Source organism: Castanea sativa, chromosome 2 (assembly GCF_040712315.1).
Source record: "Castanea sativa cultivar Marrone di Chiusa Pesio chromosome 2, ASM4071231v1".
Classification (NCBI taxonomy): domain Eukaryota; kingdom Viridiplantae; phylum Streptophyta; class Magnoliopsida; order Fagales; family Fagaceae; genus Castanea; species Castanea sativa.
In genome coordinates, this window is record NC_134014.1 from 38,838,350 (window position 1) to 38,910,438 (window position 72,089).

The 72,089-nt window shown below is 35.7% G+C and overlaps 3 protein-coding genes across 3 annotated transcripts; 1 reads left to right on the forward strand and 2 right to left on the reverse strand.

Moving 5' to 3' along the window:
- Positions 1 to 3,219: 3,219 nt before the first annotated feature.
- Positions 3,220 to 16,456, reverse strand: LOC142624399 (uncharacterized). The gene is made up of 10 exons (XM_075797964.1): positions 16,301 to 16,456; positions 16,062 to 16,167; positions 14,452 to 14,590; positions 14,008 to 14,116; positions 13,754 to 13,890; positions 10,319 to 10,455; positions 8,597 to 8,703; positions 7,431 to 7,558; positions 6,528 to 6,658; positions 3,220 to 3,574 (listed from the first exon to the last, which is right to left on the reverse strand). The coding sequence occupies exons 1-9, from the start codon at positions 16,343 to 16,345 to the stop codon at positions 6,586 to 6,588; spliced, it is 981 nt and encodes a 326-aa protein (XP_075654079.1). The 5' UTR covers positions 16,346 to 16,456; the 3' UTR covers positions 3,220 to 3,574; positions 6,528 to 6,585.
- Positions 16,457 to 38,808: 22,352 nt separating this feature from the next.
- LOC142624396 (phosphoenolpyruvate carboxykinase (ATP) 1) lies at positions 38,809 to 46,372 on the forward strand. Its single transcript, XM_075797962.1, has 13 exons — positions 38,809 to 38,942; positions 39,342 to 39,620; positions 40,267 to 40,448; positions 42,162 to 42,315; positions 42,429 to 42,513; positions 43,518 to 43,618; positions 43,848 to 44,146; positions 44,346 to 44,519; positions 44,636 to 44,701; positions 44,951 to 45,129; positions 45,341 to 45,510; positions 45,614 to 45,782; positions 45,898 to 46,372. The coding sequence occupies exons 2-13, from the start codon at positions 39,346 to 39,348 to the stop codon at positions 46,039 to 46,041; spliced, it is 1,998 nt and encodes a 665-aa protein (XP_075654077.1). The 5' UTR covers positions 38,809 to 38,942; positions 39,342 to 39,345; the 3' UTR covers positions 46,042 to 46,372.
- A 14,871-nt stretch (positions 46,373 to 61,243) lies between these two features.
- On the reverse strand, positions 61,244 to 65,616 carry LOC142624400 (uncharacterized). Its single transcript, XM_075797965.1, has 8 exons — positions 65,489 to 65,616; positions 65,046 to 65,123; positions 64,898 to 64,965; positions 64,661 to 64,801; positions 63,915 to 63,956; positions 62,688 to 62,827; positions 61,600 to 61,698; positions 61,244 to 61,485 (listed from the first exon to the last, which is right to left on the reverse strand). The coding sequence occupies exons 2-8, from the start codon at positions 65,120 to 65,122 to the stop codon at positions 61,357 to 61,359; spliced, it is 696 nt and encodes a 231-aa protein (XP_075654080.1). The 5' UTR covers position 65,123; positions 65,489 to 65,616; the 3' UTR covers positions 61,244 to 61,356.
- Positions 65,617 to 72,089: the final 6,473 nt, after the last annotated feature.

The following is a 72,089-nucleotide window of genomic DNA, read 5'->3' on the forward strand; positions in this document are numbered from 1 at the left end:
AAAAAAACACTAAATTTATATTGGGAATTCAAAGATAGTTTACCCAGATGTTAAAAAAAAAAAATCCATCCTAATAACAACTAGATCAATGAAAATTTCTATTAATAGCTACTTTCCTTTAACTAAAGCATGGACATATCAACCACTTCAACTACCCTCACAGGTTGCATCAATTAAAAATCTTAAATTTTGGTGTCTAATTAGTGCAGAATCAAATTTTTTTAAGCATTCAACAGCTAACAGATTCATGGTCAAAATACACAGATAAAATTAGCATAAAAAAATTCAAAGACTACACGGGGCACTCACTCAAAATTTGGATTTGGAATATTATTAAAAAAAAAAAAAAAAAGGAGAGTTGTGAGAATTGCTTTGCACTGAATCGTGTCTAAAAAAAATTATATTTTTATGACACCGAAATGATAACAGGAAGAATTAACCAAATATGCATCAAATATTTACTGTTAGCTAATTAAAAAAAAAAAAACTGATTGGAATAACAGATCAGTAATAGTAGCATTAAAGGTTCAAAGATCTAAAGCAAAAACCAAAAGGGAAATAAAGAAAAAGAAAAAATTGAAAGAAAGCGAAGAAGCATAGAAATGTGAGATTTGAGGAGAATGCAAAGTGAAATTTCCAAATTTGATTAAACTGTGTTTGCAATATGCAACAAATCCAATACAAAATTCAGAGAGAGAGAGAGAGAGTTACCAGAAATAGAGGGAGAGAGAGAGAGAATTGAAGAAGCGCGGTAGAGAAATATGAATAGGCAACAGGCACAAGTTAATTGAAGCGTGTAACTGCGGAATGAGAGATGGAGAGAAAAGAAAAGAAACCTCGGTGGGAAGTAAACGCACGCCTCTCCCTCTCTCTCTCAATATCAATATAATAATACTAATGTCTTGTGACAGACACATACACACACACACACACAGATTTTTATATTATTTACTAAATGCCCCTAAATCTACTCTTTCATAAGTCTAATAGTTTTTATTTTGACTATTTGTGTTTAAATTTTTTCATGATTAAAATTGTTTTCATGTTAGTCATGCAATTCATTTTTGTAATGTACTCATCCATAATATGTTTTTTTGGTACATAATATTGAAAGTTCTTGCATTCCAGATCATTTTAAAGCTAAATTTCACAAAATAGTTAAAAGCTAAAATGGTCAATTTACTAAATAAAAATGAATGATTAATATGAAAACAAAATCAAATATAAAATAATCCCAAATTTTAAATACCAAGACGTATTTTAGTAGTCTACAGTATATACACATAGGTAAAGGGAGTATAGCTAGCTCTAGCTGTAGATTCATTGGTCAGTGATGAATTTGGACAGTTGAACTGTAGATGAGCTGGCCCCATCACCTGTTGATCTGATAATCAATAGAGAATGAAGATGAAGTCAAGCAAATGCTTCTGTAGAGTGAGTGTGTAGACGCCACGCATGGCTCACAGATTTTGCCACATAAAGAAGTCCACTCTGTTTAGTTGCTACTTTTATAGTTTTATCTAGCTAGGTTGTATTATACTTTATATGCCAATTTTGGTGCCAATATTGCATAGAATGTGTCATTGTATCTTGTCTTTGCTTCTTCATTGGTCTAAATGTGTAGAGACTGTAGAGAAGATAACAGGGTGTGAGGTACTGTTTACGAAAACTATCGAAAAGGAAAATTTCTTGTTAAACAAGCGGTTTTTTTAGATTAGTTATATGTCATAATCTGTTTCTCAATCTAGTATTTCTTTTCTTTTAATATTATTCTTTATTATACCATATAGGTGCGTTATTGGAAAGCGAAACTCCCTTGATGCGATCCAAATTCCAATAACCTCATTAAAGGATAGAGACCCAGTTAAATTTTTCTCATTAGTGTTCTTATTTTTACAAATAAACACAAGTTTTGGTTATTAATGTGAGTATTGAGTAACTACTACAACCCACAATTTCTTGCCCCTATTTTCTCTCCTCACTATTCGTTCCTGTCTCCCACGTTTCTCTAGCTTTTCTCTTTCTTTTCCATTTTACTTGCCTTCCATAAACTGTCCAAGTGATAATCCAAATATACTTTTCTCCTGTCTTGTAAATATGAATCACGAAATTCTCAAATGCTTGTGAATTGACTGGGTTATTATAAGGAAGAATATCCACATGGGTCTGACTCCACTGTACAAGACCATGTTAGCGAAAAGGTGTAACATGAGAAAATAGAGATGACCTAAAGTGCATTTCAAAATTTTAAATGCAACTTTTTACTACTTATTTGCTTAGAGCTCTAAAAAGTAAAATCAGAAAGGTTATCCTCATTACCAAAAGGTTTGTTAAAGTATAATTATACCTAGGAAACAAAAAACAAAAACAAAGAGATATGTTAAAAAATGGTCAATAAACAACCGAGCTAAAAGATTATTAAAAGAAAAAACTCTTGACAACTGACCGGCCGGCACAAGGTGCATCAATAAATTAATACCACAGCAAAGCCTAGTTGGGATTCCTCAACAGTGTTTATAAATAAATAAAAAAAGATTCCTCAACAGTGAGCTGCAAAGATTCAATCAGCTAGGGAACACTGTAACAGACGTAAGCTACCTCTAGCAAGACCTGTAACAAACCTTTTATGGCCCGTTTGGATAAAAGAGAGAACGAGGGAGAGTGAAAGAAAATAAAGTAGAATTGACTTAAAATAAATTAATTTTAAGCTAAATCTACTCTACTTTATTCTGCTCCCTCTCCCTCTCCCTCGCCCTCAATCTAGACGGGCCATTAAGCACAAGTTGGAGGAAGTAAAAAACCTAGGGAAAATAACAAGTTGCAAGCTTTTAAAGATAAGTCATAGCTTCTTAAACGACAAGCCCCTTTAATCCTCGATAAAAGGAATTGGAAGCCTTGGAAAAGACAAATCATTTTCTCTGGATATATAAATTACTTCTTTTTTTGGCTAACAGAGAAGTTCCATTTAAAAGCAATCCAAACTCCTCGAGGTTTGGCACAAGCTTGAAGGAAAACACCAAGTAGAAACAGAATCAAAACAGTTACAAAACAAAGACCATTTTACCAATGTCATGAGCAGCCTCATTCCAGAAATAACTGCACTCAGCTTCCGAATGGCCTCAAGGACAAACTGAATCTCCCATGAAGGAGTGGCAATTTCTTGATTCAATGCTATAACTTGCTATTGTTATCATTCATATCTGATGGATGCTTCGGTAGTTAATAAAAAAATATGATTTTCCTTTCCTTGAACATAAAAGTATATCTCAATCTCCTACATCATAGGTCAACATGGAAAATTGATGCTACACCTACACAAGGCACTCAATTACTTCCAACATAATCATACAACCCTCCAAATGCTGAAAACCCTCTAAAAAGAATTAATATTTAAGCAGAATTTTATAGACAGCAATTTTGAAGAGCGCAGAATTAGTTCTACAACTCGTCAACAAATTGATTCAGCTTTATGGGCCCCTGGACTTCGGATAAGAACCCCATAGCTTTGGCTAACCCAACCTACAGGGCTTCTCTGCTTCTGAAGTCGCAAACACAAAGAATACTGCACAATTATCTGCATAAGACACATTTTGTGCTTCTTCAAAATAAAAACAGGTACCCAAGGAAGTATAGCAGGATATTATGAACTTCTAGCATACATTACATAAATGACATCAAGGTACTGTATGAAAATCCCAAACAATCAAAGTAGAAGGAATAAGTAAATGATAGTGATAAAATTTCAAATGTATGCAAAAAGCACGGGTGTGTTTTAGGACTCAGGTGTGGGTGCGAGACTCAGCAATTTTTGAGAAAATAGGGTGCGGGTGTGGCAATTAAAAAATTATTAAAAATATTTTTATTTTTATTTTTTAGGCATAAATGCACTTTTAGTCCCTACATTTTGATGTTTTTCCATTTTAGGCCCTACATTTTAATTTTACCACTTTTAGTCGCTAATTCAATTAACGCGTTCTATTTTGGTCCTTTCTATTAACCCACCAACGGAAATTGCTTAGGTGGCAAACTGATGCTGACATGGCCAATTAAAAAATAATAAAAAAATTTAATTAGCATTTAAAAAATGCCAGCACAGCTTCTAAATAAAAAAAAATTATTAATCAATTTTAACAAAATTAAAAAGGAAAAAACAAAATTAAAAACAGTAAAATTTATCAATTCAGATCTAATTCATTTTGAATAAGAACACACAACAACACAATCACAAATTTAAACATGAACCCAAGAACATGAAGCACAAACCCGGAACAAAACACAAAAAACACAAACAATAACACAAAGATCACAGACACAAAGAAGACATTAACAAACATAAACTCTTCTCCCTTCTCTTTCATCATCCACATTTCCAAACTCTCTCTTTCTCTCCCAATCTATTCTCTCTTTCTCTTCAATTTTCGGTTCTTTTTTTGGGTTTGATCTGATGAAGAAGATGGAAGGGGTTGTTGCTATGGAGTCTTCTCCATACGCTGCGTGTGGGGACCCAAGAACCAGGTTGAGGCATTAGAATCTCTTACAGAAGGTAATTTCTTTTGTGGGTTTTCATGGATTTGTAATTTCTTTTGTGGGTTTCACCAGATCTGATGATTGTTTGATACTCTGGAGGTATGTATTTTTTTTTTCAGCGGTTTTATGGATCTGTGATATGTGATTTTTTGGTGTCTGGTTGCTTAAAAAACTGATTTTGGATCAAACCCAAGATGCTTTCACAAAGTCCACACAAAACCCACATCTCCAGCCAACTAATTTTCCCAAAAACATATCATCTTCAGTTCTCTTAGTCAATTTATCAAACACCCATCTGAAACTCGAGCTTGGTACTACCAAATCAGATCTGATATGGCTTTGAATTAGAGATCCAAAACTGAGAGCAAGCTATAACTGACGATGATGATGAAATTCTGGTGGCTGTGGGTTTGAACTTTGTCGTGGTCAGATTGGTCATTTTGTCGTGGGTTTGAACATTTTGTTGGTTGTGATATGGGTTTGAACTTTGTCGGGGTTTGAACTTTGACGTGGTCAGATTGGTGGGTGGGTACGACGTTGGCGTTCTGGGTTGGTGTTATGGGTTCATGGGTACGGTGGTGCGTTTGGCCGTGCTCGATGGTGTGGCCGAGGGTCTCAGGTGAAGATTCATGGCTTGCAGATGGTCTCAAGAGAGGTTTCTGGGCAACCTTCATGTTCTTTCCCGAAGAACATGAAGAACATGTTACTTTGTTCTTCCGAAAATAATGAAAAGAAAAAAAGAAAAAAATTTAATTACTCTTTTTTTTTTTCAGTTTATGTTTGTTACTGTGTTCTTTGTGACTGTGATCTTGTGTTAATGTTTGTGTTTTTTGTGTTTTGCTTTGGGTTTGTGCTTCATGTTCTTGGGTTGATGTCTAAATTTGTGATTGTGTTCTTGTATGTTTTTGTTCAAAATGAATTAGATTTGGATTGATGTATTTTATTGTTTTTAATTTTGTTAAAATTGATTAATAAATTTTTTTTTTTTGTATTTAGAAGCTGAGCTGGCATTTTTTTAAATGCTAATTAAAATTTTTTATTATTTTTTAATTGACCATGTCAGCATCAATTTGCCACCTAAGCAATTTCCGTTGGTGGGTTAACGGAAATGACCAAAATGGAACGCGCTAATTGAATTAGGGATTAAAAGTGGTAAAATTAAAATGTAGGGACTAAAATGAAAAAACGCCAAAATAAAGGGACTAAAAGTGCATTTACGCCTATTTTTTATATATTTTTACTATTAAAATATTCTTAAAAAACACATTAATATGGTCTTGGTTCACAAAACAAAGAAAGAGGAAGGCAAGAAACACAAAACAAAAAAGAAAACACAAAAGATGCAACAAATATTCAGAATAAAATTGAGGAATCACAGATTTAGGATGTTTGGGCCTCATTCAAAGCTGATTTCGGCTGTTCCGGCATGATTCAAGGCCGATTTCTGCCGTTTCGGGCAGTTCCAGCCACCAGCCGAAACGATCTGATTTGGCCGATATGACCCGATTCTGGCTGAATCAGCGCGAATCGAGGCCAAATCGGCGCAAATCGGAGCCGAGTTAGTGCGAATCCAAAAAAGAAAACTTGGACGCAGCACCAACGCACGGGCAGCAGCGTCAATGGCCGCACCCCACGTCAAGCCACATCGGACTCCGGTGTGGCACCCTCCCAACCACGTCGGTGCTTCCTAGCAGATAACAGACTTGTTCATGACAACAGATTCAAACTAAAGAGGGAAAAAATTATCCAACCTGATCCTATGCAACTATTTTATGACGTAAAGCCCATTAATTTACTCTAGATTATATTTCCTTCCAAGGAGACAACCAAATTTCCATTTATGAGATTGTGACCAGAGAAGTGTTTACCATTCTGATAAAATAAACTAGAAGAAAAATGCATATGCAACTTCAGTGGCTACAATGTTACTAATGTAGAGAAGGATATGTGGAAATAACAATGGCAAAAAAAAAAAAAAATTAAAAGGAGGAAAAACTCACAAGCTAGTCTCTGTTTGGTTGACAAACAAACTCTTGAAACACTTGAACAAAACTATATTCATCTGCTCCCATTGACCAGTAACCTTTTTTCGTGGACAAACTTATAGTACTTTTCCTCCCCATAAAGTTGCCTGAAAGGTAAGAGAAAACAACATCAGCTCTTAAAAGAAAAAATAAATAAAAAACCACAATGTGCAAGATTAATGAGGTTTTTTTACTCAGTAAGCTTCAAAATCTATAAATAATTTTTACATATGGCTCTTAAAAGAATAAGATGATTTCTATGGATTTTTCCCCCCATATGGCTTGGGCTTTTTAAAGTATCTCAATTTGTTGTCTTCGTTATATCAAAAGAGCATGTGATTTAATCTCCAGAATCATAGATACTGAAGAATTAAAAGGGGGGGAAAAACACTTGCTCCCAACATAGTATACTGATAACATGAGATTTTTTTTTTTACTCCTTTTAATCCAAACTTTATTTGATCTTTATTGTTAATGGTTTGCTTTGCTCCTGTAAAATGCGAGTGTCTTACAGCTAAAAGGTTGGTATCTAAAAGACCATCAAAGTCAGGTACTAAAAATTAGGCTGAAATCAAAATAGTGAATAAAATGACCATACCCAACATTTGAGGTACATCTTATTTCTATGAATTGAAAATTTTAATGAATTTGGTGTATTCATAAGATTCCCTCAACTCAGCCAAAGAGCACAACTTCACCCTAAGAATTTTGAATCACTTACATGTACAAACAAGAAAGTAAGAGTGCTCAATGGATTCCCTGAATTCCAGTGATTAGCACACACCCTAAAGACACATCCACTAAAAAAATCTGGATCATAGAATATGCACCTGTAAATAAATGCACTTTTTGTTGGGTGCCTAACGAATTTGAACTTACGCTAAATCTGCCAAGGATTCTGATTTGATCACGGCCTTCCCCTCTGGGAGTTCAAGGGACGAATAATGCATAATCATCTCCTTTAAAGTGTGCTTTGTGCTTTTAATGTCATTGTCCCACAAGATGCTCTGAAATCACAAGTGCAAATAAGTTAGCTCATATAAACTTCAACCAAACCTACTAGAGTACAAATCTAGCCTGCATGGTAGATGTTACATCTATAAATATAGAATTAAATTAATAATGAGTGAGGCAGACTCCAGTTTGACTGATTGAAACCATTGGAACCAAAATTGTTGCCAATTTTATGTTGAGCTATTCTGCAATTTTTATTTGATTTGATTTTACTTTATTTTGAGAATTTTATGGGATTTGATTGTTTAATTATAATCTGATTTTCCTTCCTTATTTGATGCAATTGGTAGCCTATGTAAAGGCCCCAAAGAAAACATTATGGGCATACATGATTGTGATGCAGCCATAGAATATTAATATGCTACTACTTTACAAATTCGCATATTTATGATTTACTTTATGGGGCCAATGTGTGAAGTCCAATTAAAGTAAAATTCATGTGGTTTTAAGGGTCTAATTATATGGGAGTTACGGTAAAACAATTTTTAATATGGACGTTTATTTAACAAGTAATGGTTAATTGTGTATTTAGGGGCAAAACTGTAAATTCTGCAAGCTTACGAATTAAGAGTAGAGTATGTTGGTAGTTTAGTTAGGTCTAGAATTTTCTGAGCTTCTAACATATTTTTTTTTTAGTTTTCAGCAAAATGATAGAGTCAAGGCTAGTAGGGCCATATAACATGGAGGTAGGCCCAACACAGAAATCTATCTGGTAAAAAATGGCTTGACCTCAATGAGGAAAGGCCAAACTAACTTCCTTAATGATAGCATTGTATTTATATTTTCATCAGACAATTCTACTCATGTCAAAAAGGAAAATATCATAGACATTTCTAATTTCATCAGAAGTTTTAAAACTGATTTAATTTTTTTTTTTTTTGGACACTTCAATTGTTATAACAAGTGGGGGAGGGGGAATTTGGTCCCTGGTTCTCCTTATAAAAAAGACCAAGCAATGTCACTAAGCGACAAGGATCTTGGCTTAAACCCATTTAAGAATAACTGGAAATACAATGTTTTGTCAAAATTACCTTCCTAATATAATCTCTTTTCACATCTTCCCAAGATACTTTGCCTTTGGGAGAGAAAATTGAAGCATTCCAAAGAGCTCCTCTAGCAACCATCACCGATGAGGCACCTGAAGAAACCCAGCATAACTTAGAAATTGGATGTATATACTATCGTTAAATATAATTTTCCTTAACATGGGATCCTAGATATCATGAATACAAGTTTTAAAAAGAAAAAAAAAAAGTTAGAAACATCCCTCAGATACACAGCCATACTCCATATATACAATTTAACAAAATTGGCCTGAAGGGTTTGGATGAAACCAAATGCTCTCTTTATCCCTGCCTTTCCTTCAAAGTGATCCCTTTGAATGAGTACGATGCTATCACATTCCAAGAAATGATAGCCTTTTTTTCAGAAGTAATAGAATTTTATTGATGAAGAGGAACTACCTCATGTACACAATATGTATAAATAAGACAGCCTAAAGAATTACAAAAAATGTGAATTACAATCTAAACTAGAGTTCAATGAAATCTACAAAGGGTACATATAACTAAGACTCAAAACACGAGACTGTTCAAACAATGATCTCAAGAAATAGTCTTCAATCAAATCAACAAGGCTGGCACATCTTCACATGTACGATGATTCCCCTCCACATTGTCCAGAACAAGCATAAAGGGCCTAGATTCCAAACAAAAGAAGAGAGATTGCCCAACCAATACCTCCAACCAAAATACAACTACCAAATCATGAAATTTTAAAAAGTATTTACCACATACCAACAGCATATCTCTTAAGTACTTTCTTGAAGTACTTTGTTTACTTCCTTGTTCAAGTAACTAGCTGCACTAGGATTATACAGGCCTACTCTTGCTAGTACTTTCCATTATGCACATATCTTCCTTGTTCCTGTGACTTTGTACTCTATCAATACACAGTCACAAATATCTCATGATCATAGAATAAGTAGACTTCACATAAGCCTACACATCAAATAAACCATAATTTTGTAATTTACCCGTCAAAATGAAATAACTGTTGCTGGTATGGAGCAACCATTATTGTCACAAGAAATTAACTAGCTTATAACACTCCTTTCCTATTGCTTGAAGGTATTGGACTTCTTATATGGTATGCGTTTGGAGGGGCTTATTTCATCAGTTTATGAATGAGACTATAGGCAGACTACTGTAACTACCTAATTGTCATTATTTTGTTTATTGTGTAAAAGCACAGCTGTACTTTGAAAAAGTTGATGTTTTAAAAAGCTGCACAATCTCTTTTGGGATGAAAATTAGTTCATCCAAATGAATACAAGGACAGGATCTACTCTCTCTCTCTCTCTCTCTCTCTCTCTCAGAATCAATAGTAGAAGAATCATACCCAAAATAAAATTGCACAGCTGAAAAATAAATCTTGGATTGTTGGCTAAAGTAATACTGGTTCCAACTATAGAAGGAATCAACACCTTTAATAATCTTAGATTTTCCTGACAAATAAGAATCCATTATTGCCAGTTTTTAAAAACTCTAACCAATCAGACCCTTGGAAACGTGAGGTGTACGTGATAGGAGAAAAGAAAGAAAGAAAGGGCTGTGCAAGTCAGACAAAAATGTTAAACAAGGATAACAACAGCATCTCTACTCCATGCATAATGGATCAATTTAAAGGCCTCACTGTGCAGTATATAATTTTCAAGGAACATCATTACAATCAATTAAGAAACTCTTAATGACCTGTAGCATCTTTGACACATCGAAAATCATCATACTCAAAGACATCACCATTTGCTATAACTGGAATGGATAAGGCTGCTACAACATCAGCAATCTCACTCCACTTAGCTGGATCCCTGGGCCTATCTGCTACTCTTCTGCATATAAATTGAACAGAAACAGATGAATCCATTTATTAAATCAAAGAAAAACATTGATGTTTAACTTTGCTATAGGTCCCAAACTCAGGTAAGAATACTGGTAGTATAAGAATATAAACGTAGTGATGCCTTCAACACATTCAAATTCATTTCTATCAGTCCTTTAGCTTGTAAACTTGAAAATTTGCAATGCATAATTGAGTATTAATGTTAATCATACTCTTAAAATAAAATATTAGTTTGTAATCCCTATCAACACTTCTTTTTTTGATAGGTAACATAAAAAAATTTATTAATAAAAAGCCAACCCCAGTACACTGGAAATGTACTATAGGGTCATCAATATCAAGAGCCCAAATTACAAAGATCAATCAAACCAGGAAGGGGGGAAAAAAAGAATAAGTCTGCAAAACAAAACTCCATACAAGGAGAGTAAGTTATCCCTTTTAACACTGTAGTTATGATTCTACAGTGTAGTTTTGTTGTTTTTGTTTAGCATCTATGCCCCTCTCTTTAGCATCATTCATGTTAACACCCTCATATTTCACAAAAACACTTCTTTTACAATTGCTAACACCTCAACATTCTTATCTCCAACGTCTCTTCTATTGGCTAAGCCCTTTCCTCAACAACCACTCATGATTGAAACCTTTAACTATCAAAGCAGTTTAGAACCCTCAGGAAGTCTTCTGCCAAACAAGTCCAAGGTTGAAAGTTCTGCTCCCTCACCTACTATTGCATGCTACTAACTACTCTTTGAGTATCACCTGTCAAAACACTTACAATTGCTGCCATTAACACCAATTTCTTACTTTACACTACTTTTCTCACAGCATTTTTAGCTTCCATAACTTTTTTTTTTATAAGTTATATTGATATAAAAAAGGAACACCCTAGTACACAGGGAGTGAACAAGGGTTAAGAAATCAAGTACAAAAATTGCAAGAGTCTAGGAAATCAATAAAAGAAGGGAATGATTGTTTTTGCAAAGCAAATAATCAATCCATTAAAGTTCTAAAAAAGAGTAGCTTGAGGTCCGGAATAGATCTCTCAATATCTTCAAAACATCTACTATTTCTCTCCCTCCAAAGACACCACATTAAGCAATGATGAATGATGGACCAAATATAACCATTTCGATGACGATCAAAGCTGCCTTGCCAACACCCTAACAGCCCCAAAACAGTGTGCGGCATAACCCAAGTTACTCCAAATAGACCCAAAACCATAGACCATAGATCCATAGTAAAAGGACAATGAAGGAATAGATGGTCAACCAATTCACCATTTCTCTTACACATGTAGCACCAATCCAAAATCCACACCTTCCTTTTTCGTAAATTATCAATCGTCAAGCATTTCCCTAAGGCAGCAGTCCAAACAAAGAAAGCTACTCTAGAGAGAATCTTCTACTTCCAAATACTTGTCCAAGGAAAACCATAGAAAGTGTTGCCAACCAAAATTCTATAATAATCACTAACCATGAAACCCTTATCTATGCTAGGTATCCAACATATTTTATCCTCACCTAGCCCCCTTATAGGAGGAACCATATATGGTTTCCATGAAATCTGACATAGCCTCTAGATCCCGAGCATGCACACCCTAAAGAATCTCACATCCCAAAAGAGGACACCATTGGAGGACTTCATAAGCTCAGCCACACTGGCATCCTTATTCCCGCAAAATCTAAACAAGTCGGGATATCTAACAGCAAGGGGATGTCTCTCCACACCACCGGTCTTGCCAAAACTTCACTTTAGACCCATCACCAATATCATACAGAATATGGCGTGAGAAAGGTCATCCCTAACTGATATTTTTCCATAAACCAACACCATAATTCACAGATCTGGTACACCAGCCCCCCCCCCCCCCCCACACACACATCCATATTTCATCTCTATCACTTGTCTCCAAAGGGCATCTTTCTCAATCCCAAATCTCCATAGCCACTTCCCAAGTAAAGCCTCATTGAAAAGTCTTATCTTCCTTATCCCTAAGCCACCCGAAGAAATAGGAGCACAAACAGTAGCCCATTTAACCAAATGAATTTTAGGATCATCTCCAAAACTGCCCCATAAGAAATTTCGCTGGAGCCTCTCAATTCGGTTAGCCACACTAGCAGGTATAGGAAATAAAGATAGAAAATAAGTGGATAAATTAGATAGGGTGTTTTTGATTAGGGTGACTCTACCTCCCTTGGATAAATATAAGCATTTCCATAACTGCTCTTGGTTCATCTCAATTTCTTGATTTTCTAATTCTTGCACTTTTAAGCCCTCAATCAAAACCCATTTCCAATCTAGGGGGACCTAATTCATGACTGGAACATATTCTCTGCACTGTACTTCAATTTCAGCACCTATAGTTCATAAAAAATTAGTATAAAAGAATGCTTAGACGGTTCTTTTCTTTTCCTCTTCTTCTTTTTATAGGTAATAATAATTAATCAGTGTTTCCTTCTTATTTAGACCATATAAATTTTATTTTTCTTTTAACTTTTGCTATTAAGTAGGTAGTACTATTTTTTTTTGATAGGTAGTAGGTAGTACTATTTTATATCCTATAGGATTGGAGTGATGCAAAATTTAGTTATTTGAATTGAAAAGGGACTGCAACTGTAACAGTAAATCAAGCTAATTTCAAATCTCATAATAGTATAATACCAAGGAGCTAACAGAATGCTTAACCAAACCACCTATAAATATAAAAATTTAATAATAAAAAAAAACCCAGGATGACTAACCCAACCAATCTTGGACAACGTACTTATCCAAAAATTAAAAAAAAAATCTTGGACAATGTGTTCGTTTCCATAAAAGAAAAAGAAGGCAAGAAAGGGAAGGGGACTACCCTTCCATCCATGTGTTTGGCTGTAAGGGATAAGAGGAAAGAAAGAAAACTAACTAGTTGACCCCACTGGATAAAACCTAAAAATTAAAATGAATAACAAAAAAATTTCTACGTTTCATTTCTTTCCATTTTCCAGAAAGAAAGCAAAAATGGTGGAGCCAAGATAAAGTGCAATGACCCATTTTCCTCCCCTCCCCACCACTCCCCTTCAACCAAAAAGGAACTCTTCCCCCTTCTTTCCCTCTCACACTTCCAACCAAACATACTAGAAGGAATAAAGATTGAAAAAGTACAGGAAGTATTACAATGCATTTCAGAAACTGATATTAAGAACAAAAACTTTCATGAAGGACGGGAAAAAATGAAAAAGCAAACAAGCAACTGTTTTACTGAAAGCTATCGAGGCTGGGAAAAGGAAACTGGGATAATTAAAAATTACCTCCCATGGACAGCAAGGGCAGAAACACCAGTTTTCTCAATTCGCCTTGCTAGTTCTACCGTATCCTGAGATGATTTTAAAAGCCGAATCTTACATGTTACTGGGGTGTCCAAGTTCCTCTTTAATGTCGTCAAAATCTGGTTTTGAAAGGAAGCAAAGTGAAGAGTAAAGTACAAACAGCAAAAGTTCTTCACTGAAAAGAGTGGGGAAAGAAAAAGAAATAAAAGCATTTTGAGAGGATAAGCATTGCATACATCATGAATTAGCTCTGGTTTAGTCAATAGTGAAGCACCCATACCCCCACTAATGGAAAATGACCTAGGGCAACCCATATTGATGTCTACAGCTGCTACATCTTTACACCTAAAAGAATAAATACTGTGTCAGTAATTTCATCTTGCATCAAAAGAGGGAGAAACCACTTTTATTTCCAAGACAATCCAGACTTAAGTTATAGACAACTATATTGTCCAAGCCCGTAAAAGTAGATAACCAACAAAAAGTAGACAGGGCTGCATTGTAAAACATATAGCATCTAATGCAACAAAATGTTATATAGCAGACATGTGAATCGAACTAAAAAATTTATACTTTATATATAAAATTATAGAAACAAATTTTAAATTTAGAGTTATTACTCTTGTTAAGTCATCCTAATCTCATAAAAAAGAAGAAAATGCAAGCCACAATTAACTTACACCAGTTGCGCAGCAGTGAGAGCTCTCACTGCATCAGAAGTGCCAATCTGAAACACCACCCGGTTTCTTTCTTCATTACATGTTCTGAAAACAACATTATCTGTCCCCTTCTCAATAAAATCAGTGGACCCAATGTGTTCTGAGCAATATTGAATAAAGATATGAGTTTCTTGAATTTTCCAAAAAGAAAAAAATTATACAAGGAATTACTCAATAATTTCCTTCCACAACATCCATCAACGAATACTTAAATGTCAATCAATAATGACATCGTACCCCAAATCAGGTTTCTGCCCTCTCTCTCTCTCTCTCTCTCTCTCTCTCTCTCTCTCTCTCTCTCTCTCTCTCTCTCTCTTTAATTTTCTGGCACTATTAATATTTTTTGATAGGTAAAAATAATTTTATTGAAAACTCCGTGAAAGAAAACACAAAGCAGCCTAAACAATTACAAATGGGAAAATATCTACATATGAATAGAGTCTAAGTTCACAGGTAATGTTCACATGCATTAATTGTTCATGGGTACCGTGCACATGCAATATGTAAGATTGTGGAGAACTTTGATTTCCACTTCTTCTTACGTCTTTTCAATCATAAACCAAATCTTTCCTCTTCCCTACAAAACTATATTCATTCTTGAACTCTAAGCCTTCTTTTTAAAAGTTCTGAAACCTAGCTTCATTCTGATAAATTATTCTCTTACTTATACCAAAAAAAATATCTAAAACCTAGATCCACAAATCCTCCTAAACCTCTACCCACCACAAGCATGCATAGACAAGAAAAATTTGTCCTGCATCAAAGTGTATTTGGAATAGGGATGTACTGAATAGAGTAGTATTTTGTTGTGTGGACTAGTGTTGGGTAAAATTTTGTTTATAAACAATCTTAGTAAAAGGAATAAGGTATTGGTTAATTAGTGTTCATGTGTAAGGATAGCAGAGAATCTGTGGATCGTCTTCTACTTCATTGCTTGGTAACTCATGATTTATGGTGCATTGGGTTGTGTCGTATAAGGTGTTAGCTGTGCTCTCATGTAGGAAAGGGATGTATAGAATAGAAGGCATAGTAATAGTGTTATGTGGGTAATTTGGAGGGAGCATAATAGTCACGAATTTTGATGTAGTAGAGATTTCCGTAACTGAACTCAAATCTATCATTTTAATGTTCTTTATTTGAATGGTGCACCATGATTATACAGGTTTTTAGAACTATTTAGTTGATTTTATGACCCACTACAAAGCTCTTTAATCAGAACTTCCCTTTGATTAATAAAATTCCCTATTACTTTCTAAAAAAAAATTTATATTTTCCTTTCTATTAGTAAGCACTGAAGTAAGTTTTACTTCTGATCTTTCCAGTTTCCACATAAGATTAATTTAAGCCATTAGAAACAAGAAAATTATGATTCCATTATAATTAAAATTATGATTTTAGTTAAAAAATTAAGAGCCTTGTAACTTAACTTTTACTTCTCAAAAAAAAAAAAAAATGATTTTAATTATCACAATAATTTCCTAGAACAAAAGCAATTAAAAATTTGATCAATGAATAGCTAAGTTTGAAATCAAAACCATGAATTCTATGAATTATGAGAGGAATAGCGTTACCATTGACTCTCCGCTCGCATTTGACAAATTTATGGTCAATAATCTCTTCCCCGTAAGTGATATCTGCACCATAATCAGCAGCTAGTAACCTTAACGGTAGCGTTCCCTAACGAAAAAAACTCCTCTTAATCAAATAAATTTCACAAAAAAAAAATTGAACACAAAAAGAGCTCTCTCTCACTTTGAGTTTTCTCGGTAACCAAACAAAAAAAAAGAGTTTAAAGAGTTGGAGAACTTACAACGCGAACCATTGGAGCGAGGACGAGTTTGTTGTCGTAGTCCATCTTCGTCGGGCTCGGCTCGGCTCGGCCGCCGCCGGCGGCTCAGATCGGAAAACCGGGCTTGACCTTGACCTTGACCGCCTTCAACTTTCAACGTTCCTCAACAAAGTAAAGCGTGAACTAAATTTTGCAAATTCATATATCAAAGATTTTTAAGGGAAATCATGGGCTGGACTTGCTTTGGGTTATTGTGTCGAATATGAACTAAATACTTCCGGCCCAGGTCATACAATTTGTGACTTTTTAATAAAAGGGTATAGAATGGGCCCAATTTTGAAAAAAAAAGCCCAAATCACACATTATGCTTTTAGTGATTTTGTCGGTAAGAAATGTTATCTTCTCCCCCTCCATACTATTATTTAAGAAACTTCCCCTATTTGGACCGAATTTTTTTCTTCCAAAATACCCATACACTTAGGTTTAAGTAGAGATAAAATTAAAAGATAGTTTGGTAAAAATACATGTCTAAATTGCACTAAAACCTTGCCAACAAAATAGGAACACTCTTCCGCTAACCCATTTCTTCAAAGCAACAATACATTTATTGTTTTTTTTTTAAATTGAAAAATAAGTTAAACACCACACATTTATCCAAAAAAAAATCTAAATATATAAATAAAAAAAAACTAAATAGTTATTAAAAAAAGTAAACTAAATAGATATATACACCTTTTCTGTTATTATATATATACACTCTATTTAAATATATCTCACACGCATTTGATACATTTTTTTTTCCTAAAAAGTAGCAAACACTAAACCAACCGTTTACTCAATTTCAAATCCTAAATTTTAGGGTAGTTTCATAAAAAAGTTGTTATTTTATTAGACCGGTTTTTTTAGCAATAGTCCTATACAAACACAAACACCTCTTTATTTCTTGGTACGTGATAGACTAAAAGGTAACAAAATTGCTACTTGCAGAGTAATCGAAACTACATATTTACATTGACTTTGGCTTAGTTTTGTTTGCAGGCTGATTTGGTTGCTTAGTGGATTGCTAAAAATTGTTTTCAAGATTGCTGTGTTTGTTTTTTCTCGACATGGTATGTGTTTAAGTTTTTGTGATAATTTTGGTCCTTAGAGATAGTTGAAGGCATTTGTATATTCACATAATCACATGCTTGATATTCTATAGGTTTCCCCAGATCCTAATGCTGAGAAAGTAGTAGTGCCAGAGGAAGAGATCTTGGATTTTGAGTTGCCACCTGAGCCCTCGAACTCAACGCATGTTGAGGTGTGGCCTTTTCTTTTTTAAATTGTTGATGATTTTGTTGGGCATTGCGACTTTGAATTTTTCTGCATTTTTTCTTTTATCTAATAGTTGCAAATTTGTTTTGTTTTTTTTATAGAAAGCTTATTAGATGGTTGCAAAATTGTTTGGGGTTTGTGTTTGTTTTAACTTCGGTTCTTTTTTGATAGCTCTATTACCGTCCTTTTGTTGAGCAAGATTTTTCAGTCTTCTGAACTGAATTAGTAGCCAAATCCTTCCATTTTTTTAACTTCTCAAATATCTAGCAACTTTGTAAGTAATTTTCTCCTTAAAGTTCATTATTTTTTTGGTTCTTCCTTACCATTCCAGGACAATGTTGCAAGTTCAAACATAAGCAGTTTAAGATTATTCTTTAATAGAATGGGATTCTTATTTCACACACCCATAACACTCATCACACTCTTAAGAATTTTTGTGATTGAAAAATGTAGCAATTTCAAATTATGATAGATGTAAATTATTAAAGTTTATCCAAAAAATAGAAGAGCCTTTGAGCACGTGCATGAGCGCATGCTTAGAGGCTAGTCTATATCTATACTACTATTTAAGCAGCTGCACCTGTTTGGATCGAATTTTTTTTTTGTTCCAAAATACCCCTACACTCCTAGGTTTAAGTAGAAACAGAACTAAATGATAGTTTGGTAAAAATACATGTCTAACTTGAACTAAAATATTGCCTACAAAATATGATTTTTTTTGTTTCAAAATACCCCTACACCCCTAGGTTTAAGTAGAGACAAAATTAAAGGATAATCTGGTAAAAATACATATCTAACTTGCACTAAAACATTGCCTACAAAATAGAAACGCTCTTCCACTAACCCACTTCTTTAAAGTAATTATACGTTTTTTTTTTTTTTTTAAATAGAAAAATAAGTTAACTCCATAATACACATTCTCATCTACACACTCCACACCCTCCATTAAGTTTTTCAATTTTTCTTTTCCACCTCTTTTTCTATTCCTTCCCCTGCATGCTCATTTCTCTCTCAATTGTAAAACTGCACACTTCAAACTTCTCCCTCCAAAAGTTAACTGATGGTTGTAGTGTGGAACCTGTTATGAGATTCAAGTTTGCGAAGTCCAAACCTTAGAATCATGGATTACCCCATCTAAAAGGTATGATGTTTTTACTGGGATTTTTTTTTTTTTGAGTGGTAAACTACTGGTATTTTATGAATGCTGATTTAGTGTGCCATTTGTTTGTTTGTTTTTATTTTTTATTGAGTTTATAATATAGGGTTTAGCTTTGATGGAATTTTTTTTTTTTTTTTAGATTTTCACATTGACCTTCGTTAAAGTTAACTGATGGTTGTAGTGTGGAACCTGTTATGAGATTCAAGTTTGCGAAGTCCAAACTGTAGAATCATGGATTACCCCATCTAAAAGGTATGATGTTTTTTCTGGGATTTTTTTTTTTTTTTTTGTGTGGTAAACTACTGGTATTTTATGAATGCTGATTTAGTGTGCCATTTGTTTGTTTGTTTTTATTTTTTATTGAGTTTATAATATAGGGTTTTGCTTTGATGGAATTATTATTATTTTTTTAGATTTTCACATTGACCTTCGTTAAAGTTAACTAATGGTTGTAGTGTGGAACTTGTTATGAGATTCAAGTTTGCGAAGTCCAAACCGTAGAATCATGGATTACCCCATCTAAAAGGTATGATGTTTTTTCTGGAATTTTTTTTTTTTTTTTGTGGTAAACTATTGGTATTTTATGAATGCTGATTTAGTGTGTCATTTGTTTGTTTGTTTTTATTTTTTATTGAGTTTATAATATAGGGTTTTGCTTTGATGGAATTTTTTTTTTAGATTTTCACATTGACCTTCGTTCAGCAATCAGCATGTAATCTTGATTTTTTTTTTCTTTCAAGTTTTACTTATTTTCTTACAAATCTGAGATTTATAGAGAGAATGAGAGCTTTTTAGTTCTAATTCAAATTATTAACATTTAAAAAAAAAAAAATAGAAGAGCCTCTTAACACGCGCGTGAGCGCGTGTTCAGAGGCTAGTCTATTATTATGGTGTTTGAACCATTTTTAGTGCGTGTCAAAGTGGTTGAATATGTTTAACTCTTTGAATGATTGTGGGTTTACATCAACTCAACTGATAAAATTTTTTACGGACTCAAAATAAAATCTTTTACCTACTCAATAGTTTGCAAGTGATAACAAGAGTTTCTCTTCTAAAAATCTATTGGTGTCTTGGGCTTTTAATAAAAAAAAATTATCAGGAATGAATATGATAGCCTCATAAGTTAAAAATTATATCTAAAAAAAAAAAAACTCTTTGAATGATTGAATTTTTATGATTTTATTTAAAGTTTTGTGAACTATAAATTTATTTGAAAAATATCTATATACTGAGTTGATTTTGTAGCTGTTCTAATAGCTGTCATGTGAATGAAAGTTTTGGTTTATATAATTATTTGAAATTATTAGAAGTACTATTAATGATTATTTAATTATTTGTACTAGTCGAACATCATAACATATCATTTTAATTCGTCACAATCAAACAAATTTTCGAAGCGTGGTGCATTAGTAGGAGTCTCAGATTATGTCACACTTGCGAGTCTAAAAGTTGTCTAATTCAAGTCGTGCACATTGCAAAAATGTTATGTCACAACATGAATAGTCCTAATGCACCCAAAGATGCCCCAAGCTATGAGTTCTACATGTTCAAATGGACTGGGTTAATAGTCACACACATAATCCCTCTTTTGTTATTAAAAAAAAAATTCACAATCAAACAAAACCATGAATCAATAATTCACAACTGTTTTCTAAAAAGACCTTACACACTTTCCAAAAACCATTTTCCACCAAAATAAATGGAGGATTAAATAGTGGTTCTGTATTTGCATAGCAAAAGAGATTAGATGAAAACAAGAAAAAGAAGAGTGCATATTGCATAACAGCTTTCACAACTGTTCATAAAAAATAAAAAAAATAAAAAACAGCTTTCACAACTATGCAATATAGTACTATCGGCCAGCTTCACCATTGTGTAATGTTCCTTAATGATTATCAAAAAAGTGTAATGTTCCTTAATTATCACCAATTTAACAATGTATTGGATAGTCACTTTCGATATATACCCAACTATTAAAGAAATTGGATGTTTGTGAATGATGTCATAGTCAGGATAATGTTACCCTAGTGTTTTTTAACCAAGGAAGGACATTGAAACAAGTATATATGTGAATAAATATTATTTGATCACTCTATGCTACTTTATGTAAAGAAAAGTTACTATAGATACAACTGCCTTATGGCAACCAAACCTTCAATATTATATAATCACTAAACTCCAACTTTTAGCATGGCATAAACTTATGTCGACCTGATCTTGTGCAGTGCAGATGTGCTCATAGTCTCGTAGTTATTTTTTTTTTTTTTTTTTGAGAAACACACATACACATTTGTACAGGGAAGAATAATGAGATAATGGAATACACTCACACACCAACACCAAAATTGTATGTAGTAGTTAATGTCGCGAAACAAATAATAAACCCCTTCTTAGATTTAGTTTTCTACATGCAATTAAAATAAATAATAATAATAAATAGAGAGAGGCTTGTGTTAATTGCATCTAATTAGCCTTGCAATTCTGACTTTTCCTAAGCTTTTCCACGTGAAAGGTAGGTATTATGTCGCTTATACAATAATATTTTCTGGGGGAGTTGGTACAACTTTTCTTTGGTATAGACTATAGAGGTCCCGTCTTGAACATCCTGTATGACCCATCTATCTAAATGGGGTGCATTTGTTACGGTGTGTATGGGTGGCATTATTAAAATAATAATGAAGAGAATGTGAAATAGATTTGGTACAAAGTTTACCACCGCTGTTGGTCCCAATCTGGAATTCACTTTTCGGACAGAGTTGGGCAGGGTCCATAAATCTAGGCCATCTCTTGAGAGGTGGGATTGGATTGGATCACTCTGCATCTCATAATTGTGTAGAATTTCCGGGCTCCACCTACATCTTCCTTTGTTTTGTCTTGTTTTGCTCTTTCTTTCTTTTCTTTTCTTTCTTTTTTTTTTTTTTTTTTGGAGGCAAATAATGTCAGCCATAAAAGAAGGAAAATGATAGTTCAACCAAAAATAAGGCAGTGTTTGTTTTGGTTGAAAAGGGTTTTAGAAAATCATTTTACACTCTTCTATGTGTTTGGTAAGCACTGAAAATTGGATCAAACGGATTTCAATTTCCGCGTTGACCGTAAAATACCCCTCTTGGCCCGTAAAACCATTTCAGTTGTTATTTTCACTTCAAAGTATTTCCGGGCTCACAGACGCGCAGAGAGAGAGAGAGAGAGAGAGAGAGAGAGTAGAGAGAGTTAAGGAGCTCGCGCCCCAACCCAGACGCGCCGGTGAGATCGCACCCCAGCACCGGCACCGCCTTCGCGATCTCGCCGGTGCTGGGTTTTCGCGATCGCACCGGTGCTTGGTTTTCGCAATCGCGATCTTGCCCCTCTCTCTTCCTTCTTCTCTCCCGAATTTTATGATTTTTTTTTTTGGGTTTTGTTTCTTTATTGAGAAATGATGTTATATATTTGTTTGGGAGCAGAGAAAATGTGAGCAACAAAAATTTATTTTCTATAATATTTTCAAGATTACAACAAAAAACTTGAAAATATTTTCCAAAGTATTTTTTAAAATGCCACCAAACACCTAAAAATATTTTCCTTTCCCGAAAATATTTTCACCTAAAATTATTTTACACTCGAAAAATATTTTACACCCAACCAAACGCAGCCTAAGAGTATGGCCTCTTATTCTTGTAAAGTAGGGGGAAAAAAAAAAACAAAACCAAAACCGAAACAAAAAATAAAAGGTGAACAATATTCTTGTTCTGTTTTCCTATCCATGGCCTGGTTTTCTTTTAATTAAATTTAATAATGGCCAAAATATACAGTTAGTTTTTTGAAGTTTACCTATTGAATACTATTGGCTTCTCAAATTTTAAAACGAGAGCAATTAATCATTCTACTAACAATTATTAGTCTTAATAATCTATGTGACTAACAAAATAATGATGTAGTAATTTTTTAGGGAAAATGTTTGTTTTTTTTTTGACAAATTGTAGTATTTTACTCAATAAATGTTATAAACTAACATGACAATAAATATAATTGGTAGATTTCAATCATTTTATAACTGAATATTTGAATTATTTCTTTGTGATTATTGACACGTTAGCTTGTAAGTTTAATATACTCAATATAGTAAAAATTGTAGTAGTTGTAACACTACTTTCTTTTTTAATAATGTGACATCAAATTTAATATTAAACAAATGAAATTTGATATGGATCAAACCATGACCACACCTCTTGACCTATAATAAAATGGATCTACCGGAATCAAATCCCCATTTTGAAACCCTAAAACCTAATTTGAGAGAAAGAGAGAAAAACGAAATCTCAAGTTAATCTAAATGCACACTTGGGCCAATCAAAAATTATTCAAATTGAATAGATTTGGTCCTTAAACATTTTATGTTTATTTCTTAAGGATCTAAGTTGTTTGGTTTATGAGAAAGTGAAATATTATTTTGTGGTTATTTGCTCTTGGATATGAATTGTTTGGTTGGTGAGAAATTGCAAGAAAATGAATGAATTTTATTTTATTTTTGGTGGATTAGAATTGTTTGGTTGGTAAGAAAATAAAGAAAAATGAAATAAAATTTTGTGCATTTATTTCATATTGATATTTTTGGAATTTCATTGGAAGGTTTGTAATAACTGCTAGGAATGCTTTGACCCAAGCAAATAAAGCAATCTCACATCCTTGGAATGTGATGGTAATGTAACACTGCAACTAATCAACTAAACACCGCAATATTATTTTTTCGTAATGAGATTCCATGAATCTAGAATTACAGGTATCATTTGAATGTCCTGTAAGATTACACGAATGAAACGTGCATTTGTTTACTTGGATTTGATTAATGCATAATTATCGGTGAATTAATAATAGAAATGTCACATATACCTAAAAAAAACCATAACCTCAATAAATATTCCTGTAACATCTAAACAAGGAGAGGGCATCTTATGCGCCAAGCGCATGAGACATCTCTTTTACATTTAGGTGGGCTCTACAGGTGTGAAGCCCATCAGATTGTGAGAGGGATGTTGTATACGCCTGGCGCATATAAGATTTTTTTCCAAACAAGACTGTGAACTCAAAACGACAACTGAAAATACTTGAGCTGAATGGACCCATTGTATGAAGAAGTTTCGCAAACGCTTAAAAAGCCCCCACTCTTTCTGTCTTTCACAGAAAATGTGGGCTGAACTTGAATGGTTAAATATGAAAGTTGGAATGGGCCATTAAAAGAAGAAGCTTCGTCAAAGTTATGGTCCTTATGGGAATTGATTCCTCTCATGCACGTGTCAATGACTTTGAATGGCTTATTAAGTAACATCATATCCATGATCTCTAACTTTGATTTTAATGAAACATTCAAATTCAACTATTCAATATGACAAAATTCAATATCACGGATTTAAAGTCTACACAATTTGACTTTGACCGTCATTCATTTTGCCATTATCCATCTAGTTAAAAATTTTAACTAGCTTGTATGCATTTATAACATAAGAATAAGTGCTATTATATACATACAAAACCCTAAAAATATTTAACAAAAAGTAGTGAGTTCTTTGTAATAAGAAGTTAAAGTTAAAATCTTCTCAAAAAAGAAGTTAAAAGTTAAAATATTGATAATTTGATATATTTATTTTGACATAGTAAAATTGGATCCAAATTCAATAGGCAAAACGTGGGTATGCCGGTATGGGACCTAGCCTAGGTAGAGGTATTTGTGCCTTTGTGGCCTATGGAAAATGGGTCAATACGAAACCCAACATGCGAAAAATGGATAGGGTACGAGTTTGTCCAATTGACAAAATAGATCAGAATATAATTTTACCCTAAATTTAATAATTTATACTAAATTTATGAAGTTTGATTAGATCTTATTGAGCCTACCAAGTAAAAAAATGTATTTATTTATTATTATTATTATAGGTTTAATACACGTGCACATTTTCAATAAATATTTGTTTATGTTGTCTTCTTTCTCTTCGTTTCCTTTGCTTGATTGTCTATTCTCTTTATCTTTTTTAGCTTTCACAGTTTTTGTCCATGAAAGTCACGAAATGACGATAGCACAAATCAAGTGTAACTTTTTAGAGTCTCCCTCTCCAATTTCTCACCACCAGTACAATACATGATGTTTACTTCCCTATTGCTGCACCACAGTTCAACTAGCTTTAAGCATCCTTGACTTGGTCTAGACCAACTTTGATGACAGGTTCCTAGACTAACATCATTCACATTGGTAGAGCTAAAAAATTTAACATAAGGCTACTTTATTTATTTTAACACAATTTCATATCACATCTTGTATCAATTCTTTTTTTTTTTTTTTTTGGTTAGCCAAACACTATTTTTTTTTTTATTAATTTCTTTCTCACTCCCTCTCTGCCATGAAACCCAACAAAGGGCATGAAAAATTTCCTTTAGCATCATTGATGTTGGGTACTAAATTAGAGTTTGAGGTGGTAAAATAGTTGCTAATAATTATGCCCAAGTTAATAAAAAACATACCCGGTAGTATAACACACACAAGATAGTGTTCATTTATCGTGATTGATATGATACACAAAAATGAAAAAATTAATTTTTGATACCAATTCATGCTTTGACAAATATATTTTTATAAATAAAAAATAAAAATAAAAACTATTTTACTTGAACTCAATTATGATAGAACTCCATCGGTTAAAATCTCAACTATGCTCAGCCCATGGCCATCATCAGATCTATGATTATTAGATATAATATTTTGATCATCTCTCTCTCTTTTGCAAATTTTTCTATTATTATATTTTTTTATACCACTTTGCAATGCTAAATATCTTGTCCATTCACATAAATTATTGTTATGTTCATGTGTGTTTGTTGTTTAATTTCTCTTTACTATTTTCAGATTCGAATCAGTGGTTATTGCACAACACAACCTACTTGAAAATGATATCAAAGAAAAAGCAAAATATATATTAATTGGCCTCTTTTAATTTTTAATCCTCTTTTCATCAGTTGTAAATTGAACTGGTTTCGACAATCAGTTTCTGTCGAACTCGTGAATTGCATGGTGCTAGTACATCTTACGTCTCTTTTCTTACAGGTAATTTAACAACCATTATGGAATTTAGACTGTGGAATTCCATAATATTGTTTAAAAAATGTAATATTACTCTAGTTTAATTACAAATCACAGCATAAGCAAGAAAAAAGTGACACTCCTTTAAAAGTAAGATATTAAAAGAAGCCAATCTTAGCACTGGCACCAACCACACCAAACTCTCCCAATATGTCTTCTGGTTCTGGGTCAAGAGCAATATAAATATTTATTTAGTTTATATTATTGGATCCTCAAAAGATGTAATTCCAATAGAGACATTGTCATTTGTCAATCTCCACCAAGCTTGGAACTCCCCCACCACCTAGTACAATTTTTTTAATTACTTTATATAAGCAGTACCCACCTCCCCCTGAACCAGACAAATCATAGCATGCCAATCCACCATTGGAATCAAGTAAACCCTACGCCGATTGACCCATCAATGTCACAAAGACTCATTTAAGGTAAGTAATAAAGGAAAAGCATTTAGCCTCTACCACATATCCCCTCCCCAAGTATCATCCATCAACTCCTTTTGAAATCCTGACCAAACCTAATCTCTTTTTAATTTATTGCTCACATTCATGGAAAGTTTCATTTCACAGCAGCACTTTTTCTTTAATTAGTTTGAGTTTTCACGGTGCCTCTCATGTGAGCGTGTCATGTGCGGCATTGAAATTTTGGCCTTGAATTGAATTTCCCAGTTGTTTACATCGCCATCACCTAGATCACGAAAAAATGAAGAACGAGAAAAAGATTCTTTTTTAACCATAGTTCTAAGTAAGCTCCTTCTGGTTAGCGTCAAAACTCATTTAGCTCAGGGTTGCAATCAAAATTTAAACTTTGGGACCAAAGCATGCATCTTTTTGACCCAAAAAAACACCCTTAGATCTTAGACTAAATATACTATTAAAAAAAAAATCCATTCACTGTTAATAAAGTATAACCAAAAAAGTCAAAATATTGTATTTAAACATATTTCAAATTAATCATTTATCAAAAAATAATTTTTAGAATTTTTTTTAAAATTTTGAAAATAATCTATCATTGATTCTGTACTAGACTCTAGTATTTTCCTTTTGACTCTTCATTCATTTAATAAATCAAATAATCTTTTAGAAAAGTCATATTATTTATTGTTATGAAACCTACTTTTAATAATATTTATGATTGAAAATGTATGTTTGTCTTGTCAAGTTCTAGCATAAACAAAAGAGTAAACACAAATACAGTCACAACAAGTTGATAGGTCGTTAATTATAATCACTATCTCAACAAGAAAAAAAACTTGTCATTCGTTAGTTATTAGGGACATCCTGGGTCAAATTGAAAAATGGATAGATTTGTACAAATAATACCTTCTTCATCACACACTCTTGACACAGATCAAAAGGAAATTATGATAAATAAATAAAAATATGTATTCTTCAGATCATCAACCCATCCCATCAAAGTTTTGAAGGGAAAAAAACGGGTGCATGCATGCATACATACATACACACACACACACACATATATATATATAGTAATTTTGCTTGAAATCCCTTAGCCTCTTATTTCACGGTAATCCTTAGTTTTATGCTGATTAAGGGAAGAAAAAAAAATTTACTAAAGGATTTTAACTGCACAAAAAAATATTAAAAAAAAAACTTTTTTAATGTTTTTGTTTTATTTTATCCCTTTAGACCAATTGAATTTTTAGGGAGACAAACTTTACTTTAGATATTTATTATGAATATAAATAAATTTGAGGGGCAGGCGGAAGAAGGGAGCATGGCCCTGTTTGGTCCCAACGTAGGTTTGTCCCTACATTAGCATATAAAAATTAGGGTTGTAAACGAACCAAACTTTGTCAAGTAATACATCTTCAAGCTTGGCTTGAGCTTGTGATAAGCCTTAAAATAGTGTTTGAGCTTGAGCTCGTGAGAAAGCCAAAAAACTTGAACTTGGCTTGATTAATTAGTCAAGCCAAACTCAAGCTCAAACTCAAGCTTAAGTCAAGTGTTTGAGCTTGAAATCTAAAAAAAAATTACATTATTAAATGTTTAAATCTCTAAACTAAGAAAAAGAAAAAAGAAAATAGTATATTTATTTTATCATGCATCTAGTCTTACTTATAATTAGCTATTATTCAAATTAATAATTTACATAATTAAATTCATTCATTCATCATTCCTTGTTTACAGTTTCAGCAATTGTTCAAAATACAATTTTTATATCCATGTTAGATGGTGAAGGACTAGAAAAATACCTATTTGTAACTATTATGAATGATAAAATATTAACATGTTTCATAACTTTACTTTAGATGATTAATAAGAAGGATCATATGTGGCCTACTTAATTATTTATTTATTTTTAATGTAACTATAGTCTAAAATGGCTCTTAATCAATTTAAAGGGAAGGAAAAAAATTAAGGTAATATAAGTAGTGGTCTCATGTTGGCCATGTTATTATTAAGATATGTGTAATGGGTATATTTAGTTAACTCATATAAATTTATAAATAAGTCTATGCTTGATGTGTATCAAGCCTAATAGTTCACGAGTTTGTTTGTGAACAATTTTTTTTTCTTGGGCTTGGCTTGTTTATTAAACAAACCTAAAACTAAAACTCATGCTTGACTTATTTATAAACAAACAAACATGAACAAGCTTTTCATCGAGCCAAGCTCGAGTTGTTCATGATCGGCTTGATTCATTTACAACCCTAGTAAAAATCAAGCTTCAGTCGTGTTTCAATTTGGTTCAACTTTCAAGACAACAACACGAAAAAATCGAGCACTAAACAATAACATACATATATATGAGGTTCATTCCATCCCTTGAAGCACCAAACTAACGATTCTAACACATGCAACCAATGACAATATACCATTTGAGATAAATTTATTACGTAAAAAACAAGGTGGATAAAATTATAGTCATGCTTAAAAAAAATGAGCTTTAATAAGTTTTAATTATATTAGCAGTGATGTCGCAAAAGCCTGAAGAAAGCACACACAATACTTTCTTGATGGAACAAAAACTAAACTATTAGTTTTTTTGTAGTAAACCTCGAATCCTTGACAGGTTCTTTGAATCTACAAGGTGATAGGTTTGGAATCAACTAAAGAAAAGTTTGAGAAAAAATCTGAATTTTATTAATAATAATCAATCCCCAAAAAATGTTTACAAAATTAGGAGCTTATTTAAGGGTTCTGTAAAACTTAATGGACAAGAAAATATATTTTAAAATAAATCATAATTAATATCTAATCATAACATGAACCAAATTTGACCTAAAAAGTATTAAAAGCGCCAAAAACAAGTAAATAAATAACCTAAACCTAAAATAATAAGAATTACATAAAAATACCAAAAGTAAATAATTACAAAAATTAAATAGTTGATTATATCCTACATCAAGCAGGATGTAAAAATAAATTGGATTTTAAATTTATCTAAACATGCACAAATGCATTTTAGTTAAATAAAACACGAGCTAGCTAAGGGATACAATCTTCGGTTTCTATTGAATTAACCTATCTATTAGAGATGGCTCATATCTGTCATCATTTGCCAAAATGCCTTAGGAGTTGAATAGCGCAGAGTGGAGCAAATACAATCAGCAGAGTGAAGCCTATTAGGCCGTGAATGTTTAATTAGAGTTTATTTTGCCAGGTCGAAGAATAGGTGAGAGGTATATGGTCATTTTAGAAATTTTTATAGGTACATGATTAATTGTGTTATATATATACGCACTATTACAAGTTTATAACCATATTTTTTTTTATATAGTGGATTATCAACCCCTCATTCTCGTTGCGTAGGCACACAATTTCTCTCTTCTCCCTTCTTTAATCTCGTGCAAACTAATTGTTTCTCAACACTATTTCTTGAGTATAAAATATGTAATTAAATAGATATAACAAGCTAACAATGTTTGATTGTATACAGTAGACCAAAATAAATCTATTACACCAAATGTTAATACAACAACATTAGTATAGTGGTATTAGACACAATATTGCATCTAGAAATTAAAAATCATTGCAATAATAATTTTAAAGTGATAAATTATCGCATTTACAATAATTAATTGCAATAACTTATAATTATCAGTACTACATTAGGAAAATTTGTTGCAATAATTTAAAATAAAGATATCATTACAATAACTTGATAACAGTTATTTTTGCAATCTATTATAACAAAAATTTCAAAGTGATATTTTATTGCAATAAAGACATCATTGTGATCATTTGACATTAATTATTTTACAATCTATTGCAATGACAAACATGAAACTAATATATCATTGCAATAACATGATATAAATTATTTTACAACTTAATACAATGACAAATATGAAACAATTATTTCTTACAATGAATATATCGTTGCAATAAATTGTTTATTGCAACAACATATATATGATAGGAGTTTTACTATACTATTACATTAGCTAGCTTGGGAAGTTAGTTAGTAATGAGTTGTGAGAGTTGTACAAGTGGTTAGTTAGTCCAGAAGTTGTAATTGATTGTATAACAAAATTCATATCTATACTGAATGTATAGCAAATTGCTCTGCTATAAAAGGGTAATCTGGATTGTAAGCAAGGACATTGAAGAATGATATGCAATTTCCTTCTCTTTGCTCTTCCTACTACTCTCTCTATTCTCTTTTTTACTCTAATCTACTCTAGGAGGCCTAGTTCCCTCGAAGAACTATTGTAACTGTAGGGTCATTTGGCCTAAGAATATATGTGGGGTAGCCCAAAAATATCTTTCGGGCTAGAAGCCCAATTCGAGGACGTTGAATAGTCCGAGGATGTATGAATGTTGACTCATAAGAAAATACAAGGTTAAGAAGAGATAATGTCTAATTGAATTTGTCCGAGGAAGAATGTGTCCTCGGCAAGGTGAAGCCGAGGTAGGGGAAGGGTTGTTTGATATCCACATGCTATGTCCTAGAAATTCCTATAGGATAGGGAGGACGTAGTACACATGGAGGATAAGAAGAAGGGCGGTGAAATATCTAAGATAAAGTTATTACCACCGCCCCCGCATTAAAGGCTCTGCAATGAATATTCTGACCGCATTAATGGAGAAGTGAGACCCGAGCATCAGGTTCTGAAACTTGGCCCTTGTCTCCAGAGATTTTAGGGAAGGTGGATGGGACAAGTATCTAAACTAGCAGTTTAACCATGAGGTAGAGGATGAGAAGGGGAAGAAGGAGGGAGTATAAAAGAGAGAAGGGACCTTCGGTAAAAAGGGGGGAGAAAAATGCTGAAAAGAGGAGGAGAGAAAATATAGTGTAGACTTGATTATCCACAATTGTCATCTATCTTGAACAGTAGTAATATAAACTATCCTCGGATTGTGTCCGATGAGGAGTTTTCCTTCGTATTCATATAAACAAACTCCTTGTACGTACCATTGGGTCCAAAGCTCATCTTTCTTTGTTATTTAAACGCCTTTAGAACCTAGATTTCAAGCCCACTCTTTACAAATTTATTGTAAAAAAGGATTTCAGACCCATTTCTTTCTGATTGTGGGTCAGGGGCTTGAATTGTGCCCTTACAGTAACTATTTTCATTACTTGATTAAGAACTATTGAGTTTTTTTCAATATGTCATTGTATCAAAATTGTTATTAAAATATCTAGTGATTATTGCAATGAAATTTTTTGTTGCACAGACTTATTACCTCAAAATTATTGTAACAACTTGCATCAACTATTGCAATGACTTTGATATTATTGCAATGATTTTTTATTGTTGTAATAAATATTTTTTTTCTTATAGTGTTAGCTAGTTTTTAGCATTTCTTTTCCCTTACTATTTGTGGGCCCCATAATAAAATTGCTTTATTATTTTTTTTGGAGGTACTACTACTATGCTTTTGGTATAAAAAAAAAACTAATACAAATAACTAAATGTAGGTCCCATGCTATATTTGTTTTCAAAAGGCCAAGTATTTTTTTGGCTTATTACATGTCCCATTCTTTTTTTTCTTTTCTTTTTTTTTTTTGGCTAAAGTACTTCTAGTAAAAAAAAATCAATCAACTTATTTTATTTAGCTTTTATCAATAATATTTTTAGTAAAAAATTAGATAAGTTATTGTTTGAACCTTTAGTATCTATTATTAGAAGCACCAATATTCAAAATCAAGCCCCTCTTTCCTACTTGTTGTAATCAATGCTATTAATTATGTTTTGGCGTTTGTTCTTGTAGGGATGAGGGGCCAATATAAGGATATTGAGCCGTGGGCCGCATCCGAATACGTTAGATGGTTCGAGGACAGATAAGTATTGTTGAAGACGGGTAGATTATTGAGCCAAAGAAGATGTCAAGTCACAGTAAACAAGTGATATTGTCTGAGGAGCTACCCCTCCTCGGACGGTAGATTAGAGACCTAAAGTCCGACCACCCATTAAGCCCTAGGCAATGGACAACCATGCTTAGGAGGATAAGTTTCAGTAAGAGATGAGTGACTAGAGAGATGAGAAAGATCTGGGCATAAAGTTGCTACCACCGTATTGAATGCTCTGCATCTAATCTCCTGGCCGCATTAATGTTGAAGTAATACATGAACAGTAGTTCCCAACCTTACAGCTATCCACAAAAATTTCAAGAAGGTACTGATGGGACAAGTATCAAGAAGATAAGCAATCTAATCTACACGTGAAGGGCTGGAATGAAAGAAGAGAAATACATATAAAAAGGAAGAACCCCATAACAAGAGGGGGCATCTAAGACTGAGAAAAGAAAAAGTATTGTGTAATTAAGAACTTGAACATTTGTGTAAGTCCAAGAGAACTATATATAGGAACAAACCTTCGTTGGACTTGACTGATTAGCCTTTTTCTTTGTCCAAATTGTTTATTTTATTGATTCTGACATTAACTAGTCCATCACGTAACTCATTGAACGTTCATTATCAGGTTCACTTTCTAACAAATTTATTGTTTTGGGGCTCTTTGGGCCATTGTCCATTCCATTTGGGCTGTAGAGCGAAACGTGCCCTTATAGTTCCAATTTACATAATTTTTCGATATTGGTCAAATCTAGTATATCGTTTTGGAATTTTTGCTAATATATAAATATTTAACACTTATATTTTACTCATCATCAATGAAATAATAATAATCCCATCAAGACAACATATCATTATTATTAGTATTATTTATTTAACAAAAGAGAGGAGCAAACTAAAAATTGATCAGAATGAACTAAAATAACTAACTGAAATTGATTGAAATAACCTGAAATGGACTAGAATTTAACCCAAGGCGGAACGAAAGAGTTTTTCATTATGGTTTGCTTATTGATATGATATTTACCAACTATTCATGCCAAAACGAAATCTAAAACAATGGTTGTAACAATTATTTGAAAAAAAAAAAACTAAAGAATTTCCATATTTGTATGTTTGACGCATGTAATTAAATTAAATTTACCATATCTCAATAATTAAACTTTTTGGGACAATTGATATTTTAACATTGTATTAGAGTAGGAAGTCTTGAGTTCGATCTTTATCTCTTCCACTTTACCTCCCATTTAAATTCTAACATGTTGGACCTCACCTATTAAAAGGTCGTTTCAGCTCACACGTGAAAAGAAGTGTCAAATTTATGTGGTTAAATAATTAAATTTACCATATCCCAATAACTTAAGCTTTTGGGACAATTGGTAAGTTAACATACAATACCATATTGGTCAAGAGCCTTGTAATTCAGTTGACATCTATTTTATTTTATTTTTTTCCAATGAAGACACTTATAGTTTAAATCTCCCTACCGCATTATAACAATTGAATTATCAAACTGGTAATACATATTTAACAATGTAAGTTTATCTGCCAAATGGACGAGATTTGCCATTTTTGACAATTTTGTTTCCCCCTTGAATACTTTTTTAATGAATTGAGTCCAAATCCCAACTTCCTTTAAATTTCAGACTTTAAAGATAAGGCTTCAATTTTCCGAGTCTTACAGACGTTCAACACATTTGCCAAAATTTCCATAAACTATCACCCAAATACACTAATAGCATGATTATATCTATGATTTTCGTCGAATATATTAAGAAATTATTGGATCTAAGCTTTGACTAAGCATGGACCACTCGTGTGCTTGTCACTCTAGGGTCTTATGGACAACATTTGTGTGGTTGTGTTGGAAAAAATAGAAATTGTGTCAGCTTGCCATATTACCAATTTACCATTTAAAACAAATTGTATTTCAGATAACATCAAGCCAAAATAAATGGATGGTGACATGGAGCCATGTCCCTAGGCTTTCTTGACAGAAGAATTGGGTTGGTGAGGACTTTATCTTATATATAAAACTTAAGCATGGAATTAACATGCTTTTCTACAGCTCAATTAAACATTTTGAGAGAATTTATCTTTTTTTAATTGGAAGAGGATATGATTTACTTACTTTTTCAAATGTTTTTTTTTTCAAAATAAAAATTAAGTAGTTTATGAATCTATTACATGAATCCGTCTTCAAGCATCCAGGCAAATTGATAAATAAATGAAAATTCATGGTAAATAATTTCTCTCACAACAACATATGCTTGATTCTCACCTCATTTAGAGACAAGAGATTGTTTTTTCACCACTAAAAATGAAAAATAATTTTGAATAGTTACAAGTTTGTATATTAAATTTAAGGGTCATATTTACGAGTACTCTTAGTATAATTGTTAATAAATTATATTAAGAAAGTTTTGACATCATTTTTATAGAAAATATAAAAAACTGTTAACAAAATTAATTACTTTATCATTTTTCTATAAATAAAATTTTTTTTTAAGGACATTGATTAACATTTTCTTAACTTTAAAGAGTAGTTCTAGATTACAAATTATTTTACAACTTTTTTTTTACCACAAAAATGAATTGGATTTCACAACATTTAATAGTTTTTCAAATTTAAAACCAACAACCACTAAAGTCATTAATTTCCAAAACACTAGAAAAAGCAAACACATGTTCAAAGTTTATTTAATTATTAAAACATAAAAATTGTTATCATTATTATTATTTTAATTAATAATGGGTTGTATAAGTGGAACGAGGGTCCAAGTTTTTGACCAAAAGATCAAGAAATTTACATCTGCGTCCATTTAAAGAAAGGAATTATTTAAAAACCAAACAAACAAAGTTGTTCCTGGATGATGTCATAGCCAGGATTTCTTGGGAGGGACAGTTAGGATGCTTAAACCTCGGATAGTTTCAAGACAAAGACAAATGACGTGGCCCTTCGTTTTGGGCTGTACTTAATCTGGATGACCGAACGATAAGCGGCTGACGTGGACATTTTTTTTTTTTTTTTACGCGGCTCGGCTTCGACCTTTTACACTCCTTAAGGAGTACCTCCGCCTCAGAATCTGATTCTTTCGCAAGATGTGAATTGACGATGCAGATCCAACGATAAGTGGATAACTGTTCCCCATGAAAAGATGGTCCAAAAAATATTTTATTTTATTATTTATTTTTTAAGGATGGTCCAAATTAGAGGATAAGTTTTTATTTATTTAAGCAATAATAAATTTATAAATTTTTTAATAGCTGTTGAGTTGTTAAATTTTTACTGCTTTTTATGAACCTAAAATTAAGATCATTTTTTTTTTTACCTATGATTAACGATTTGTTACATTTATAAATATTTTTACATTTTTTAATCTATAGAGTTTCTCTATTTATTTAGGTTTTAAAAAAACATATATTAGTTATTTAATAAATTAGATAAAATGGAACATCTATTACCCCTTATTATCAAACCAAATCATTATTATTAATTTTTAATATATGTCGAATGTCGAAAGTCTTAATAGCTAAATTTTCAGACAAATAATACTGATCGAATTTCTCTCAAAATGAAATAATTATTTTAAAATCATGAAGGTCGAAGACGGCTTAAAATCACAATACTCTTCAAATTGTATTCAGAAAACTTCCCTCAAAATAGGATGAACCATAAGTCTTAAAATACATGAATTTAGGAGTGGAAAACTAAATTTTATAGTCATCTTTTGGACTAATCAAATTATATGCAGCAATGATCTAATTTAGCAATTATACACAGAAGAAAAAAAGTTTCATAAGCATCGCAGCAATTTCTGCGAACCATCAAACAAACCAAAAGTAAAAAGGGGAGAGGAAAAAAAAAAGTCATCCAGAATCCATTAACTTTTGGTACAATTCGATAAGAGAAAATTTACAAAATAGGCACGTCACGTATATATTTGTTGTACACCTCATCATGATTTCCAGTCATGATACAATTGTTAATTACAAGCGTCCCATAAAAATGTACACTGTTATTGATGGGGGCAACAGCCAACAAGTTTGCCCATGACGGTTCGTTTTCAATGGTTATGATGGACCTATGATTCTTGCATAGCAATAGGCCAAAGCAAACTGATAATTGAGATTGTAATTTCTTCTCATTATTTTTCTTTGTTTTCAATAAAAGACCATGATATTATATATATATAAAGAAGAAGTTATTCATTGGTTTTTAAAAAAAAAAAGGTAATTCTAATGTGATAGAAAAGGCTTTTTTTATATTCTTTTTTAGGATAGGAATAGGAAAAAGGCTTATTGATTCTAAACATTGTCAAATTCGGGAATAACGGCTCGGATCACCACAGGTTTTTTTAACCTTTCTAAAATACCCATAAGTTTTATTTTGTTTAGGTCTAATTTTTTCAAAGTTTATAAATATAATCTTGAAAGCTTATAGCTATGTTCAAATAAACAATTATTAAATAATATTCTTTTAAAAAATTAGATTCAAAACAAACAAAAGTGGAGCAGGGAATATAAAATTAAGTGGACGGAGTAAATTAGAAAATTGAGGGAAGGGACCCGTTTTAGTGGATTTTAAGAGCCTAAGGGCTAGGACAGTGAAAGAAAGGAATTACCGTCAACACAGATCACTTGCTTTTCCACGTTATCTTCACAATTTTCCCTGTGATCATGTCCTACCTACATTTGATAAGGATTCACTTCACCTCCACCGTCTGATCATCATCACAGGTGGTGGTGGCACGAAAGACCCGTTAAGTCAATCGACCCACAAACCCTCAAAACAACAAAAATTTACGCTAGAGGCCTGGTTCGGTTAGGAATGCTAATATTGCAATATTTTATATTATTTTTGCTATAATTTACCATACGATGGGTTATGAGTGGTGAAGAAATTAACTCACATAGATCAATAATTTTTTTTCACTGTTCACAACTCATTACCTAACAAATAATGGCAAAAATGATGGGTCATTTCTCTACAACTATTGCTAGTACAGAGCCTAAGCTGAACTTTAACTTAGGTGAGAAGCTCATAAAAAGGGACGGCTAGCTAATAATCAATCACGATAATGAATAAGTGGGTCCCAAATTTCATCAAATAGTAATGCATATAAGCTTGCGGCGACCAGTCGCAGATAAGTTTTCCCATGCACATTTTTTAAGATCTGGCACGTGTAAATTAGACGGTAAATATCAAGGCATTATTGTTCACAGACTCACAGTGCCCACTGGAAAAAAAAGAGGAATCTATAAATCCAACGTAAAAGTCCGAGTTTTTGAAGGAATTTGAGTCACTTTTTGACAGTAGTTCCGGAACTGAACAAGAATTCAAATTTGGTTCAATGTAATGCATACAGTTCAAACTTTTTGTACACGTGTAGGGTCTACGTTTGCTTCTATCTCTACTTGCATGTAGAGATTAAAATCAGCTGAGCGTGAGACCGCGAAACATGGATGATCTGATCCAATCAGTTTCTCGCATTAAAAAACTGCTCGTCTTTTGGCTCAAAAGTCAAAAACATGATTAATAAACAAAGTCACTAAAACCTTTAAATCAAAGTACATTTTTGATAGTTAAAAACTTGTCGTTATTTTCATTTTAGCTTTTCACAATTGATTTTATCCTATCGTGTTAATCCTACCATTCATTTTTGTCACTATTGTTTGAATAATTAACATTTTAATTTTTATGAATAGTTATTTAATGAAATAACAACTCTAAAATGCTATTCTCTTTGTTCCAGTTTGTTTGTCCTCTATTCTATTTTGAGATGTTTTAAAATATTGTCCTGTTTTTAAAAATAAAAGTTATTAATTCACTAATGTTCTTATTATACCCTTAATTTATTTTCAAAAATATTTGAAAAGAAAACTAACAAATATTTTAAAAATCAATTTAATTAAAGCACTTTTTAGTTGCCTCAATAAGAATAAATCTTTTTTAAAAAAGCTAATAAATTTATTTAAGGGTAGTTTTGTAAACTTATACATTTTTATAAGGTAGACAAGACAATAAATAATATTTCCTTAAAAAGTTTAACTTTTTAAACAGGACAAACAAATTGGGACCGAAAGAGTATGTAATAACAATAATTTTATTATTATAGACATAATAATATATTATGGACAATTAGATTATTAACAAAAATGATCAAAGTCAAAATGAAAACCACCATAATTTAAGGGTTAGGGTGAATTCGAGTTATTTTTTATTAAAAAAAAGAAAATATTAATTTAGTAAGAGTAATTTACCAATTAACTATCAATTTTGAAAAAACTTTTATAAGAAATTTAAAAAACTATAAAAATAATTAATTATTTTTTCATTTTTTCTATAAAAAAAATTTATAAAATAGTTTATTAAACATATGACATAGGGCACATTAGTAAATCCCATTTAGTATTAGGAGATGGACTCAAAAAAATAAAAATGTAGCAACTTGACTGATGAAGACTACGAAGCTATGGTGGTATGAGAAGCATCGGATTCCTAGTCTACATCCGAGCTCAGCTTCTCTCGTTTATTGGGTTTTGGAATTTTTCTCTTTTGGGAGCTTGACTCGGAGAGAGATAGCATTTAACCATGGTTAGGAGCACTAGGGTTTAATCTTGGTTAAGCACGGGCCAACAGGCCCAGTGAATCCTTTAAAAGGCACCCCTTGCTGCTCTATTTTTCCCATCACCCTCTCGTATTCCTTTTCTCAGACTCAAACTACTGCACCTTTGATGATCAGCACCCTTTATTTCTATCTCATTTCCCTTTAGCCTTTCGCTTTTCCTTCTTCATTTTCGTTTCAAGCTCGCAATCTCTGGTCTAAGTCTAACCCCTCTCTCTTTCATTTATAGCCCTTTTGTATCTCTTTGTTTTCATTATTGTCTCACCATGATGATAATCTCTCTTCTCTATGTTGCATGGCTAACTTAAATGACGTGCTAGACTGTCATTTTGATCATAAACCACACAACACAGCTTCATAATATCTGACAACCAAAATTTTTTGCTAATTCCTAGAGAAAACCCAAGTTGGTTTTCTTGTCTTGGGAACCCAGAATTTCTTTTCTTAAAAAAAAAAAAAAACTCAGCTTGAATTGCTGACAATATAAAGTGGGACTAAAAAAATTGCTGATCTAAGAAACAATAACATAAATATTGTGATTGTGCTTGATCAGTATCTTATTATTGTTGTTGTTATTTTATTTTGTGGGTACAGAGAGATGGCAGGAAACGGAAGCGGACACGCGAACGGAGAGTTCAGTTTCGGGAATGGAACGGCACGGAACGGTCTGGCTAAGATCCAGACGCATAAGAAGCAAAACGGGATCTGCCACGATGACAGTGCGCCTCCCGTGAAGGCTCAGACCATTGATGAGCTCCACTCACTGCAGAAGAAGAAGTCCGCACCCACTACCCCCATTAAGGGGACCCAGGGTGCCTTCGCTGTCACCATCTCCGACGAAGAGCGTCAAAAACAGCAGCTCCAGTCCATCAGGTATATTGGTTCCAGTTAGCCTAGAGGGCAAAATTATCGTACACAACGCTTTTTTTTTTCAATAATTAATTTTTTTTTATTGTTGTTAATAAATAATTAAAAATTAAAAGCTAAATTAATATAGTAAATTTAAGGAGAAAAAGAGAAGGAGAAGTGGCACTTTTACTAGGAGTGGGACCCAGTGAGAACTGGGCCCGTGCCTCTGATTTTCGTTTGACTTGATAAAAAAAAAAAAAAAAAAAGGTCGTATGATCTGGTGGTGTAGAGTCTACACTGGACTATTTTTGATTGTTGACAAGTGGGACTCATGTTATGTTCGGTGATGTGGCACAGCCACAGAAACGACAGGTTACCAGATCCCGTGTGTGAACTAACCTTGATTCCCCGAGAATCCGATGAAATTACTAAAATATCACTTTCTGTGGGCCCTAATAATATGGGTTTAGAAATAACCATGGTTATAAAAAATAATTCATCTGATGCCACCAAGTTGTGCACAACTCGCCAATTTGGCGAGTTGTGCACAATATTGTAGCACCAGAATTTTTCTATAAAAAAAAAAAAATTGTGGGAAATTTCCAGGAAGACAGAAAACGTTGGAAATATGTTTGGCTTCTCATTGATGTGTTTGGGTTGTTTGCAACAGTGCATCTTTGGCGTCACTTACGAGAGAAACTGGACCCAAGGTGGTGAAAGGTGACCCAGCTAGGAAGTCAGAGACCCCAAAGCACGTTGCACACGCTCATGAACACCATTTCACACCGACTATCAGTGTCAGTGACAGTTCCTTGAAGTTCACTCATTTCCTCTACAACCTCTCTCCTGCAGGTACATGTACATACATGATACATGTCTCTAACGTTTTCCTTTCCTATCAATTATTTTATGGATTTCTTTTTCATAAATAAAATTAATAAATAAGTAATTTTATGGAATATTGTTTATACTAGATGTTTTTTTTTGAGAAAAAATTGTTTATACTGTATAATTGTAACGGTTTTGTCAAGAAAACAAAAGTAGTGGATTTATGTGAGTCACTAACGTGTGATAGTTTGAAAAAAAATTGTGGTAGAAATGGTTGTCCTAAAATATCTCATCAAAAAAAATCTAAGATCTAATATTATATCTTTTGTACCGTAATTTTGCTACAACTTTAATATAGTGATAGGTTGAGTGATAGAAAAAAAAAAAAAGATTTTAGATCACAATATTTTCATAATAATTTTTTTTGATAAGATTTTCACAATAAATTATAGTTAATTAGTTGTTATTGATTCAAATTTGAACTTAACAATAAAATTATTTTTTTGTTCCAATAATATCAATCAGTAACAACCTATCACTTAAAATTTGTTATAAAAATATCCTAAAAATGTTACATAGGAAAAAATAGCGAATTTATGTTAAATTGACAGATAACTAATAATGGAGGACATAGATTTGGAAGATTGTGTAGTAAAGTGGCCCATGAATTACTCGGTCCTACCTTATCATATATACACACGTAGCGCACCCACACACATTATTTTATAAATGGTCATATGACTGATATGAGTCAATGGTGTTTTTCTTCTTTTGTGGGATTAGTTCTTAAGTTGAATTTCTTTATATATACTTAAAAAAAAAAATGTCTGTCAAGACTTAATTACAGTAATGAGGTGCTATTTTTTATAAAAATGTATTTTTTTGTCCTGAAATAAAAAAATATTTTTTAAAATAAGAACTTAAAAAGACAGCAGCTAAGTTACTCTAAGTTTTGTGCATTTTACAAATGGGTTATAATTTAAGTCTGTATTAGACCCATAGATACGAAAAAAGATTGTGACAAATTAACTAATGAATCACTATAAGATGATAGTCAGCGAAGTAAAGGCACCCCACTAGCTTGTGGGTGACTCGTAATTGGGGGGGGCCTAGTTCAAGATATGCGCATATCTGCCACAGTTTTATTTCGTCACCAACATATATTTATCATGAATAAATAGTCATTCTGAGAATCCAGAAAAGGAGAGAAAGAGAGTCCAGAGTGACTGGACAGTTCGGATATGAACTGTGCGAGCATGTATGAAAATGAAATGAACTATTTTGAATCCATACATAGAAATAATTTTTTAAAAAAAAAAAAATCCACCAATTGAGAAGTGGGATATGGGCGTGATAGCTTGTCACTTCATCCTAAAAGCAATTTTGAGCTTTAAGTCAAATTGGTATCTAATTTTTTTTACTAATAGTCTATTATCGTCTTCATATTTTCGAGACTCCTTTAGGGTAAAGATTTAAACTCACAATTTTTAAAAAAAAAAGTATATTGTGATTTATCATCTGATTCTATATCATCTTATGGTACTTATTATTCATTCGTATGTAAATTTTTTCAATCATCATACATGGAAGAATAAATCGTGGACCAGGAAACTCAATATTTCTGTATGAGATCCTAATATGCTAACTTTAGATGGGGCGAACCTAAACGTTTTAAGAGGTTCAATTAAACTACAAAGCTCTCGACTAATGCACTAACTTATGTGACATGTGGTGCAGAGCTATATGAGCAGGCCATAAAATATGAGAAAGGGTCATTCATCACAGAGACTGGTGCCTTAGCAACACTTTCTGGAGCTAAGACAGGTCGATCTCCAAGAGATAAGCGTGTTGTAAGGGATGAGACAACTGAGGATGATCTTTGGTGGGGAAAGTATGTGGTCCTTGCTCATCACCCACTCCTTGTCTATAATTTTATCTGCATCAGCCTTTTTTTCCTTTCCATTTTAACAACTACAATTAATATCTTACTATTGTTTATGATAGGGGCTCACCAAACATTGAAATGGACGAGCACACATTTATGGTGAACAGGGAAAGGGCTGTCGATTACTTAAATTCTTTGGACAAGGTTAACTTCTACTCTAGTTTAGCTTCCAACTTTTATTTACTTTTCTAATACTTAGCTTTTTGGTCTTCATTATTGAAAACTCACTTTTCCTTGTAAAATTACACGGATAACAGTCTATTATTTATTTATTGAATTTTAGAATATTAAAATGAATTTTACGCGTTTTAATCAAATAAAAAAATGATAAAGGAAAGTGGTTTATTTTGTATTTTTCCTTTTAGATGGGGCGATGTTGGTGGTGCCGTGATGGTATCTATTTTGTCTTCTTCTTTTTTTATGCAGTTGGCCAATTGGCCTCAGATCCATTATCCCTTGATAGAATCAACTTTATACTAAAAAGCATTAATTTATTTGTCCTTCCTTGCTCTTTATTTTTTTTGGTGGGGGGACTAAGAATTCTTGTGTCTTATTCAACCTCACCAATTCATTTACAAGTTTAGCATAAATATAAAATGCTAAAACTAGTACCAAATTTATTTAATAGACTTACTATTACAAAGTGATAAACTGATATAATAATAAATGTGATTGATTTCACTTCAACAATATAATAAATAAATGTTTAAATTACTTTTTTATGATTTGTGACACATTACTTGTAGCTTAATTGTCACCAAGAGGTCAAATAGATGGCTAGGGATCAATGCACAAAATGTCAAACTGACATTCTTTGGCACCAAGAGTAAAGTTTATTTAGTAAAATTTGTAGTATTTCTAGCATTATTCTATCCATTGATCCTCTAAAAACCAAAAAAAAGAAGAAGAAGAGTAAATTAAGGGTGTTTGATTCCATAAACATACACAGAGTAGGCAGCATGTATTTCAATTAATGTCTTGCTAACTATAAATCAAAATGTCTTCCTAAAAGTCTTAGATATGGTTACGAAGACAATAATATATATATATATATATATATATATATATATATATATATAATTTGGTCATCCTTTTCGATATGGTGGAATAATTGTAATTGGTGATGGGATGAATTTCATGATTTTCAGGTCTATGTGAATGATCAATTCTTGAATTGGGACCCAGAGAACAAAATTAAAGTCCGGATTGTCTCTGCCAGAGCATACCATTCCTTATTCATGCACAACATGTAAGTAAATATGAATAATTAACAATTACAGCATTCTTTGTTTCTCTGTTGTCCCTTCCACAGAGGTCTATGCCTGCCAGATAAGTCTCCTTTAACGTTGACATAATGCTAATTTATCCTATATTGAATAACTATCATCCCTAGCCCGAATTCCAAGGAGGGAAATCGATGAGAAAAAAAAATGTGGTCTATTAGCTTAGTGTACAATTGGATAACTGGGTGGGTGCAGGTGTATCCGACCCACTCCTGAAGAGCTGGAGAATTTCGGTACTCCGGACTTCACTATATACAATGCTGGCCAGTTCCCGTGTAATCGTTACACTCACTACATGACATCCTCTACTAGCATAGATCTTAATCTTGCTAGAAGGGAAATGGTCATCCTCGGCACCCAGTACGCCGGGGAAATGAAGAAGGGTCTGTTCAGTGTTATGCATTATCTCATGCCTAAGCGTCAGATCCTCTCCTTACATTCTGGCTGCAATATGGGAAAAGATGGAGATGTTGCCCTCTTCTTTGGATTGTCAGGTATAGTATCGTTGGATCAGGTCATGGTGTGGCTCCAACCGCTGCCATATGATATGTGCCTTATAACTCTTTCTCGCCGTCCTTGAGAACTTATTAAAAACTGTTACCAAATAAGATTTGGCATATGCCCTCGAGAACTTAATTCTCCTTCACGTTTGTCACTCATGAGTTTTTATTTTCAAATTTCTTTTATTATTAGGTACTGGAAAGACAACTCTATCTACGGATCACAATAGGTTATTGATTGGAGATGATGAACACTGTTGGAGTGAGAATGGTGTGTCAAACATTGAAGGTGGTTGCTACGCAAAGTGCATTGATCTCTCAAGGGAGAAGGAGCCTGATATTTGGAATGCCATTAAATTCGGGACAGGTAATAGAAAAAATGGAAGATGACTGAAAGAATCATAGTTATTAATTTATCCTCGTTTTTTATTTTTGGGATGGATTTGTCATCATGAAAATAATTGAATTGATTGTCAATGGCAGTTCTGGAGAATGTAGTGTTTGATGAGCATACCCGAGAGGTTGATTATTCTGACAAATCAGTCACAGGTAAACTTCTAATTGGTTGAATTTAATTGAATAGGATGAATATTAAATATTAGTGCTCAGAGTTGACAAAGAATTGGAAAAGGTTATGACTTGGTAAAATCAGTATAACATCTGATTTAAATTCTAATGATCATTTCTGAAAGCTGACATGGAATGGGTTGTAATTATTTACCACAAAGTAATATGCTTAAATATGAATCAAACTAAACTTGACGACTTTTCATGAGGTTGCTCTTCTTGTTGAATCAGAAAACACTCGTGCCGCATACCCAATTGAGTATATCCCCAATGCAAAGATACCATGTGTTGGTCCACATCCAAAGAATGTCATACTCTTGGCATGTGATGCATTTGGTGTCCTCCCACCAGTGAGCAAGCTGAGCTTGGCACAGACTATGTACCATTTCATCAGTGGTTATACTGCTCTGGTACATGTCTCATTATTGAAGTACTTCTCTATTTTAAATGAATTTATTTGGTAATAAATGGGGCTCCATGACTTAGGCCCTTCATTAGTATTTTGAGCATATGAACACTTTCTGCTTAATTTAAGAAAATGAATATGTGATAGCTGCATCTAAGACAATCTTATTGGGCTACTTCTTTATAGCTGACTGAACCTCTTGATGAAAATTTTAGGTAGCAGGCACAGAAGAGGGTGTGAAGGAGCCACAGGCAACATTCTCAGCTTGCTTTGGTGCAGCATTCATTATGTTGCATCCTACCAAGTATGCAGCCATGCTGGCTGAGAAGATGCTGAAGCATGGTGCCACAGGATGGCTTGTCAACACTGGCTGGTCTGGTGGAAGGTATATTACTGTATACTGAGCTAATTGAAGTTAAGTTGCACCATTAATCCGATTTCACAATGAAGCTGATTTCTTCTTCTCTTTTTTCTTACCCTTGCTGCAGCTACGGCTCAGGGAATCGAATTAAGCTTCCTTACACAAGGAAAATCATTGATGCCATACACTCTGGCAGCCTCCAGGAGGCAAACTACAAGAAAACCAAAGTGTTCGGACTTGAGATCCCCACTGAAGTTGAAGGAGTGCCTTCTGAAATTCTGGAACCAATGAACACTGTTAGTTTGCGTTCCACTTAATACCCTTCATGCCCTTTTCACTATTGTCTTGTAACCTTCTGTGTTTATGTGCTTCCATTTTTCAATTTCCTGAGAATTTGATTTTGACTTGCAGTGGGCAGACAAGAATGCTTACAATGCTACACTGCTGAAGCTGGCTGGCCTGTTCAAGAAGAACTTTGAGACCTTCACTAACTACAAGATTGGCAAGGATGGAAAGCTGACCGAGGAGATCCTTGCCGCTGGTCCAATCTTCTAATCATGAGCAGGATGAACAAACAAAATCGATCCTGGGAGTTTGTGGTTGATGGAAATAAGGATTGGTTAGGCTTAGATGCAATCATGTGGTTCCAGTAAAATGGCTTGCCTTAGTTCATTTAGAATTTTATGTTACTTAGATGAAGATTAATCCTTTTTGGATTAAGTCCAAGTATTCCTATGTTGGTCCAACTATTGATAGAAAAAAATCCAAGATTATAAAATTTTCCAACCAGAAATGTGACTTAATTTTGAGCAGAGCTTCGTCCAAATTGACGACTTTAAGAATGAGACAGTTTCATCATTTCAATTACAAACCTTTCAAGCAATTCGCTAGACTCTGTCAAATTGTTGAAGTTATTCCATGGAAATATGATTAATTAGTTTTCTTCCAACAAAAGCAAAGAATAAAGTACGTTTGTACGCCACAGACTGCTTGTACGTTTGTACGCCACAGATTTTTTTGCATTTATTTGGGGACCTATAGTTTAAGAAAGTGGGATTCATGTCAGCTCTGCATTGGCAAAGAATAAAGTACGCATAGCAACTCTACTACGTAACAAGAAAACCGCTAAAGAAAGAATACCTTATGAGCTATGGCTTCGTCCAAATCGTGCGTTTGTGGCTCGTTGAAAGATTGGCGATTTTTTTTTTTTTTTTTTAATATATCTATTTTATTTTATATTATGCATTATGGTTTTGTATGTGTGGATTTAAGACTATTTGGGATTATTCTGAGTGAGGGGGTTTCTAAACTTAGAAATATCGTCGTTTTTGCATAAAGTGATGTGTAAACAACCGAATGTCTCTATATAAAATTGAATTTTTCAAGTGCTGAATGCTCAAAGGTGCTTTTTCTATACTACTTATAGAGTTAGGACTTAGGACTTCATAGACTTGGAAAAATCAATTAGATTCCTCTTTTTTATCTTAGTTCATATTTATCCCTCAATTTGATAAGAGAAAATTGCATAACTAAAAATTGAGTTAGGGGCTAAAAGATCGAGTTAGAGATATTAAAAGTGACAATGAGCCTTGTAGTCAATTGAATATTTTTTTTTCTTTCGACATTGATGACTAAATATGAAACGTATAAAAAAAAAGCTTGGAATTCGTGTAAGTGATTGATATCTATAGATTCTAAAGTGACGTATGTTGTGTGGACGGTGAAAAGTGCAGAAAAATAATGGGAATTCATGGGTTTGGATGTCGGTGAGTTTCCTATGCACCAGAGCTCCAAAGCTTATGTTGGGTGAAGATACTGGAACCCTTTCTCAGGTAGGATGGTTGTGAAAAAAGCCATCAATGAGGCTATTTGTTTGCATGGTTTGATTGGAGATTTGAGGATTCATCAAGAGCATATTTGTGTATTTGTGATAGTCCAAAGTGTCATTCATCTAGTGAAGAACTGGTCCATAATTCTCGAACTAAGCACGTTGATATTTCATGTTTGCTTCCACTTAGTTCATTAAAATAGGAGAGATATATTCTTTTTCAAAAGATTGAAACTTCGTAATCCAACTAACATTATGACTAAATCAGTTCTTTTGCACAAGTTTGGCATTGCTTGGACTTAATTGGTGTTTGAGTTTTAGATAGCGTTTAGGGACTCTGGCAGAGGCAATGGAGAAGTTTGTGTGAGGCTAGATCGAATTCAAGCCAAGATGGAGATTTGTTAATGCGGTTTGAATTGGATGAAAGTTCATCTCGCATAGAATTCTAGCCTTTGTATAATACTTTTATGCCAACCTACTTTGCCAACAAAGTAATTTTTTTAGTCATTGTTATTTGTGAGAGCGTTTTTTGGGTGTATTTGAGATTTTGGTTTTATGAAAGTTATATTACATTTGTAATTGTAATCTCCATTTTTAATTTAGTGAAATTGTATCCTTGTCGCTTCCGGTGGACATAAGCGTAAATCCAAACAACTAAATCCTTGATGTTTTATTTTGTATGTGGTTATGTTTATTTCTCTTTTTCAAGCTTTCTTTGTTTCTATTATTAATTTATTTATGAAATCTTTCTCAAACTCATATTAGATTTCACAAGCAATCTTGTGCGTGGGGGTGTTATTTGGAGGTCCCTTTTGATGGGACTGACGAAGTTATACATCGACGAGGACCATTTACAGATGAACATAACCAGTCATCGGCAAAAGAGTTAATGTCACTAAATGCTGCCAATAAAGCCTCGGCCGTTACAGGACCAGCTAGACACAAACCAACGGGAAGGTATTAACACCCATTACTCCCCTGAAGACGTTACAAGAAGAGTCATTAATACCCCAACGGGTATAATCCCCAAGGGTAGATAAAAGCCCTCACAAACACCAAAACAAGGTACAGAAAATAACATCACAACCTGGATATATTCTTGATATCTCAAATCATTATCTTCTTGTGTACTGACTTTATCATCGGAGCCGTTGTGGCGGTGCACCACGCAGGTGACCACTTGAACAAGTTCTTGCTCCCTCGGGGTCGTCGAATCACCGCAAGAGCCATGCGGGCCGAATCCTAGTAAACCAGACGAGATACTGCTTCATCAGCTTGGCGCCGTCTGTGGGAACGACTTTCTTATACAAACATAACGTGGTTCCTAACAGCTCCAGATGGAATCTAACCAAGACTCAGCGGCCTTGGCGAAGCAAGTGCGAAACCTCGCGGCCACCGTCGAAGAACTTACAAGACGGGGAATCAAGAGATGAGACAGAGGTTACGAAGAGGAGAACCGGTCGAAGAGCATTCAAGAAGACGAAGGGGATAGCCATGGAAGGAGTGGCCAGAAGCGGAGAACGGTAACCCCGAGAAGAGCGGCATTCGACATCCTCCAAGAGATGAGGAAAGAGATGGATGAATTACGAAACGCCATCAAAGAAGGCGATCGAAGCTTGGATAAAATGGTCGGAGCGACGGACTCCCCTTTTACCATGGCGATCCTGGAACGACCGGTACACCGGCGAAATTTCGGCTACCTCGGCTTGAGCCTTTTGACGGGCTCAAGGACCCCCAAGATCACCTTAACACCTTTAAGACGACCTTTAGGCCTTCAACGGCCCCACGACGAGATCATGTGTCGTTCATTCCCCACTACGTTGAAAGGAGCGGACGAGAATGGTTCACGAGATTGCCCACCTCGTCCATCGACAACTTTGAACAGATTAAGTAGTGCTTTCGCGCCATTTCGTCGGGGGGGCAACGTCCAAAAAGACCCGGCGGATCACCTACTCACTATTAAGCAAGGAGAGAGGAGACCTTGCGATCGTATGTAAAACGCTTCACTCGGGAGACTACGAGGTGGACGATGCGGACGATAAGGTCCAGTGACGACATTTAAGGCGGGGCTTAAGTCCCGAGAATTCGTCGTCTCATTAGCAAAGAATCCACCCCGGACGATGGCGGAGATGTTGTTGTTGAAAGCTCAAAAAAGTACATGAACGGCGAGGACGCATTGGCGGCCATCGTAGACGAGGGGAAGCTAAAGACGGAAGGAAGGAAGGAGGACGAACGCGGGGGACAAAAAGAGGGAGCGTCCGAGCCGTCGGGAAGGTGACACCGATAGACGAAAAGACGAGAAAGCTCCACGACCGGTAAAATTTACACCCCTAATTATGCTGTTGACAAAATTTTGACACGGATCCGGGATCAACACCACCTAAGGTGGCCAAGGCCCTTGCACTCGTCACGCTTAGAGTGTACGGGACAAGAGCAAATCTTGCCGATTCCACAAGGACCACGACCATTACACGAGGAAGATTGTCGAGATGCGAAGGGACGGATAGAAGAAGCCCCGATACGAAGGAAAACTTCGAAGTTTGTCAAAAAGGGGGACTCCGGCGGGTTCAGAGAGGGCAACATGGGCCAACAAGAGCCTCGTCCAAAAACGAGAGCGCCGATCTCGGCCACGAAGTAATCGGGGAGATAAGCACGATAGCAGGAGGACCTTTCATGGGAGGATCGTACAGGTCCCTCAAGAAAGCATACTAGAGACAAGTAAACAGTGTCCATATGGAACCCCCATTGAAACACAGACGGACGAACCAAGATATATTCTTCAGCGAAGAGGACGCGAGGGGAGTCAGGCAGCCCCATAACGACCCTCTGGTGATAGCACTCACAATTGAAGGGTTCAATACTAAAAGGATCCTCGTCGACAACGGTAGCTCTGCAGACATTATGTACCTATCGGCCTTCCAACAATTGAAGCTAGGTCCTGGAAGATTGCGTCCATTTGAATCCCCCCTCCTCAGCTTTAGCGGTGACCGGGTATACCCCAAGGGCATTGTGACACTAAAAGTCACGATAGGCGCCTACCCGAAGCAGCAGACCCGTCATCTAGACTTCCTGGTTGTAGATTGCCCCTCTTCGTACAATGTGATCATTGGGAGGCCCACGCTCAACCAATGGAGGGCAGCAACGTCCACCTACTGCCTAAAGATAAAATTCCCAACTAAAGACGGAGTCGGTGAGGTAAAAGGAGACCAAGTCTTAGCTAGAGAATGCTACCAAGCCGTGTTGGTCATAGGGAGAAAGCCACACGTGGACGATTGTAAGTGTAAAAGTAGACAACATGGAAGGCCTAGAATCTGTGGAACTCGTTAAGGGGGATAGTTCGAAGGTGACTTTGTTAGGTACAACTATAAGCCCCGAGATGAGGAATTAACTCGTCCGTTTCCTTAAAGGAAATCTAGACGTATTTGCATGGAGTCACGAAGATATGCGGGCATACCATGCCGGTAATCCAACACGAGTTGAAGACGGATCCCGAGAAGAAACCCGTCCGGCGAAACGACGGGTCTTTGCCCCCGAACGAAACCAAGCAATCATGGAAGAAGTTAACCAGTTATTGTTGCGAGCGGACTTCATCCGAGAAGTTTATTATCCCGAATGGCTGGCCAACGTCGTGTTAGTGAAGAAAGCAAATGGAAAATGGAGAATGTGTGTAGACTTCACGGACCTAAACAAAGCTCGCCCGAAAGATAGTTTTCCTGCCGAGGATAGATCGGTTGGTAGACTCCACGAAATTTGGACATAAATTACTAACATTCATGGATGCATTTTCGAGTTACAACCGAGATAAAGATGGCCGAGGAAGATCGGGGAAAAAGCTGCATTCATCACAAGCCAAGGACTCTTGCTATAAGGTAATGCCCTTCGGATGACCAAGAACGCGAGGGCAACGTACCAAAGATTGGTGAACAAGATGTTCGGCAAACAAATTGGAAGAAATATGGAAGTGTATGTGGACGATATGCTCGTCGAGAGCAAAGAAGAGTTGACTCACACTGGACGACCCGGGAGAGACATTTAATACCCTCCGGATATACCGGATGAAGCTCGATCCTAGTAAGTGTGTTTTTGGGGTAGCTTCGGGAAAATTCTTAGGGTTCATGGTATCCCGAGAGGGGAATAGAAGCAAATCCGGAGAAGGTGCGGGCGATACTCGACATGGCATCCCCCAAAAACCATCAAGGAAGTCCAAAAGCTCACGGGAAGAATAGCCGCACTAAATAGGTTCGTCTTTAAAGCGACGGACGGATGTCTCCCATTTTTAAAACTTTGAAGCAAGCGTTCACACAGATCGACGAGTGTGAGGCGGCTTTTCAAGAACTCAAGCGTTACCTAGGCGGCCCGCCGTCTTGAGTCCCTCGAAAAGCCGGAGAGAGCCTTTATTTATGCACGGCGGCCTCGTCCACGGCCGTCGGTGCGGCCTTAATCCGAGAAGAAGATAAGAGCGGCTCCCGAGTTTATTATGTCGGTCAAGCCTTCCAAGGAGCAGAGGCCAAATACCCCGGGATTGAGAAGATTGTCTTCGCCACAATAGTGGCTTCGCGGAAGTTACGACCATGCTTCGAAGCACACCCTTTTATCCTTGTAATGACGGATCGGCCCATCGGGAAATCCATGAGCAAGCCCCGAAGCGGGAGAATGGTCCAGTGGGCAATCGAACTCAGCCAGTTCGAGATCGAATATCATCCCAGAACGGCCATCAAGGCACAAGCTCTAGCGGACTTCATAGCAGAATTCACCCTCCCAGACGATAGTGACGGCATGGACGAGGCGGAACAGTGGACGATTCAGACTGACGGATCGTTAGCCCAAAAGAGGGGAGGAGTAGGGGTCATTATAAACACCCCCAATGGAGAAAAACTCCAATATGGAGTCCAATTAAAATTCCCGGCAACTAACAACGAGGCTGAATACGAGGGCATACTGACGGGACTAAGACTTGGCAATGCTCTCGGGATTAAGAACTTGCTCATTCAGAGTGACTCGAAACTAGCGATAGGGCAGATCAAGGAAGAGTATGAGGCAAAGGAAGAAAGGATGCAGAAGTACCTCAAGTTGGTCAGACATCTAGCTCGTGGGTTTGACAAGTTGAATTTCGTCAGGATCCCGAGAAGCCAGAATGCAGAGGCAGACGAGGTCGCCAAGATGGCCTCGTATATAGAAGAACCAACGGACAAGGAGATTCTCATGGACATTCAAAAATACCCTAGCATCGAGGAAGTCCCGATATTCCCCATCCAGAACATAGGTGGTTGGATGGCACCGATCGTCTCATATCTTCAAGACGGACATCTCCCTCATGACTCAACGGAGGCCAGGAAGATTAAAGCAAGGGCGGCCAAATTCACAATTTTGAATGATACCTTATACAAAAGAGGGTTCTCCTCGCCTTATTTGAAGTGTATCGACGAGGAAGAAGCTAAGTACGTCCTCCACAAGATCCACGAAGGGATTTGCGGGGACCACGCCGGGCCCAGATCCTTGGTAAGTAAGGTTATTAGAGCAGGGTATTTCTGGCCGACTATGCAGGCAGACGCTATAGAGCTCGTCAAGAGGTGTGATAAGTGCCAGAGGTTCGGGAATGTCCAGAGGCTGCCAGCAGAGAAGATGACAACGATTACCTCCCCCTGGCCATTCGCACAATGGGGGATCGACATTGTCGGCCCGCTACCCACAGGAAAAGGACGGGTACGATTCTTGCTCGTCGCTATCGACTACTTCACTAAATGGGTTGAAGCGAGAAGCACTAGCAACGATCACGAGACAGAATCCATAGCTTCGTGTGGAGAAATATAATCTGCGTAGTTCGGGATTCCGCAAACGATCATTTCGGACAATGGCCGACGGTTCGACGGCCCGGGGATTTAGAGACTTTTGCTCGGGGCTAGGTATCAAGAATAAGTTCTCGTCGCGGGGCACCCACGGTCTAATGGGCAAACGGAGGTAACTAATCGAACATTGCTCGGGATCATAAAAGCACGACTAGACGAAGCTAAGGGCGCGTGGCCGAGAAGAATTGCCCCATGTTTTGTGGGCCTACGGAGACGCTGAAGAACCCCCCGGCTGGAGAGACGCCTTTCGGGCTCACTTATGGCACCGGCGATAATCCCGGTCGAGGTGGGTATGGCCGGCACCGGGCGAGAAGTTTTCCGCGAAGAGAACAACGACGACCAGCTTCGAATCAATCTGGATTGCTTAGACGAGGTGAGGGACAAAGCCTCGAACATGACGATGAAATACCAACAGAAGATGACTGAATACTACAACAAAAGGGTCAGGCTCAGAAGACTAGAAATTGGCAATCTCGTCTTACGTAAGGTGACGACTGCAACTAGAGACTCGCCCACGGGAAACTTGGCCCACATGGGAAGGACCTTACAAGGTCGTGCACTACTCCCGACAAGGCAGCTATCACTTGGAGACCCTGGACGGACAAAAACTCCCGCGACCTTGGAACATAGAAAATTTGAAGAAATACCACCAACAGAGATAGATCAAGAATGTACTAATTACTCAAAATTAATGAAATGATGGTTCAAATGATGTGTTCATACAAGTACCAAGTATCGAAAAAAAAAAAAAAACGCCTAAGTAATAAGATTCCGCATCGACGGATATACATTACTGACGAAGGCAAAAACAAAGAACTTTTGTCTAAGTAATAAGATTCCGCATCGACGGATGTACATTACTAACTAAGGCAAAAGCAAAGAACTTTTGTCTAAGTAATAAGATTCTGCATCGACGGATGTATATTACTGACGAAGGCAAAAGCAAAGAACTTTTGTCTAAGTAATAAGATTCCGCATCGACGGATGTACATTACTGACTAAGGCAAAAGCAAAGAACTTTTGTCTAAGTAATAAGATTCCGCATCGACGGATGTACATTACTGACGAAGGCAAAAGCAAAGAACTTTTGTCTAAATAATAAGATTCCGCATCGACGGATGTACATTACTGACGAAGGCAAAAGCAAAGAACTTTTGTCTAAGTAATAAGATTCCGCATCGACGGATGTACATTACTGACGAAGGCAAAAGCAAAGAACTTTTGTCTAAGCAATAAGATTCCGCATCGACGGATGTACATTACTGACGAATGCAAAAGCAAAGAACTTTTGTCTAAGTAATAAGGTTCCGCATAGACGGAAGTATATTACTGACGAATACAAAAGCAAAGAACTTTTGTCTAAATAATAAGATTCCGCATAGACGAAAGCAGATTACTGACGAAGACCAAAGCAAAAAAAAAAAACATTTCCAAAGCAGAACATGTGAAAGTAGATATGATATTATAAAAGCCCAAAAACCAAAGGCCATTGTTTGTACGAAAAACAAAAGAGAAACCCATAAACCCTGGGTTAAAAATACACCTTTAGAATGTTCTGGAAAGCAAGCCTTACAACAAAAGGCACAAAAAAAAAAGAAAAGAAAAGAGGAAGATAATTTTTTGCGAGACAGGTTCAAGTGTCCAGATCGACATCTTCTTCAGCAGGGACTTCAGGAACAGCAGCTTCAACGACTGGGACCTCTCCAGTAGGAAGACCTTCAGGAGCGTCGGCGGCGCGGCAGGCGGCCTCGTCACTCGAGATTTCCCTATCTACCTCCTCCATATCCAACGTCTCCGAGGTCGATCCCCGAAAGGGTGCTTGAGCGGTACCTCCGCCAGAAGCTCGAAACCTTTGAAGTACTACCGAGTGAAAAGTACGAGTTGTACTCCTCCGTCTTGGAATCCTTCAATCGCTCCGGGAGGCGACGACCCCGATCTTCTCCTTCGCAATTGCCCGGCTCCCGTCTTTCTCAAGCACGGCCGCTCTCACCTTCAATCGTCATCCGGCCTTTTAGCTTCGTCCCCGGCTTGTTGGGCGCTCTCAGAGCAATTAGTTCCCTCTTGACTTTGAATTCTCCATCTCCAAGACCTTGATCCGGGCTAGCGAAGACTCAACCTTAACCTCACGAGCAAGATACTCGGATGAAAGGTGAACGATCTCTCCCGGCACCTAAAAATGTACATGTTAGTTTATACACGGCGACATTTAGCTCAAATCAAATCAGAGTAAAGGAAATGTGTGTTACCTGGACGAGCTTCTGGAGATGACGACCCATCAGTTCACTTGTGGGCATGCTCGAGAACACCCTTAGGTCTTCTGCAGCCACGACTCCACGAGCCCAGTCCATCGCCAGCTTTTCGTCATCCCAAATTGTCGACGAAGAAGTAGCTTCCTTCCCCCCTTCCGCGGTACGTGGCCTCTTCGAAGCGGGGGTCGGGATCTCCTCATCGAAGTGGCCGGCGAGGCCGTCCTCGTAGTATCGGCTCCGAAACCACTGATAGCGAGACGAAGTAATCGGTGTAACGGAGGAAACTTTCCCCTTTACCCGAACCACTTTCTTCCCGATGGCGGACAGAGGTTCGTCCTTCTTGGACCGCATCCTCTCATACATACCTTTATTGAATTTGGTCGTCATCTCTGCAAGAGAAGGAAGCGTTAAAAAGAAAAACAGAGCAAGGAAATACGAATGTAGATCTGACGAACCCAAACACTTACTCTTCTTCCCTTCAATATCGAGACTCCGGAGGACGAAGGGAGATGGGTCGGGGCCTAAGTTGTAAAAAGCAAGAGTCCGAGGTCTACCGAGGTCGTCCCGAGTTCTCGATAGATCGAGCATACACAATGGCTGCCTCGACACGCTCCTTGTACACCTTTTTAGCTTCGATCTCCTTTCGGCCGTAAAAAAAAAAAAAGGGAGAATTTAGCAACGATAACACCGGACTCAACAAGGAAAAAGAAAGGAAAGGATACCGACGCACCTAAAGTCGGGGTTCCCCACCGAACGAAGCAATCGGGGGATATCTCCCCGATCACAGTTGAGGGGTCTCAAAGTCGTCCACGACACAAACACAAATGCGGACTTCCGGTATCCGAAGGACGAGGGTAAGCCCTTGACGATTCGGCTCTTCTCTCCCAAGGTACTAGCTCGTAATACCCATACTCCTTCGACTCTTTCAAACGGTACAAATAAATAAGCTCGTTTACCTTGATCATATCCCCATTAAGCGACCAACCATATCTCCATACGGTTGACTACAATCCTCCACGAATTGGGCATGAGGCCGCCGGGGGCAATGCCCAAATATGCTAAAAGCTCCATTACAAAAGGGTGGACGGGAAGCCTTAATCCACAAGTGAAAGCGGCCTCGTAGAAGCACACTTCACCGGAAAAAGCGACAAGCCCTCTCCTCGTCGGTAGGCCGACGAACCCGAACTCTCTCCGAAACCGAAACCTATCTCTAAACCTACCCACAGCCTCGGAATCTAGGCCACACGCCTCCACGAGAGCATGGAAAGCCTTAATTTCCCTAAACGACGAAGCGGCGGTATCCCCCTCCATAAGGTCGCCACTAGACGATAACCCCGTCTCTAGATCACTAGACCTAACCTCGGACATATGCCGTCGCTCCTCGCACTAAACCCTCAAAGCCAATCAGGCGGCGAGGCGAAGCAGGGGAAACAAATCGCTCAAAACAATGCCTAAGCTATTACCCGCAAAAACGAAACCCTCCAAATTGGGAAAAACGCCTAAAGACCCTCCTAAACGAGCAAAAAGAAAGGAAATCTAAGGGCAAGTTTCTCTAACTTCTAAACTACTGACCATGGACACCCAGGTAAGACACAGGTAAATAGGAAAGTACTGAAAAACAAACAAACAAAAAAGCAGAAAACAAAGAGAAAATCAAACGTTTGCAAAAGAAAAAAAGAAAGAGGGAAAAATGGAATGGGTAACATACCTCGATGAGAAGAAACAAGAAGTCCAACACGCACCAGCTCAGAGAAAAATGGAGAAATAGGTGAGGAAGAAAAAGCTAGGACAAACTGAGAAGTAGAAAAAAAATGCAAGATAAAGTAAGGGAGAAGAAGTTTAAAAACCAAATGAAGGTGAAACTGAAAATCGGCAGGAAACCCAAGGGACATAATTCTCCGCCAACCGCATCACGCCACGTGGCCACGACCCACGAAACGCCGCCACTACGCATTCAATGCGGCACGAAATCCAAAAAAAAAAACTATTCGGTTTCCACGATCGTCACTGACGATCGTGAAACCCGGGGGGCATCTGATGGGACTGACGAAGTTATACATCGACGAGGACCATTTACAGACGAACATAACTAGTCATCGGCAGAAGAGTTAATGTCACTAAATGCTGCCAATAAAGCCTCGGCCGTTACAGGACCAGCTAGACAAACCAACGGGAAGGTATTAACACCCATTACTCCCCTGAAGACGTTACAAGAAGAGTCATTAATACCCCAACGGGTATAATCCCCAAGGGTATATAAAAGCCCTCACAAACACCAAAACAAGGTACAGAAAATAACATCACAACCTGGATATATTCTTGATATCTCAAATCATTATCTTCTTGTGTACTGACTTTATCATCGGAGCCGTTGTGGCAGGCACCACACCGGTGACCACTTGAACAAGTTCTTGCTCCCTCAGGGTCGTCAAATCACTGCCAAGAGCCATCTGGACGAATCCTAGTAAACCGACGAGATACTGCTTCATCACCTTTGAACAACAAAAATAAGCAATATAAAACCACCACAGTTTTTGCAATGTTCTCTTTGAATTGATCATATTCTAATTTTCCAAAAACTTAATCTAATCGCAACCCCATGCACTACTAAATGTTAGCGGTGACAACCAATTACGTGCAAGATTTTGAGGAGCCGATTGTTTTGTTAATTAAATTCAGAAAGCTTTCTGAAGGAAGAAGTAATGAAAATCTTATGAAACTCATAATATTTTAGAATTTAGATAGTTGTTTTTAGTGAAAATAAACCTCATAACAGTCTGTGTTTGATAGATTTTAGCTTTCTAAAATACAAGTTAAGATAATATTATTCCAAACGTGTTGTCGGTGTATGTTCAACTGGTGACTTGCTAACAATTTTTTTTTAAAAATAAGTGTAGTGATTAACTCTTGCGTGTTAGTGACAATGCAAAAATCTTCTTCAAACACAACGAAATAGTACACTATTTTTGCAATAAGTTTAGGTATTAATTCGTTGTAATTCTAAAAAAAATCACCATAAGTCAAAATAAAATAAAAATAAACCCACTATAACTCAAAAGTCAAAAGATTCCAACAAAGCTTATTATAAAAATATTGTAAAAATTTGTTGTGTCCATAGACTTTCTCTTTTAAAACAAATTAGTCACAAACCCATTAATATAATTATTTTTATATTTTATAAGAGTATAATATAAAATTTATAGGTTAAATAGTGCATATTTTATTTAAAAGTGTTTTCTATTTTTATAAGAGCATCTGTAGCAGATGTTGTAAAAAAAATTCATTTTACCACATTAAAAGCATACTTTATTATTTTACCACATCATTTTATAACATCCCATTTATCAGATGTTTTATCATTCAATTCTATACATTAAAATAATATTTACTACACTTTAAAATAATATATTATCTCCTCCCTATCATCACCATCAACAACAACGGCACATCCACCACTGCCGTAACAACAGCCACCAACAGCAACAACACCAACCAGCCATCACCGACACAAACCCACATCCACCAACGCCACCTTAAAAAAAAAAAAAAACACACACACACACACACACAACCAAAGAGATCGGCACAACCACAAATCTCAAACCCATCGGCACCATCCCAAATCTCAAATCCACAGCACCATCCCAAAATCAACCAAGCACTGCTCAAATTAGCCAACCATGACTCAAATTAACCAAACACAACCCACTACAACCATCCAAAACCACCAAACACAACCCACAACAACCACCCTAAAAAACACCGCCACAACCACCGCAAGAGAAAGGAGAGAGATCCGGCAATGTGCGAGATGGTGGAGGGCGAGATCAGCAGGGAGGAGCTGACAGAGGTGAGATCAAGATCGAGATCGGCAGGGATCGAGATCGAGATCAATGAGATCGAGATCAGTAGGGAAGATTTTTGGGTTTGATTTGAGGTGCAAAGAGAGAGAAAGACGTTTAAGGTTGAGGGAGGAGCTAGGAATCTGATCTGAAGAGGAAAGAACACCGGTTGGGAGAGAGAGACAAATTGTGAGGAGAGAGAAAAAAATCAATTAAAGAAGTGAGAGGAGAGAGAAAAGTCGAATAAAAAAATAATAAACGTGTTTTGCCATTCTTGTCCATATCGTGGCAAATTGCAACGGTGTTGTTCCATGTTGCAAAAGTTTAACACATTTAACACACTTGATAATGCTCCGTTTTTGTGTTTAGTGTGTCAAATGTGCCAAATATTTGGTATTTGACACATCTGCTGTGGATGCTCTAAAGTTTTATACAATGAAACATATAATGTATTTTGCATTCAACAATAATACATAACCCCTTTCTCAAAAAAAAAAAAAACAACAATACATAACCCCATAAAAAAAATTACATAGTGATATATATATAGTACATAATTATAATAAAAAGATTTATATAACATAATAACGATGATATTTCAGTCACAGGTAAATTATATTTGGTTATGATCTCAGGACTTTTTTTTTAACTAATAAATGTTGAGAAGAAACCAGAATAATCTCTAGGACCTTAGTCATGCTCACTCTGTATTCAATAACATGATTAATCTACTAGTGACAATTCCAAGTAATTCTTTAACCAAAATAATAATAATAATAATCTAAGGGTTGTTCCAGGTAACTCTTTAGCCCCAAAATAAAATCAAGATGACCTTTTTTCTTGATGTTTATGAATTTGTTTGTGGACGAACCAGAAGAATGGTGTGACAAACTCATTTCAACCTACATATGATAGTCACTCCTAGCTGAGGTTTCTTCTTGTTGCAGAGAACACCCTTGCAGCCTACCCAATTGAGAACATTCCTCCTCCATTGAGCAAGCTAAGCCTGGCACAGAGCATGTACCATTTCATTAGTGGCTATACTGCTCTGGTACATATCTTTTTTATCAATGTACTTATTCATTGCAAAATTAGTAGTATCTTTATGGTGACTATATAGTATATACACATACTATTAAAAACCTAGAAAAGTTTTTGGTGACTGGTAACTACATACAGAGTTTATAAACATAGGTAACTGGCCACTGTAGAGGGTGTGAAGGAGCCACAGGCAACATTCTCAGCTTGCTTCGGTGCAGCGTTCACAATGTTGCACCCAACCAAGCATGCAGCCATGCTAGCTGAAAAGATGCAGAAGCATGGTGCAACAGGACGGCGTTAACACCAGTTAGTCAAGTGGAAGGTGTGTCCTGAATCTTATAATTGCATATTTTGATATATTGCCTATCAAACGACAGCATTCATCAACGTCCCTAAGAATACTTGAATCAAAATTTTTCTTTTTCTTTTTCCGTGCAGCTATGGCTCTGAAGATCGAATTAAGTTACGGTACACACAAGTAAAATCATAGATGCCATACACAGTGGCAGCCTCTCAAATGCAAATTACAAGAAAACTGAGGTTTTAGGCTCGGGATTCCCACAGAGGTGGAGGGGTGCCTTCAGAAATCCTGGAACCAGTGAATACTGTAAGTTGGCTATCCTTACTTCCCTCCCTCCCGTCTTTTTTTTCTATTGCTTGGACTCTGCCTAGTTCATGTGATTTATAGGGGTTGATATAATGATTTTTATTTACGCGATGCAGTGGTCGGACAAGGATGCTTACAATGAAAAACTGTTAAAGCTGGCTGGTCATTCAAGGATAACTTTGAGAAATTCACAAACTACAAGATTGGTGTGGATAACGAGCTGACAGTTGAGACCCTTGCAGCTGGTCCAATCTTCTGATCATGGGAACAATATAACAACAAATCTGTGGAACTTGGCTCAATTTTCTACACTTTTTTCTGAAAGAAAATGTAACAATAACCAAAATTCAATTGAAAATCATATATTTGGAAAAAGGTTGTTTTGTCTGTCTTGGTACTAAAAAAGCCTGTAATGGTCAATTAAATTATGAAATTGGCACTCAAAAGCCTGTGATAGTTAAGGAATAAGTTTCCAAGCTTGATGCATAATTTCATCATTTACAAAGGGACGCAAAGACCACATTAGGCAGTAGCTCTCTAACTCTCCTGATGATAACTTGAAATTCAGAGCAGAAACAATTTTTTCCTGCAACAAGGTACAATATTATATTCATATGTGTACACCCCAAACCATATTATATGTTTGTAACGTTTATCCAGATTGGAGAAATGACATGAAGGGAGATATGGAGCTCACTACCTGCATTACGTAGTCTTGTTTAAGCATGCTGTAAATGAATCCCATCAGGGCAGCAAAATCAGTTACTTCAGGTCTTTGAATTCGAGATGATGCTACTTCCTTTTAAATAAAAAGTCAGCATACAGGCATTAAATTCATAACAAACATACCCATCAAATCAAAATACCATGCAATGATTCTTCTACTAGTTGTGTACAAATCTGCATTAGGATTTAAATGCTGTAAAATAACTAAATATTCAGTCAGCAATATGTGTGTGTGTGTGAGAGAGAGAGAGAGAGAGAGAGAGAGAGAGAATGAAACAGTTCTGCAAAGTTCTATAAAAGTTTTTTCATGATAATGTTTAAATACAGATCCAGACAAGCGTTTTGCGATCCAAAAGTTAATAATATAAATTTGCAATACATAGAATCTTAACCAAGAATTTCTTAGTTCTAGGGATTTTTTTACTACATCACACATGGCTAAACCAAAAATTGGCTAACACGTTGAAAATTGAGAAGCATGAATTAAACCTAGTTATTGACAAGATAAGACAAGGAATGTTCCTAACAGCCAGGTTTCCATGCAGTGCGTACAGATTGCAGGCATGGAAATCGAATATAGGGTGCCAACAAAAAATTCCATTCTAAGAGATATGTCATATATCTCATTTTCTCAAGTATGGCTTTAAATGCTTCACTACTAATTAAAATATCAGAATAGCAGGAGAAATTGCCAGGCCACAATCATCTGCTTCAATAATTAAAACATATTTGATTGGTACATCAGAAACAGATGGAGATCATTTGTGCCTCGAAAGTTCAAACTAATTGCTAAAGAAGGTATTGTTATCTTAACTCATCAGGTTTGAAAGGGTGGAAGATAGGATAATTTTGCCAAAAAATAAAAATAAAATTTAACAACAAAAAAAAGGCACTAGTTTATAACAATTGATCAAAGAACATTATTAAGGACTACAGCAAGACAAAACAAATTAGTTTCACAGATTTAAACATGAGAAAATATAGATTATATAAAACATCACATTATTAGATGAAAACAAGAAGATGAATGAAGAGAAAAGAAAGGGGGGCGGGGGTGCCTACCTTGCCATCAGTAGTTGCTTGTTCATTCAACCCATCACCAAAATCTTCAATGCAAATTGGTGATAAGGTGCTATTCACATTTTGCATTGCACTAGTTACATCCTCCAGGAGGCATTCAAGGCCACTAAGTATGCTTTTTGCTGCAATTCCAATTACAAATTCAAACATAAATTCAAAGCCACGATAATGGAGCTTAAATTTCCAAAAACAATAACCTCCAAAAGACAATGACAAGGGGGAATTTACACTCTTATTCATGCCCTTCACATAAGCCTACATAATAAAGTTATAAATCCATGCTAAAGCATGCCACTAAAAAAGAGGAGGGAATGGAAGTTAACAGAACAAACAATGAGAAACTTGTCACTGCCTGTATTTCTAGATAACATATGCAATTCCATTATTCATAACCCCCCCCCCCCCCCCTAATTTGTGACTAACTCACCCATCTTAAAAGATTTTTGAATATATGACCTCACCCATCAAAGCACCACCCCATTCTTATGGGGGCAGAGGTCCCATTTGTCTCAAAGACTATTGGCAATAAAAGATATTAGTCTATCTCACACGACCACACACAATGGGAGTGACAACCTGCAATGTTTTCAGCCATTGAAAAGCATAAATCTCCATATAAATAGCCTCACCCCCAATTAAAATGGAATAACATTAATTTCTTAAGAAATGTTTGCTAGAACAAATGAGGAAATTTCTTTTCAACAATAACCAAAAAAAAAAAACCGAAATTATTCTATTCATTTTTCAGGTGAAATGAAACTTTCTAGAAAAATGTAAAATAGAAAGAATACCAATCTCGTAACCCAATGCATCCTCCTGTAGGAAAATTTTCAAAGAAGTTCATATAATAGGGGGGAAATGTCAACTTTTATTAAACATATAAGTTAAATTTTGCAGCCAAGTTTACTAGGCATTGAGCTATTGGGCTATTTCTCTAGGATGAGTTAGCATATGTGGATATTCCACTAAAAGTTCCACCATTCCAGAGATGATTAAAATGTGGCAGTGGCACTGACCAAGTACATAGTGCAAACACTAATAAACATCAGACACTGCACAGGAGCAAAATCCCATTCTATGAACATATAAGATCATATATCACTTTTAAGGCATCAATGGTTCATAAACGTATTTGAAAAGTTTACTTTGTGATTGAGAATATTAAAAAAAAAAGAAAAGGAAATGGTAAATTTCAGAAGGCATAGTTACCTTTACTTAAGTGGTCACGAAGTCCAAGTTGGCATGTATGCACTTCTGTATGCACATTTTTCCCGCATACAAACAATAATTGCAGTTAGACCAGTAATTTGCAGGTTAAATTTTCAAAATGCAAAGTTAACTTGAAACATCATAACAAATCTACACAAACACACACAGAGGATGGGGGCAGAGACACATAAATGAACCAATAATACACCAAGAGCAGAATTAATTTGCTGGGTTGACTTCTAGAAAAAAGTGTGAGGGTGACAAAATGATGAAAAGATTGATGGAGAAGAGTTTAAAGCCTTTACATTCCAAGGAACAGAGAGATAGTCTTACTACAACAACAACAACAAGCCTTAATCCCAAAATTTTGGGGTCGGCTAAGGATCCTCAACATATTAGTTAAGGTCAGCCACATATATTCTTTTCCTCCATCCTATTCTCTATGAAGTCAAATTCTCTATTACTTCCTTAATTGACAAATCCTTTTTTGTTACTTCTACTAAAGTTATTTTGGGTCTTCCTCTACTTTTTTTCATTCCCTCAGCTTGGATCAACTCACTTTTTCTTACCAGTGCATTAATCAGTCTCCAAAGATACCCAAATATATAAATATATCTATATGATCTAGGCAATTTGTTACCCAAAAAAAAAAAACTCGCAATACATAGAAAATACAGCACCATTTATTCAACGAATTCCAAAGATACAAGAAAATAATAATAGCAATAGAAAACAAATGCACTTACACTTGCTTATACTATGAACACCATCATGAGTATTGATACAGCCAGCTTCAAAATATGATTTAACTCTCTTTGTTTCATTAGCTCTGATAACATTCTCAACCAACTTAGATGTCCTATCTATTGGGGGTCGCCGAAGATACTCTACATGAAAATTTAAGAAAATAATAATACTGAGAATAGTAAAAAGAAACATCATTAGTGAAACAAATATGACCATAAACTCTAGGGAACACTAACCCAGCCCTTCCTGAAAGCCTGCAAGTAACCTGCCTCCTACAGCCACCAATTCCTCAAACTTCGTAACCCTAACACAGTAACAGTTTTACCATTCAAAATCATCAAATTAATATAAACAAAAACAGACAAAAACTTCAAAATGGATTACCTTGTCAAAAAATCCTTGTATATTTGGTAAATTTTCTCATCTAGTTCAGAATTCAATAGGCCTTGATCAGTTTCCATTCTGCAAAGACACACAAAATAGAAATAAAAAAGAAACCATATAAGCTGAATGCCACTTAACTGATTACTAATGGTCTCCAAATAAATTAAATTAAAAGAGAAGGCTTGAAAATTACATTCAAATTTATAATACAAATGGCTAAATTTCCCAATTCAATTAAATTGAAGAAGAAAAAAAAGTTTTAGTATATAAGAATACAATAGCTAAGTAATTGAATCTAGCAACCGAATCATGCTCCGATTGGGTTTAGGTTGGACAGAGGTAAGGAAAAACAACCGCAATTCATTGGAATTAGAGAAAAGCAACAGCCCAACAGCCGCTGCTACTCTCAAAACGAGAAAAGAGAAAGGGGAAAGCAAGTGTACCTTGAAAACTCGGAAAACAAAGAAGACTGGCAATGGTGGAAGCTATGGGAGAGAAGGTGGTGACAGTGGCTGTGTTTGAAAGAAAGAGTCGAATAAGAGAGACATGAGAGAGTCGATTTTTTTTTTTTCTTTTTTTTTTTGCTTTAACACTTCCTCCCATCAGTTTTGCGTTTCAGGCCCACCTCAACCTCCCCATTAATCACACAACCAGACTCCATGGGCTTAATATTCACCAACTTGGGCCTCTACCACTTTTGGGCCTACCTTTTCTCCTCCCCTTCCCCCCAGCGTCTACGCTACCTCCTGCGTTACCCAATCTGTATTGAATTTCCTCGAGTGAAGGGTCGTGGCCATTTGAACTTGGCACTTGATCACGCACGTCAACATCTACTACCTACCATATCCGATTCCTTCAACCTACCATATCCGATTCCTTCAAAATAGCCCCACTTACCAAAGTTTCAAAATTAACCTAGGGGGTTGGTCGAGTTGGTTGGACTCTCGGTCTCAAGGTGCTTGTACTGGGCTCGACTGGGTGTGCTCTCTAGTTCGAGTTCTGCTACCTGCACTTTGAAAATAAATTTTCTGGGCCAGCGCTTTACCCCTTCGTGGGCCCACCTGGCGCGAACAGTGATTAGTCTCTGGTTGAAAACTTTGAGGAACACTGTGGGAAACAAAAACAAAAAAAAAAAACCAAAATTCCCTCCTTTAACACAATAGACAGAGATGAATGAAAGTTCGAATTCAAATCTCCATAATTCTCTCATTAATGGACTTTATCAAATTCCTGAATTAACTCCTCAAATTCAGGACAAGTTTGATTTGCAAAAGTGTTTTCTGAAGCGACTGCCACCGCTGGCCTGGTCAACTCAAACTCCATCATGCCCCCCCCCACTTGGTGCGAACAGTGATTAGTCTCTGGTTGGAAATTTTGAGGAACACTATGGGAAACCAAAAAAAAAAACAAAATTCCCTCCTTTAACACAATAGACGGAGATGAATGAAAGTTCGAATTCAAATCTCCATAATTCTCTTGTTAATGGACTTTATCAAATTCCTGAATTAACTCCTCAAATTCAAGACGAGTTTGATTTGCAAAAGTGTTTTCTGAAGCGACTGCCACCGCTGGCCCAGTCAACTCAAACTCCATCATGCCCTCCACATTTGAACCCGACTGTAAATTGCATGAGTCTAGGCCATCACCCAGTGATCCCTTATCCTTCTCAACAATCTTTTGCTTCGCCACCTCAAAACCTTGCACCTTGACAGTAGTTTTCTTGGCTGGATTGAACTAAGTTGCTCTAAGCCACGCACTAAACTGCTGAGCCTCTGTAGACCGTGAGATCGTGCTTAGGAGCCCGACTAAACAATCATTAAACGATTGAAGCAATTGCAAAATATGGCAAACTCTCGTAGGTAAACCATTTTAAGGGTACCAATGGTCTCTGCTTATTTCGTTAAAATTGAAAATTTTTTTACTGAAAGTACTGCAGATATGATAAAAATTAACTAAAATAATATAGTTGGACATATAAATAGTACAGTAGGGGCTATGAATAATAGTAAAAATAAGTTAAATAGTAAAATAAATTGGCAAAAATACACACTTGTAAGTGCACAATTGCACCTGGCCCCAAGAACAGTTATAGGCCCAGGCCCAATGAGCCTTAAACAATATGAATTTGTAGAGTGTGGGCTTGAAACCCATGTTAGAAGTATTTGAGGATTAAATGACAAGCCAAAGATTATAAACACTTAGAAACAACAAAGAATACTATAAGTCAATCTGCTCGGACATAAGCCGAGAACTGTTCTTATATTATTTCTCCCTCTTTTTCTCTTTCCCTTAGGTTACCAAGAGAGTCCCCTCTCTCTGTCTTAGATTGCTCTTTAAATACTACTCTTTTGAATACTTTGTACACGTGTTGCTTTACCTCCCCTTTAGCCTAGATATTTCTTTTCCCAGTGCCTTTGAATAATAACCAGAAGTTTCTCTTCCACTGTTCAGGTGTCACTTCCCCATCAATGCGGCCAGGGTGGTAGGTGCAGGGTCTTTAATGTGGAGGTAGCAGCCTTTATCTTTGACATTTCTTCAACACCAGTGCTTCTGGGGCATTCTAGGGTTTACCCCTTTTAACCATTGGCCTTAACCGTGTCATCCCCTAATCTTTATTACGAAACCCCGAGTTCTTCGGTGTCCATCCGAGGATAAGTTCACCCTCGGCTGGATCCTCGGACCCTCGGCGTATGGGCCGACCCATAGTACCGACAAATTCTAAACCCAGTAGCAGGTCGGCCTTCCTTAACACGGCCCAAAAGGCCCACATTCTCATCAGGATCTTTTTGCCCCCCACACACTAAGGTGGCGTTTGGTATGGGGGAATCTACATTACTTCTGGCATCCAGATTCCTAGAAATGTGATTCCTAGGAATCACATTCCTAGGAATATAGCTATTCCTAGGAATATAGCTATTCCTATATTTGGTTTCATTAGAAGATTCCCAAGAATGTGAGATGATAATGTTTGGTGTATTCTCAGGAATCTTAAATGAATTATTTGTTTTTCCCATTTTGTCCTTAGATTTGAATGCGAACTACCAAGTCCTTTAAAAAAAAAACTTCCTTTAAATAAATAATGAAAAAATATACATAAACTATTAATTAGTCCTTTAAAAAAAATCTTCCTCTAAATAGATAGATAAAAAAAAATATTTTTGAATTAATGTGAAATTGACGTTTTTAATCAATGATATTGTAATTTGCTCGATCGACAGGTAAACAAGGGTGTCACCTAATTTGAATTAATTAATGGTTCCTCTTTGTTTCAAATTTAATTATATATATATATATATATATATATATATATATATATATATATATATATATATGCGTATGGAAAATGATGATATGTACACAGTACACATCAGTCACAGTCCTAACATAGATGCTCTTCCAACTTAAATAAGTTTGTAAAAAAAAAAATATTGTTAATCCTTGTAGATTAATTAGTACATTATGGCTTTCAAAAATTAGTACATTATGATATTTTCTACAAAAAAGTACAAGGTTTAAATCTTTTATTCTTAACTATTGAAATTTTCAAAATAAAAAATTGTTGTCTTTGCTTAATTGATAGCTTATTATAATCAGATCATAGCTTACTTTTTTTTTTTTTAATGTCTAAACAATTGTATGGCACAAAATGAAAAATTAATTTACTTCAAACTTTTTAGGATCGCATCTTATGATATATACATATGTGTTGAAGCATCAGAGTTTGGTATATGTTGTGGGTTTTATATTATAAGTTTTAATTAAGTTTTTTTTCCCTACTGTTTATTCACAGAAAAAGAAATAGAGGGGAAAAAGGAATTGAAAGCATGACTTCCCTTCATTCTTGGATGATTTCCTTGGCAATCGATTTTGGGACATTTTTTTCAAAGACTATCTTTGAATCTAGAAACATATGAATCTAGAAACAAAGCTATAAATCCAAAAAAAAAAAGGACTACATGATGCTACCAATTAGATCTATATTTCTAGAAACTAAATAAAACTAAGATCTGATATACGGATAGATAAGTTAACAAATTCTCATGAAAATAAATTCATTAAAATTTTGTTGAACAACACACACAACAGTAAAAGTGATTTCTCAAAAAAAAAAAAAAACAATAAAACTGAATACTTGGCAATAATGGAGAGTCTCTTTCAAACTTGTTTTTCCACACGTAAAATCTAAATAGAACTTTGTTAAAAAATATATTAACAGAGTTGTTTATCCTATTTATGTTGTTTTGGCGGGAAAAGATAAAGAAGAGAGAGAAGATATTGATTTTATAGTTTATCTTAATTGCTTAAATGATAAAGAAAAATGGTTAAAATTGTTAATTTATAAAAAATACAATTTCTTTTAAGCTTGGGAATTCGGATTCCCACTTGTTTTAAAGGTAATCCACATTCCTACTGAGAGGGGTTTAAGGGGGGAATCCAGATTCCCCTAGTATCTGATTCCCAAGCGTAATTTGCAACTAAACATGGGAATCTTTCAATATTCATAGGAATCCTAAAACATTACCCCATACCAAACGCCACATAAGGGTCTGTTTAAGATCCACTTATTTTGCTGAAAATGAATTTTTTTTGCTGAAAGTATTGTAGATGAAGGTAAAAGTTAACTGAAACAGTATAGTGAGACTCATGAATAATACCAAAAAGTGCAATGAGATCCATAAATAGTAGCAAAAAAAAGCTAAATAGTAAAATAAGCTGGCAAAAAAATCTTGCCAAAAAGACATTAAGAAACCCTAAAGGGCCTAAACCCTAAATAAAAGTCAGATATATATATATATATATAATATTATTTATTATTACATAATGAAGTTTTTGTGTAATTCTTTAACTTTTTAAAATTCAGCTACTTTTAATTTTGTGGTTGATGAATCTTGTAAGTGCACAATTGCACCTGGACCTAAAAACAAGTGTTAGGCTCAAGCCCAATGAGCCTTATACAATAAAATTTATAGAGAATGAGTTTGAAATCTAGGTTCAGGATGTTGGAAGTTCGATTAACAGACTAAAGTGCCACAATCTAAACAAATGGTAGACAAATATAACAAAGAGACCTCCTCGGACGTAAGCCAATGACGATATGTGTATATATGTTCTCTTTATATGTCAAGGTTTACAATTCCTAGTTCATGTTTTTTCTCAGTGGAAAGTGCAGAGGTCCCGCCTCTTTTCTTCTTTCGTTTCCTTATATATTTCTTCTTTATTGGTTCATACACGTGCCATACAAATCTTCCCCCCTGGATACTTGTCACATCCACCACCTTCTCAAGGTCTTCAAATAATAGCTGGAAGGCTGAATACTACTATTCAGATGTCATTTCCCCATTAATGCGGCCAGGGAGGTAGATGCAGGGTCTTTAATGTGGAGGTAACAACCTTTTCCTTAGATATTTCTCTCACATCCTTGCGTCTAGAGGGTGCTTGGATCGCCCTCTTACCCATAAGTTATTTCCAGAATTCTGCCTTTAACCTTCTTGACAAGTCCCAGGGTCATTGCCGGGCCCGTCCGAGGAGACATTCCTCCTCGGACAACTCCTCGGACCTTTACAGTGCAGACTGACTTGTGGGCCTGGAGGCTTTTAATTAAAAACAAACTGGTACCCGTCAATGAAGCCCAAAGCCTAAATGTTTATCCGGGAATTTTTAATTTCCCCACAATAGCCCCTCAAAACTTTATTTTTCCCACCCATCCAAGGAGAGAAATAGAGTTTTGATTCGACCAGAATACCTCCCACACGCTTTGTAAACCGTCACACGTGTATGGGTCCTTTCGTTCCCTAAAAAACGCTTCTGACGCTTTGAAGTCCAGAACGTGCGCATTTATGACCGCAAGTTACATCCAGTTCCCCACGTTCAACGGTAAGATGATCATCCAACAGTCCAAGTTGCCCCTTAAAAATTTGAGCGGGACAAATTCAATTTCGAGGTCGCCTCCCGCACGTCAAAACGCTTGGAAACCCGCGCCTTCATTCATTTCTGCAGAAATCTATCGTATTAAAGTATCAATCATCACCTTTTCTCTCCAGAAACTCGTGAAGACTCGCATAACCACCTCTAGTAAGTTTTTGCTTTTCTTTACTCATTTCGTCTCGATTTCTGTCCTCGGCTCCCATCTACATTCCCTTTCTTCTTCAAACTCTCTTTATCACTTTCCCCAAATTGGTAGATTTAAGTGTCTAGTTGATTCTGACGCCGGTATGGAAGGGTTTAGGGCCAAGTACCATATTCCCAACGACGTAAGCTTGAGATACTGTCCAATAGAAGCCGTAGGTAGTGCCAGGAGAGACGGAGAAGTCATCATTCCAGTGATTGCCTTCATAGAAGGTGGAATGACTCTCCCTATGAGAAATGTGACCAGTGAATACCTTCGCAACTATAGGTTATGCCCAGACCAGTGCGCACCTAACGTATTTAAGGTTTTAGGTAGTGTCGACGCTCTGAACGAGCAAATGGGCTTAAACCTCACATGGCACGACGTTGCCTTTATGTACGAGTGCCACAAACTCAAAAACGTAGGATATTACATTAAATCACGGTCCAATATTGTCAGGCTGATATCCTGTCTGCCTAAATCCAACAAAGGCATGAAGGACGACTACCTCATCGCCTCAGGAAACTGGCATGACGGCCCTCACTGCCCGGTCGTATGGGGAGATCCAAGTGTGGCTCCTTAGGAGTTAAATTCCTTAACCTGTGATTCAATCCCGCCGCCTTTACTGCTTTAATTCTTATTGCACATTATTGCTCCTGGTCTTTATGTTTATTATTAATTTGACCATGTTTGTCTTCTCGGATGCCTATTCTCACAGATAAACCTCACGTACGCCCACGCCCGAGCTTCTGCAACGTTGCCGACTTAAATCGCGTCCTCCGCTCAGAAGTCTTCGTGAGTGAAAATTTACAAGTGAAAGCAGCACACTTGTAGGATACGATCCTATATCAGTGGACTTCTAGGAAATAGAAAACGCAATCATCGTGGGGGATAAGCGACGTAGAAGGATAAACGTGGCAAGACCAGGCTTCCTCTCC

Coding starts and splice junctions, on each gene's coding strand:
- LOC142624399 (XM_075797964.1), bottom strand. CDS start 16,345: ATGGACTACGACAACAAACTCGTCCTCGCTCCAATGGTTCGCGTT. Junction 16,168..16,300: donor TCGCTCCAATGGTTCGCGTT/GTAAGTTCTCCA, acceptor TTTTTTCGTTAG/GGAACGCTACCGTTAAGGTT. Junction 10,456..13,753: donor GCCCTTGCTGTCCATGGGAG/GTAATTTTTAAT, acceptor ATTTATATGCAG/AAGAGTAGCAGATAGGCCCA.
- LOC142624396 (XM_075797962.1), top strand. CDS start 39,346: ATGGCAGGAAACGGAAGCGGACACGCGAACGGAGAGTTCAGTTTCGGG. Junction 44,702..44,950: donor TTCTGACAAATCAGTCACAG/GTAAACTTCTAA, acceptor TTGTTGAATCAG/AAAACACTCGTGCCGCATAC. Junction 45,130..45,340: donor TCAGTGGTTATACTGCTCTG/GTACATGTCTCA, acceptor TGAAAATTTTAG/GTAGCAGGCACAGAAGAGGG.
- LOC142624400 (XM_075797965.1), bottom strand. CDS start 65,122: ATGGAAACTGATCAAGGCCTATTGAATTCTGAACTAGATGAGAAAATT. Junction 64,802..64,897: donor AGGCTTTCAGGAAGGGCTGG/GTTAGTGTTCCC, acceptor ATTTTCATGTAG/AGTATCTTCGGCGACCCCCA. Junction 62,828..63,914: donor TCGTGACCACTTAAGTAAAG/GTAACTATGCCT, acceptor TTGGAATTGCAG/CAAAAAGCATACTTAGTGGC.